Here is a 71,113-nt window from a genome sequence, read left to right on the forward strand (position 1 = left end):
GGCTTCCTGTCTACAAAAAGTTCAGATTTACTACATATCTATCTATATTATATATTGCAGATATATTAGACATCTATATATTAGGCATATATATATATATTATACAATACAAGCAAGTAAGTAATTACCTTATCTTAATTACCCTATCTTAAATACTCTGACCACGAGATGCTTTATAACTTACAGAACAACAGGTAGAAAACATAAAGGAAGAGGTGTGTAAAAGAGAGCAGCTAAGATCCTACCAAGTTAATACAAAATTCCAAAATTAAGAGGGTTTTTGGTGTTTTTATTTTTTAAACAGAAAGCGTTGAAACGATCCAAAGTCCTCGTGGTGTGCGAAGCACCGCGGCTGGAGGCTGACAAGGAAGCCAGGCGGCAGCTGCTGCACGTTTTGACGTACTTGTCACCCGCTTCTCACTCTCTTGTTTCTTCCTCCACAAAGCGCCCCTGCTTGCAGGCTGCCTCTTCCAGCGGGGCTGGCGAGAAAAGGGAACACGCAGTAAATGTTAGTCCTTGTCCCCGTCTCCCTTGGCCGCGCACGCAGCAACTGCACCGCCATCAGAACAGGGCCTGGGAGGCAGGCTATGACCTGAGAATCCGAGGCCTGCTCTTCCAAGAACAGGGAGAACTCTGACTTTTTCAAAACTTTAAGTATTAAACTCCACCGCCACCAACCGTAAGACAAGTGCTCCCACTCTGCACGATGGATCACTGACACGGGCGCTCACCGCCACGGGGACCGACCGCCAAAACCCCGGCAGTCCCCACAGAAATGCCCGTTCTGCCTGTGACATCCGCCTCCCTCTGTCCATCAAAGGTGCAACTGCCTCCAAGTACCCACAGCTGGTGCCAAGATCCTGGAGAAAAACCCCGGTGTCCCAGGCAGGACAAACAAGAGACTCCTCCTTTTGACCATCGCCTTGATCCACCGCGAACTGGAGATGCCTCCCGCGCACGGCCGGATCTCGCAGGTCGAGAAAGCCACCGAGCCCCCTGGTCAAGTCACAGCAGCGCTACCCCTGCAGAGGTCCCCCATGGCAGCCTTAATCCCTCCGCAGGCACGGGCACCTCTGAGGAGGACAACTCCAGCCTTTGTTCTCTTCCTGCGCTACGAAGTTCCTGCCCAACAGGCACCAGGTCTGCACCTTCTGGCCTTCGCCTCCTGCCCAAGCCGACTCTCTCGGGAGGAAATCCTGAAAACGCGCCAGGATGGAGAAACGAGGGGGCTCGTGACAACGCGACTGACTTCTGTCCAGTGAGGAGACAGGGTAGAGCATCCCCTCGCCCGCAACAGCAGGCTGCCAGAACAGGGAATCTGGAAGTCCTTCACGAAACACAGAACCAAGGAAAGGTCACGGCACCTGCGCTGCAGCACGAAGCGGCGGTTCAAACTCCTGAGAGCAGCTCTGGGCTTTAGACAGGGGAGTTCAGGGCCAGGCCTGTCCCCACGTTCACACCTTCGTAGGAGATCTCACCGCGACCTCCCAGGGACACTCACGAACTCAGTGGAATTGCTTTTGGGCGGAAGGTGCAGGAAACGGAGCGAAGGAGAGGGAAGGCACAGTCACACAGCCCTAGTGGCATGGGTGGTCAACGTCTAGGGCACCCTGCAGCACCATAATGACGGCTTCCCCTCAGTCAGCAGCACCTCAGTGTTATGTCTATGTTCTTGGAGCAAGAAACATTAGAGGAAGCTGCCAGATCATTCTCAGGACTAAAGGACTCACAAAAGATACGTGGCCAGCCATCGAGAAAGAGAGCTTTTTCCTTAACCTATCAGCACGCTGAAATCCAGAAGTAAAACATTCCACCTGCTGCACTCCGAGATCCCTATTTCCAGAAAGAAGGGGAAGGGCTGCAAACAAGAACTTCCCCGATCAGAATCTGGTCCTTCTTCTGTGCTCGTGTAGAAGAGGAAGCACAAACCCCAGGGAAGGGGCCCAGTCCAGCTCTGTTCACTGAGCAGCGAGCTGGGGAAGGATACGACAGGAATTTACAGTCCCCACCCATCGTTCCTGAAGTCCAGAGGGACTCACTCCCGTTGCAAGGGCGGATGCTGCCAACAGAACCAGACCGAGTTCTTCCACTTTTCTCAATGAGCTCAGCTAGAAAGTAGCGGACAAAGAAGACGCATCCTCAGCGCCTTCAAAGCTTGTCCTAAGAGCGAGCCTGGGGCTGACAAAAGCAGTCCCTGAAGGTGATGTGGGGGCTTCTCAGCTGGACTGAGGCCCCTGAACAGGACGGCTTCGACCTTGGGAGGATTCCAGTCTGCCCGTGAGAGGACAGACAGAAGCAAGAAGAGCTGCAGCTGCAAGATAAGCAAGTCCTGAGAAAGTCTCGGCTACAAGACAAGGCGTCCGTGTCCTTTTGGCAGAACGCGTGATCTCGTGTACGGCAATAAAACAGTGTATAAGATGCAGCCGAACGTTCAATAAACGGCTTTTGCTCGAAATCATACTGGTTGGAAGGCAGAGTCCGTCCTTGCACGACCACAAGGTGACCTCTCCCTCACACCTCAACGTGACAAACACGCCAGGACCTAGAGAGCCGTACCCAGCGTCCCTCAAGAAGAGGAGTGGGAAGGGAACGGATGGCACAGCCTGTGCTCAGCTGTGCTGAACCAAGTTCTGCACCCTCTGTCGCAGCCTCGGGCTCCCAGGAGGACTCACGTGTCGTTGTTCTTCTCCCGCTGCTGCCGCCAGAGAAAACAGGGTCCCTCTGCCACGTGGTCAGGGACACAGTGAGTGCACGAGGAGCGAAGGAATGGTTAAAGCAAACGCTTGGGTTCAAAACAAACAAAAGAGGAGGGTTCTTCACCCGATGGGTAATTAACCTGCGCTAATGACGTTAACTTACCAAACCCACCGTGGATGCTCTGCGTTTGCACGGCTTCCAAAAGCGACTCGAAAAATGAACTGAAGGGAAGTTGACTGAGGCCTTTTCTACGTGACAGTACAAAGATGCCAAAGCTACTGCTGGGGACAGGACAACGGACTAGAGAGACCTTTCGTCCTGACCCCGGATGGCAGATGTTCTTAGAACTGCTTCGCTAGGACTTAGCTGAGAAAGTTGGTCAGGTACCTTGTTTTCCCTTTGAGGACACCAGATAACCTATTTCAGAGATTTATGGTGCTGCGGAGCTGGGCTGGCAGCTACGGAGGGAAATCCTGGAGACGGTGTTTCGGTAGAACCATGGCTGCCTTTCTCGCTACAGGAGAGCTGCAAAATGCAAAGAAATCCGGTCCTGCTCCTCAAAGGAAAGTAACGCCTTCTCCAGAAGGGAGAGTTTGCTTCTTGGCCCGTTTCTACAGGTTGTCACCTTGGTTTCAGCCCAGAGCTGCTCCCAGTCACAGCAGTGACTTTCCCTTCCATCTTCATCGCAGCGGCCTTTGGCTCTCGCTGGGTGGTATCTAGAACTTGGTGTCACCGGGTACCAAAGAAAAGCGGATCATGTCACCAGCCCTCTGAAACAGGCGGCCACACCAGGTGGAACAAAAGCCTTTTCCATGGCAGGACACGGATCCAAGCGCAGGCGCAGAAAACTTGCAAGCGAGCGCCCAGAGGAAAAGAGGAAAACGGAGAGGCCTCAGCCCCATTCTGGGGACAAGCTGTGAACACACCCCCAGGAATTGTCACCGTGCCACATTTCAGCACGGGAAGATGAAGGAAGAAGTGGGTCCCAAAGCCTCACAGAGGAAAGGAGGCACTGCCAGACAAACGAGCAGTCAGCTGCTGTTTAAACCCGCCGGCTTGGGGCCCGCAGCTGCAGGGCTATGCCAGCTTGGGGGCTCCTCTCCCGTGCCCAGTTCACGCTGGGCCAACTGGAGCCTGACCGCGTTTGGCTCAGGTGTGCTGCCTGCGCCGACCCTTCCCATGCACACTGAGCCGAAAAGGGACAGACCTGGGTGATGATCACGTTTCTATCCTAATTGCTGCCAATTAGCACTAGTGTAACACTGTTTCCCATGGAAATCCTTCCCAAAAACATTCCTATACATAGCTTCACAACTGGCGTATTAAGCCAATGTTCTGCCTTAGATAGGAAAGCTGAGAAGTTTGCTAATTATCCGTGACACCAGGAAGCAACTGAACAGCAACTCTCAGCTCTGTGTTTTAAACAAAAGCCTGTCTTCTTTCAGGATGGCACCCAGCCTTTTTCCTCAGGTTTCTGACAAAAAACTTTGTTCCTTACTTAAATGTCTGAACCTGATGGGCGTTGTGAGCAGAATTATTAACCAGCATCACTCTCTGGAACCAAGAAACTGCCCTTTGAAGTGAGCAACAGCTCTTCAAACTCTGCCCTCAGCTCTGATGAACAGCTCTGAGGGAAATGGCTGCTCAGGAGACCTGAAGGCTGCACCAACTTTTCCTCTAGAATGGACCCAAAGCACTCGTTGCGTCCTCTTACGCCCCCGTGGACATTTAGGTTTTTCCTTTAGTTACTAGATTTGCAAATTGATGTCCTGCTGCTTGTTTTTCTCGTGTCTTTCAGCACACGTATCAGCAGACTGGTACAGAATTTGTTTAATTGATCCGAGACAAAAAGTTTGGACTTCTGCACTAACTTCATCGGTTTGGTGGGTTTTTTCCCCGTCACTTCAAGAGGCACCTCGTTACTTCGTGGCACTGTCACCCTCCAGCAAACAGATCTTTGGCCTCCATCTCAATATTGTGACACCCGGCTTTCTGACACAACTCCCAGAACTTCAGGGTTTATTTACTGATAGAATTTATACCCTTTTCCACCTAAGAGTAATTAGCATAAGCCCATCTGCGGAAGCGTGTGGCAGAGTACACTAAGAGACTGCACAAGTACGGTATTTTAACTGAAGGCCCAGTGAAGTACTTGCGCTGCACACAAGAACTAAACTATTCTGACCTCCCCTTTCTGCAATAGTTGGTTTCAGAGTAGCTGTCTCCAGTCTCTCAAAAAAAAAGAAAAGTCAAAGCTCTCCTTACCAGGACAATCCTCGTCCGAACTGTGTCGTCTTTTCCTGCACCGAGGTTTTACAGGTGAATCTGTCATTTCCACGGATGCGTTTGCAGGAGCAGTTCCTGAAGTGAATTGTCTCTCCTCTGCCCCTGGAGTACTGGATTGACATTTCACACTAGTATTCTCCTGAAAACCAAACAAAGAAAAAAAAAGAAATAAAACCAAAGACCACCCCCTATTTTCTTTAATCGCTTTAGGGACAAAATAACGATTCTCCTCCACTCCAAAAGGACACCTAACAAGGGCTGAACACTGCCTAGATGGTGTAAGTTCTTTTCACTCGGAGTTACGGCTGCCAAATTGAACCTCGAGCTCTCACAAACTGGCATATTAAGCAAAAGATGAAATCAGAAAACCACTGTACAAAGCGAGGGCACAACATCCTCACCGGCTGAGCTTTGCCCTCAGTTACCAAACCAGCTCTGAGAAACAAGCTACAAGAAACCCAGGGGCGCTCCTTGTTACCAACACGTGTGGAGCGATGACACATCCAGCTCAAACAACTCGCCAGAGCTGGGTGATGCAAAACTACACGGGCGAGCCTCACACTTCTGGGTGGGAGTCCCACCCCACCCCATCCAGTGGTTGAGACGTTAAATCATAACCTGTCGCTTGCTTTGTGGAGCCCTCTGCTGCTGCTCCCCAGGGATTTTGCAGGCAGCCATTTACTGAACTGCTCTATTTCCATGACCATGCGGCAAAAATCCGTAGGCTTAAGAAAACAAAAAAGCCAAACCACCAAGTTACGTTTCTGTTCCACTGCGGCAACAAAGGCCCAAAGTGAAGCACTTGGGACTTTACCTCTAGACAGAAAGATGTTCTCACCATCACCTGCTCTACAGCATTCATCTCCTCTGCAAATATCCTACCAATCCATGTCCCAAAGATAAGGGATTGTTCAAAGCCTGCAACGTTTCCTTCTACTAAGGAAAAAAAAAAGCCTTTTCAAAGTGCTATGTGCGAGTTGTACCTCCCTGCACCCCTCACCTGCTCTGGACTGCACGGTCCCTCCTGAGCAACCACGACGGAGGACTGAGCTGGTTGTTCGCTCAGTTCTTCACAGGCGTCCTGGGGGGTCACAGCTTCTTGTGCCACGTCACCAGCAGCACTTTCAGCGGACACACTGTCGTGGGTGGCACTTGATGTGTCCGAAGATTCCGGACCGAGGGAGTCCTCACTGGAGTAAACGTCGTCCCAGCTCTCGGTCTCAAGCAGCAGCGGGGTTCCCCTGCCAGACTGGCTCTCTGCGGCTTCCTTGGGCGCCGTTTCAGCTTGGGATGATGGACACAGCTCATCAAGCCGAATCACAGGAATCCCTTCAAAATCGTCTGCTGTCTTCTTGTTTTCATCCTCTGGGTCATATGGCCAGTCAGAGGGCAGAAGGTCCGCTGCATAAGGGAACTGCCCTGGTGGGATCTGGGAGAAACAAAATACAGCGAACACGGGTATCAAACAATCGCAGGGACAGGATGGGGGTTGGCTCGGTAAGGCTTTGGAAATGAACCCGACCGATCACCTGAACTGTTAGATTATCCAAAAGCTTGAAAGAGTGTCTCCTATTTTCAGCTAAACCTGCAGGTTTAATCGAAAGGAAAAAACCTACTGCTTTGCCGTTAACCACCTTACTCCTGGCACGCCTGCTCTCTTCTCTTCACTGTCTGTCCTGGAGAGAAGGTTACTACTGACCAGGAGCTGTGCTCTCCTTCACAGGCACTGGCTGCACGCCCCTTGCACCGCCGGCAGAAGCACACCCAAGCATTCAAACCAGAGACTGCCAGTCTTAGCAGGCCCGTGGGGGTACAGCAGAACCAGCCCCTTGGCGCGCCACCTGGGTGACAGAACACGGCAGAGCAAACCCGCCTGCCTTCAGCTCTTCTAAACTCAGGCTCTGCCGCTGGCTGCGGAGCCGAACGCTACTGACATATTCCACCATCACGACATCACAAGATGACCGGACACGGTCAAGCAACGCAGCGATTAATTTCTTTAGCAGAATTCGTATAAACCAAAGAATGCTTAAAGAAGGAAGAAGACAAGGAAGAGTTTTTCAAAAGCAGCCAGTCCTACCCAAGTGAAATGATAAATCCCGCCTTAACGGCTGGTGTCTGTACCGCTATTTCTTCTGGAGATGACTTGGAGTTTGTCCTGGCTTGAGCTAAACCAGCAGCAACTCTGCTCAGGGATGTCACTTTTCAGTGAAGTCTCTTCTAAGGAACTGCACTTTCTGACATCAGCCGCCTGTTTCTCCAGACAGGGGCTGCTCCCAGCAGTGATACCGCGGGATGTTTGGAGCTGACACCGAGGAATGGGATGCCGAGAGGCTCTTGCCTATACTTTCATGTTACTGTTCTGTAATTTTGCCTTCAAGAAGATTGACAAAGGAGACAGATTTATCTAGTCAATCTTGCATGGTTCTCACCATAACAACTCTTTACATCAGCCCTTCTGAACGAATATCTATTTTTAGTATCAGGTTTTTAAAGGATCCTCAACTCAATCACTAATTTTGAGTTTGCAATTTACCCTAGGAGCAATTTTGCTGGTGGAATTAGTGCCACTTAACTACTTTGATTTGTACTTGCTCCTACAGCAACCAGGGCCACTGCTAAATCTTGCACCCCACGTTGGGGTCCTGGAAGTGAAAAGGGTGGCAAACCCGTCAAAAGGTGGCACCTGCAGGGAGCAGCGAGCCGGACAGGTGACCCAAACCTGACCAACTAAGTCTTCCATCCCATCCACGTCATACCCAGTATAAAGCTCAGGGATCAGGAGGGTCAGCTGCTTCTTCGATGGCCGACAGCCAAGGAGGACTGCGTCCGTTCTTCTGCCTGCAACCCCGATCCAGTGCCTGAACCCAGCTCCTGCATCCCGTCTGCTGCCCAGTCCAGCCTGGGACTGCCCCAGCGGTGACGTACTGTCATCGGAGGGGTGGGGTTTGGTATTGGTTTCCTGTATATTTGCGTATGCTTTATTATTTTTTTATTAATATTATTAATCTTTTCACTGTTACTGCTTCATTAAAGCTCTTTTAGGTTTCTTTCCCAATCCGTAAGTCTCTCTCCCTTATTCTCCCTCCCTTCCCCTTTTGGGGAGGGAGAGGGGGCAATAGAGAGCATCTTTCATCCGCTAGGGGCTGGCCCAGCCCTAACCCCTGACAGAGTTAAAGGACACTGGAAGGGTAACTTCTTCTGACAAACAGACAGACTAGGGAAGAGGAAGCCACAAGATCACCTACTCATCTGGAAAGCCGTATCAGATCACATGCCAGTGAAGGACTTGGTCTCTCAGAGGCATGAACATCACAAGCCCCTGAAGGAAATACCACAAGGAGAGGAGAGCCCTTCCTCGGGGTGCGGGAAGGCAAGTCCTGCTGTGGATTCATGGAGATGTGCCAGCCTGCAGAGAGCCATAAACTGCAGAGGGTGGGGGGAAAGGGAGGGGAAGAGAAAACCTGGAAGTTGAGAATTTTAGGTTAAGCCAAGCCTTTTCACTAAAGGCAAGCCACCTTCCTATTTTGATGGTACAGCTTTAAACACAGCTCCTCTCATTTAACACTTTTTTTTCAGGTGTATTTTTTAAGATCCTAACCAGGTGTTTCACTTTGGTTGCACTGCTTGTTTCCTGTCTGAAGTAGCCAGGACTTCAAATAAGAGCTGGGTTACCAAGTCACCTGTCCAGGGAGGAGATCATCCCTGCCAAAACCAGACCGACCAACCCACCCACCCACACTGCAACAAATTCTGCCTCTTCTCAGAGGACCTCAGCTCGAAGCTGTTACAACACAGATCATCTTCTTGGGTGCGCTGTAGGATCTCGTACGCACTTCCAAGAGGAGAAAGTGCCCCCACAAAGATACAACTCAAACCCTTCTAGTTTATCTAGAAAAGATACGAGAGACAAGGATGGGAGGGAGGCAGCAAGGAAGCCATGAAAAGCGGTAGAAGAGCAAGAAGTCAGGACTCAAAACACTAATGGTTTGCTGCTCATTGGAGCTCCAGAGGAAAAACGGTCTAATTTAGCAAAAGTGCTGACAGGGAAACTGGGCATTCCACTTAGAAGATTAGCATAGTGTGCTCAGGAGGTAAAGCACAAGCACCCCTTTTCGGGGACTGCCAGGACTAAAACAGTCTGGCTTGAGTGCTTGGGCAATGTCCTGGGTTACAGTGTAAAATGTGCCAAAAGAAAAAAAATATTCTATGACCATCTTCAGGAGCTGTTGAGACCAAGTGGGGCGGTGCTCCCTGCCTGCCCCCTCTGGACTATCTCCTGTCAATGGGCACAACAATGCCTTATGGCCTGACCCATCGATAACTCGCTCCTGGGCTATCTCCTGTTCATGGCCCATCAAGGAACTGCCTCACGACTCCCCAACCCATGGTGAGATGCTCCGCCCGGGGAGGGGGGGGGAAGGAGCCAAGCAGTCCTTGCCAAATAAAAACTGAGATCTCCAACACCCTAGCAGCCTTCTTCCACTGGATTCCCAGAGGAGTTTTCGCCCCCCACTGGAGTTCCAGAGGACAAGAGCTACCTCCCTACCACTGGACCTTCGGAGGAAGACCAGACCCTTTTACAAGATCGCTGCTTCCACAGCACTACACCCATCACTTCAGGAGGACTGCAGCCAGCATCTTATCGGACTGCTACTGCCACCCTAACAGGGTGTCAGGTCCTATTTCTGACTCTGCCAGTGTAAACCAGTGGGTTGGTTTTTTCCCTGCCTTGTGTTATATATATGTATATATTAGTAAAGAACTGTTATTCCTAATCTTTGCCTGAAAGCCTGTTAATTTCAAAATTATAATAATTTGGAGCGAAAGGGGTTGCATTTTCCATTTCAAGGGAGGCTCCTGCCTTCCTCCACAGACACCTGTCTTTCAAACCAAGATAGGCAATCATTCAGAAGTTGTTCAGGTTCAATTCCATTCTCCAATAACACGGCTGATCATCATTCTTCTGACACATAAAAGTAAACGACTTAGGACTGATTTTAAGCTCAGGAAAGTTTTTCTTCTTCTTGCTTCAGTTCCACGAGGAAATACTCACAGTTCAATAAAAATGCTAAGAGCACCAATCAAACAGCAGGGCTGCTGGCTTAAAAAAAAAAAAGAAAAGAAAAAAAGGAAAAAAACCCCACTAAAATCCAATACATATATGCATTAGGCAGTGATGGAAATGGAAGCCCTTGCTTTTTTACTTCAGATCTTTTGATATTTGATAACCCAGGCCCTCCAAATAAGGTGCCGTTTCCACCAGCATTACAGAAAGCATTTGCAGCAGGTTCTGCAGTTCTCTTTAACAAGACACCTCAGGGGTGGGGCCACTTCCAAACGTCACCTCACTTGTTCTCAGGCATCAAATGGAACTCAGGACTGCAGAAAGCTGTCTGGGACAAAAAAGGGGAGCCGTTTCCCAGTATTTTCATAACAGTACAGAATCTCTTTTTGTCCAGGCAAGGACATTCTTCAAAGATAAACAGAGACTCGTTAACTAAAACGAATTCTGGTGAAGTCAAGCAAAAAACTTACACAGAAAACCACACTCCACTGATGAGGACACCCACTACGCTGCTAACTTGAATTACAGAACTACCCGTTTAACGCTCAGCCACTCTTTGAAACAGATATTTGTAAACCACGTTACTCTCACTTTCTCAAGAGGATCAGTTTTCCAGCCGACACCCTTCACTCCACAATCCCACGAACCCCCAGTCCATTCAGTCTCCTCCGCTCTCGCCCCACCGCAGTGCGCTGCACTCACCCGGCAGAAGCTGCAGTGGGTGCCCAGGGAAGGTGCAGCACCAGCACAGCCGGTCAGAGGAGCAGTGTAGGCTGGGGGCGAGGAAGACGGCAGGGCAGCTGCAAGGATTCAAGCACAGTTAGCAGACTCCCAGAACTTGGGGTTGGTATGCACAGTTCTAGCGCTCCCTTGGATTAAACGGTTCGGTACATGCACAGAAACGTGTTATTACCTCCCAAGTCATCTTAAGACTGATTTCCTCGCCTTTAAAAATGTTTATTCTAACATAAGTGTACATATATTAAAAACATAACCTGTACAATGGATACACACACACAGAAACTTCATAATCACAGTCTTTTGTAGCTAATATCCCCTTTTTGACTTGGCTGCTTGACTTTCTCATCCCAACACAGAAAAGCAGAAAGTGGCTCCACGTAGGAAGAGACGGCCTGTTCATACACACACTCACACAGAAATTCAGTGATTTTAATCTAAAAAGTAACTTTGTAGAGGAGGCAGTATTCTGCAGGCCCTATTTTTGGGTGGCACGCAGAGATAATTTAAAAGCAAAGGTATTCTCTGCAGGACAGGTAACCTTTAAAATCTGCAATCACACTCAGAGAAACCCTTGACAAAATCCCATTTAGTCCCACGTTCATCAGAAGGAAACGTTACCAGTATAACAGGAGACGGCAAACAGGTCGGAACAACCCATTTACGAGGCCTCACACCTCCCTGGGGTTTCACAGCAGAAAGCTGCTACCAGAACCCATGGGGTTTCAGCAGCTGTGCCTGTTGCCCTTTTTAACAGTTTGGAGCAACAAACCCGGGAGCTGACCAGCACAGAAAGAGCCAGGGGACATCCTTCTAAAGAAGCAGGAGCTGCGTGTGGCTCCTGCTTTATGATGCAGCCCGGACACCTTTCAGAAGGACCTTCTATGGCCTGTGAACATATCACAATTCTGGACACTGCCAAAAACCTAAAGGACAGCTGCGTTTCACTCCCTGGAAACTCCAAGACATCTTTACAAACCCAAGAAAACCACCACAGAGAACTTGGAAGGGCTCTTGGGGAAACAACACAAAGGAGCCATGAAGGAGGAATCGTTCCTTGTAAACTGCTGGAGTGATTCTAAGGAAAAACCAAACACATACTACAAAGAATCTATTTTCTAAGAAAAGAAAAGGAAGGACCTGAAGGGAACAAGTGCTTGTGAAGCAGTAGGTAAGTGCAAAACACGCTGTCCAGATCACAGGCTACGAAAACCTACAAGTAAAATATAAATGCCCGTATTCTTACAGGTAGTAGAGAACAAACCCGACCCTGTAGAAGACCAGACTGACGAACGATTGTGAGCGGTTCTGAAACGCAGAACGTTGCGTCAAAAGAACGGTTGGCACTCGCAGGACATCAGGGAACGCGGCGCTGCCTGTTCCTGCCAGCTCAGGGAACCCACCGGCACGGGCCTGGACACAACAACTGTGCCAGCTCCAGTCCTTTACCAACCAAAAGGCTGACGACACGGAAGACGACACCCACGGTCTCTTCAGTCAGGGAAAACGGGCAAGACGATGCTGTTTGAACTCAGCCCTTTCGGGGGCATCAATCGCCTCGCTGCTCACTAGGCTCAGCTGCCGACTCTCTGCACGGCCAATGGACAACCAGGCTCACCAGCAAGAAATCCCCTGTCTCCCAGAAAGGTCTAAGAAAGCTGGAATGACTCAGCCCCTGGGAGGTGCCTGTTTCTCTCCACTGACCGTATCTGTAATCTAGATTGACAAGCCCAGGCACATACAACTAACCATTACACATGCAGACGAATCTTGGGCAAGAAGAACCCTACAACTAGTTTTACAAGTGCATTACTAATGCATCCAGTTTGCTTTTCTCAAGGGAAAACATGGTACTACTCCTGCTGGGTTAAAACGGATGTTTTCAGCTGCTCCTTTGTTTTAAGAATCCCCTTTGGACCACGTGAATTTGAAGCCTCCCACACAGAGAAAACAACTGACCTTACCAGAGGGTGTGCCATGCAGAGTAACACGGCTACTCCTAAGCTCCCACTCACCAGAAAGGTTATCGTTTGTGAAGGAACCCTACAGCCACCGAGGGAGTCGAAAGGCACGACCGGGCTTGCCGCGTCAGGCAGCACCAATCACCACCATTTCTCACACACTCTCCTTGACTGGTTTGTCATTATTAGCACACTCTGGTAACAAAGCTCTGCTGCACTTCTTTGATGCAACCCTACTGCTATCACAGGCTTTGCAGAGAGGTGAAAGCAGACAGAACTAAACCCCAAAACCAACGATGGCCGAGGGCAGGTGGGAATAAAAGACCCAGAGGAGCATCTTTCATTTGACTGCCCGTTCAACAAGAATCATGACGAAAAACCAGGCAAATCTTTTTGTCACTGAAGTCAACAAATGGGTTTGAATACACAGAAAAAGAAACCTTTGGACAAAGTCCTACTTTGGTTTGATTGATTGGGGATTCAAAAGTGAAACGAAAAGCGTCAAGAATAAGATTGAACCTCCATTCTTGAGTCCCCTCACTTATGAAATACCAATTTTAAGATTAACTATCACTTTCCAAATAAGCTAATCTTGGTGCCGTGCTCTCAAGATGAAGGAAAGCAGGCTTTTTCAGGTGGCCTTACGAGGAATAAGCCTTCAGCATTCCGGGTCTTACAACATCCAGCAGAAAGGATAGCGGAGAGATTAAGAAATACACAGCAACAGAAGTAAAAACCCTGAGACCGTCCGAAGTGACAGTCAAAACTAAAAGAGTCGTAATACTCTCTAGTGAAATGTCAAACACCTTCTCAGGAGAACTCATGAATCAAGTTTTCAAAAGCCCCAGATTCCATCAGTTGCTCTACTGTCGTTGGAATGACACCTTAGTCTTCGTCCCCTGCAGCTTTCATCAGGCTCTCTCCCCACCTCCCGCCCGTCCTGGAAGATCTGACCTGTACAACACAGCCAATATATTCTCCACACTTTCAGAACTCCAGGGAGAGAGTTCAGCGTCTCCAGGTAGAAGGACAAACAGGCAGAAGGAAAGAAGAATAACTGAGCTTTCCCTTGTTCAAGGAGCCACGATGTTCTGAGTTTCAGAAGTTTTAGGGACACTAAAAAAACCCAAACAAACACACCACCACCCCCCAAAAAACAACCTATCGCCTGATCTTTCCAATTCAAGGTAAGGGCAAGGAACAGTCATTTGCTTCAACTTCTCTTCTGAAGAATAAAAACACTTCAGTGAGACTGAAAATTGCAGCAGAAACGTTTTAGACAAAAGAAAGGGGTCACCACTTTTGTACTTCCTCATCTCCAGTGCACAAAAAAAGACAACATGAAGAAGCTAAGCAAGAAACAAAATATAGGAAGACAGTACGAGCAGAATGAAATCTTCTACGCAATACTTTTGATTCATCTTTGACTTTGAAAACTTCACCTAGGAAAACGTGAGACCAAGGACCAGCATACACCTTTTCAGCAAGTTCTCAGTGCTTTAGTGTCATCGTCCTACTTTGGCTCAATTACAACCACCCCTGGAAGTCAGCCTGACACTGACTAGTCGTGGGCAAAGGTTCTTCTCCTCGCCCTTTAACCTCGACACAGAGGCTACCTGGAAAGTCACCAGGGGACGCTCAACATCTGGAGGAAGGACAAGAACACCAAACTGAGAATCTTTTTTCTTTAAAGGTCTCGCTTCCTTTTAGACTTTCGATCTGATTCTCACTTGACATATACACATGACAAGAGCATTGTAGAAAAACATTTCAAGGTATCACTTTTCAGTATCTTCTTGAAAAGCAAGCGCAGAAATTTCTTTCGTACCTGTTGGACAGTAGGCTGCAGAGTACGGCACTGAAGAAGCGTAGCTGCTGCAACTTGGACACGACGTGGCCACGGAATGAGACCACTGATGGAGCGGCAGGATGGAAGGAACAGCCTGCAGGGTGTAGTTGACGTTGGTTGAAGAGGCCTGTTGGGGTCACAGAAGGGCAGATCCTTTAGCTGGAAAAGCTGGGGAAGCCTCACACACTGGAGGCAACGCAGGAGAACCCTGCCGTGTTCTGCAAGGCACTGGGGTCTGATGGGAACTCACTGATGGTAAAGTGCCTCGGTTGTGGGACGAGGTCCATACACAGTAGTCAGGATGGACGCTGACGTCATAATGGTGACTCAGCTGTGCTGTGGTCACCAGTCCTGCAGCGGGTACAAAATAAAGCAAAATGAGTGTTAAGGAAGGGTTTTCACAGGCGATGAAGGGCAATAGGAGGACCCATTCCAGCTGAAGCCCCTCTTTATCGATCACCCCAACTAAAGGTTCTGAAGGGAGGACACCGCTTCAACCTCCTAGCTCTGAGGGAGGGTCACCGCTCCACCTTCACAGGGCTTTTCCCTCCCAGGAGCAGGGTGTACTGCAGAGCAGGCTGGTTTTGGGGCTAATACACAACACTTGCACTGTAAACCAGGTTTGTTTAAGACACATATACAAAATCTGCAAAAGAGGTTGTTTAAGGCAAGAAAAATCAGACTGTCCTTCAGCGCAAGGAGGAGGAACGTTCATCTGGCAGAGCTGTGCCAGCCCCACGGAGATGGGGTGAGGGTGTTCTTGGTGTAGCGCACCACGGGGACCGTCCTGTAGTGGACAGGCAGACGGAATCACACGTGAACCACGCTACCCGTGCTCACTGGCAGCAGATCTACCTGCGCGAAGAACACCCGTTTGCCTACCTTGGGTGAACCAAGCGGCCACTGGCAAGGACAGGCAGCCCTCCTCCCTCAGGGGAGCGCCCAGTTTCACAGCCCGTGCTGAACCCAGCGCTTCTCCACCCCACCACGGCCCCGCAGGGCCCGCCTCGGCTCACCGGGCCTAGGGTCCTGGCCGAGCGTCGACGGCAGCAGCGGTGGGCTTGCACGCGGCAGCAAGCCGGGCACCCCATGGCCACGGCCGGGCGGGTGGCTGGGCACCTCCAGGCCGGCTGCCATCCTCGCCCTGTTGGTGCGCGTCAGGCGCTTCAGGCGGACGAGGAGCTCGGGGAAGCCGCGGCGAAAGTAGGGGCTGGAGAAGTGGTGGAGGGGCCGGGCGCAGCTGCCGCCATCGTCACCAGCCCCTGCTCCTGGCTCCAGCCTCGGCACACTGTCCGCCGGTGCCGGCGGCACCTTGCGGAAGCCATAGAGATTGAGCTGCCGGACGAAGCTGCTGAAGTTCCTCGTCCGGAAGATGCCAGCAGCTCCGCTCGCCACACCACGGCCGGCCGGCCGGGCGCCCAGCACCTCGGCCTCGAAGAGCTGCTGGTCGATGAGCACCGCCTCGCCGCTGGCGTCCCAGCGGATGGAGCGGAACCGCGGGCTGTTCACCAGCCACCACAGCTTGGCCGGGAAGTTCCCGGCCCCGACGGCGGAGGGCAGCGGCGCCTCCTCCATGGCGATGCCGCCGGTGGCGAGTCAACAAACTGACGTAGGGGGCGCTCGCGCGGCAACGGCCACCGCGCGAGCGAAGCCCCGCCCCCAGGCGCCGCGGGGCACGTGCCGGGCTTGTGACGCGCTGCCCGCCGTCGCCGCCGCCCCGGCTGGACCCGCCGCGCTGTCCCCGCCAGTGTCCCCCGGCCCCTGCAGGGAACTGCCCCTGGCCGCGGCATCGCCTCGGCACACCCGCAGCCCCCCCCGTCCCCGGATGCCCGCCACCCTCCTCAACCCCCCAGTCCCCTCATGCCCGCCATTCCCCTCAGCTCCTCGAGTGCCCTCATGCCCGCCATTGCTCTCAGCCTCTCTGTCCACTCATTCCCACCATTCCCCTCATGCCCGCCATTCCCCTCCGCTCCCCCAGTCCCCTCATGCCCGCCATTCCCCTCAGCCTCTCCGTCCCCTCATGCCTGCCATTCCCCTCAGCTCCTCGAGTGCCCTAATGCCCGCCATTCCTCTCAGCCTCTCCGTCTGCTTATGCCCGCCATTACCCTCAGCTCCCCCAGTCCCCTCATGCCCGCCATTGCCCTCAGCTCCCCCATCCCCTCAGCCCCGCCATTGCCCTCATCTCCCCCAGTCCCCTCAGCCCCCCCCCCCCAGTCCCCTCATGCCCGCCATTCCCCTCAACAACCGCCCCAGCCCCGCCGGCCCCTGAGACTCTCCGGCCCCTCAGCCCCACCGGCCCCTCAGATCTTCCGGTCCCCTCGGCCCCGCCGACACCGGCAGCTCACGTCGGTCCCGGGGCGGAGCGGGCGGCTGAGACCCGGCGCTGAAACCCGCTGCTCGGAGCAGCCCCGACGCCAGCCCGGAGGCGTCCCCGGGCTGGAAGGCTGCAGGTCCCCGAAGCAAAGCGTGGGCGGAGGCGCCGCCACCAGCCCGGACCCCTGGGCAGAGTTAAAAAGGCGGCGGACACGGGGAGAGCGTTTCCGAACGAGGCCCCCCCCGGCCTCCCCCAGCGGCGGAGGGAGGAGGGCTGCAGCCGGGGGGGCTGCGGCCGGGGGTGTTCCCGGGGGGCGGGTGGTGGGAGACAGAGAGCGGGGCCGGGCGTCACCGGGGGAATTGCATTCAGTCCCCCGGAGGAACCGTCCTGAGAGGCGGGGAGCGAGGGAGGTGATTAGTTCTGCTGAGCGTCCCTCCTGCCTCAGGACAGCAGCGCCGGGAACGGCTGCGGATCTGCCTCCCGCTGCCGCGCTGGGCGAGGGGGAAGCGCAGCGCTGAGGAACGCACGGTTTAGAATCCTGATGTTACGTACGCCGTGGTGATCTCTGAACTGAGGGTTTCCACCGCCGAAAGAAACGATGAAGCCAGAGCAGATGTTGGAAAGTGTCAGCCCCAAGTTCACTGGCAGTTCACAAAAGGGAAAAGAAAACGAGTTGAGAAGGGATTGAAGAGCAATAGCGAACAAATCAGGAATGATAACCTACACAGCCTACCCTGCACAAAGCCGGATAAACATGTTGGTGAATCCTGCCCATGGGCTCTTCCTTGGAAAAGAAAAACTCCTCCTCGAGCCCCTATGGGAGAGGCTGGAAGGGGCTGGTGGGCTGGGCAGCTGCGGGTTTGTTCCAAAGCAAGCAGAGGCCTCGGAGTAGAAGACCACAGCACGGGCTGCTTTGTGTCCTACCCCTGATTCTCATTTGTGAGAAGGGATAGTGAATTCCTAACATCCCTTAAACCAAGGGAGAAGGTAGCAAGTAACAGCAGCCCGGGAAACAGTGTGCACGAAGAACTCACCACAAATGAAAGAACGGGTCCAAACGCAGCAGCACTAATATAGAGATTTTATTTCGACTGTATTGAGTTGTACAGCACATTTTGTTTGTCACAATGCTATCGAACTGATTTTAGAGTTTTTGGCCAGCACATTGTGACGCTGAAACTCACAAGAGCTAAAAGCAGTTTGGACTAATGGCCTGAACGGAAGGGCCAGGAGTACCTAGTTTCTGGCTTCCTCATTGCTTGCAGTCATTCCAACTTGTGCAGAACAGGAGCAAATCCAGGTTCTTCTGCCAGCCCAACGGTCGCTCTTCCATGTCTGGCAACGACTGCAAGGTACAAGGCAGGGGAGAATCTGAAGCAAGGTGCCTTCTCTTCCCAGAGCCATATTGGTTGTTCCCAGTATGGAAAAGAAGCAGCGTCCAAGTTAAGTACAGGGTCTGCAGATGATGCCAGCTTTGCTTGCACTCTTGGGGTTTACAAAACCAGAGGCTGGCATGTCAGAGTGCAGGAAAGGGTCATTACTCGAATCCCTCCGACCGAGATGACAAACCATTAGCCAAAGAACTGGGAGATCACAACCGTGGAAAGTACTCTGCCTCGTCAGCAGACCAAATGCCCTCACAGGTCCTCCCCGCTACGCAGGCAGTCTCAGCTCATGAGGTGCAGAATGTGTCAGGCATTTTCATTTAGCTGGAAAGAAAACCTGCGTTTCTGCAAAGAAATGCCCCACGTTCGAACTCTTCTTCCTCGCTAATACCCGCAGATTTCTTAGGAAGGAGGCAGGATGGACACTCCCAGAGGGCTCTAACAGGGGATTAAACAAAAGCCCACCTGAAGCCCATTTTCTTTCTAAGCCTTTCTTGCTTTCTCAACCCAGTTCCTTCTCCTTAGAACGAGCTGGGATTCCTGCTCTCCAGTGTAAAGAAGTCAAGAGGCAATTACAAGTTGGCAACTCTGAACTTTGACCACTGTACAGGAGACAAAAAAGAAGTCAAATTCAAGAGGCATTTTAGGTAGCGCTGGGGCAAGTCAGAGAGATTGCTTCCACCACTGGACAGATGCCACACGTCATGTTTATCACTGTAGCTTGGCTGTACATCCTAAAGTGAAAAGCACAGACCGTAGTGTCTACGTCAGCCAGTGTCCCTCCCCACCCCCATTTTGGTATCAATGCTTCATTCTCCCTTCTTCGGGTTACATTAAGTGCACAGAAATATATAGCAGCATTTGGACTGAAACCCTCACATACACCAGACAGCACATTCCAGGAGGTAAAACAACACATTATGGCCTCTACCCTCAAGGTATCAAGTTTTCAGGATCAAGAGCAGTAGGAAGTGGAGAGCTGAGGGCAGAAAAGGGGAGGAGGAGCAACACAGGAACACGAGTTCTGTTTCCATGCCAGGAGAGGATCAGGGTGCCACGCCTGTGGTAGCACCAGGCTGTGACACGGCCGCAGACAAAGCAGACGGGCAGAGCAGAAGTGAAAAAGCCAATCTCCCATCTCCCCGCGGTGTCGGGGGCAGGGGCAAAGTCAAGGGCATTCACCAATCCTAGCGGAGCTTGAAAACGGGCAAAATCTGCTCGGCCTGTTTTCAGCCAGAAGGAGTTTCTCTTCAGCGCACAAGAGAAAAATCAACTCGTGACGGCTAATGAGTCTTGTTCACCAAGCTGATCGCAAATCACACTCATGGAAAGAGAATCGACAGAACTGCTCCAGGCTGAGGCCCTTCCGAAGCACATGCTACTGCCTGGAGGCTGCCCTCTTCCTTCTCGTACAGCAGCCTGCCTTCGTAGGGGGAGTCGGCTCTAAACATGCCTTTCTATTGCTTTGGGGGTACTTTGCACAGGCAGTATCTGTGAAAACCTTGCTTTCCAGCCCACAAAAGAAAGAGGCTGCAGTCTCCTCTGTAGCCCTAGGTCGTCAGACTACAACGCACCGGCCCCACCGGTACCAGAGTGGGGACACACACCGTACTCTCTAATCTGAGCTCCTCTGCTCCAGGCTGATAGTGAGACTGCTGAAGACAGTGCATTCAAGCTTGGTGTTCAAGTGTTGCACCAACGGCCTTCACAATGGCAGCGGAGGCAGAGTCACCCTTCAAACCCGTGAGAGAAAAGGCTGGGCTTAGACAGGTCCCTTGTCCGGCATTCAGCTGGAAGCTGTGGCGATGGGTTTCTTCAGATGTTGGCTCATGAGCTCCCTGGCACGAGACACTTGGATGTGGTCATAACAGGAGTTACAAACGAGGACAGGGTCGTACAACTGCTGATCAGGGATGGGCAACTTCAGATGGCAGCAACCAGCACAAAACACATTCCCACAGTTCCTGTCAAGGAGCAAAAAAAAAAAAAAAAAAACCACAAAAATGAAAAAAACAGTGAAGAGAGAACTGGGAACAGCACGGCAAAACTTCAGCAAGCACAAAGGATCCAGTTCAGGGGCAAAGTACCAGCCTTTCTCATGGCTTGTCAAATGTTTCTTAAATGACATACCGTGGTCTCCAGCAGCTACAAGTGCCTAGCGCTAAAAAGGGACTAGTGGGCATTACTACCCAGGAGAAGGATCAAAGGCCTTGGGAAAAATGAAGACAAGAACAATGTAGGATGGAAATCTGCAGGGAATTTATCAGGCCTGGCAAATAAAGGACAGACCTAAAACTTTCTCCTGTGAGCTGGAGGGAAAGAACATCGCAGACAGGTGTTCTGTGAGGTCTGTGAGAAACAGGCCGAGAAGAGGAGTGGAACTACAGCGATAACATCGTTTACCTGCAGTGATGCCTCCGTTTGGCCAGCCAGAATTCACAATCACAGTTAAAACAATGCGAGGCCATGTGGTCTGGAACCCACCGCGTGACCTAGGGCAGACACGAGTCCTCGTCAGCTCTAAGTTCGTAACACCACAACACCCAGGTCTCAGGACCCCAGCCCAGGTCGAGCTGTGGCTTTGGACCACAACAGCCTGGCTCAGAGTGCGCCCGCCCCACAGGTGCCCTTCTACAGGACACAGGAGCAGCAGAGGATGCATTAAAGGATGGGGGTGGCTGCTCTCTGCCTTGCTTCCAGACCACTCTCTGCTGCCATAACCACCAAAGTTGGCTGCAAAGAAACATTCTCTCCTGCTGCATTACAGCTGCCGTAACAGGACACGTACCTCAGTCTCCTTCTTATCAACAGGCTCCCAGCTCGCTTCTGACAAACAGTCTTCACTATGATCAGAACAGAAATCTTCAGTGTCGCTGCCGTCCGACTCCTTCAGACAGGTCTGCAAAAAGAGACAAAGTCACGAATCCCCTCAGCTGCCTCAACTGCAGAGTCAAGGGCATTCCCTGCTCCAGCCACACTCTGTGCTTGCGAGAGGCACGTGGGTGGCTCCACAGCTCCCCACGCAAGGAGGCAAAGCACTCATGACCGTGTAGGACCGCTGCTTGGCCCTCAAGAAGCAGAGCTACCTCTGGGTGGCATGAGGGCACGGCACATGGAGAAACAGGGCTGAGGAAACACAGGAACGATCCTAACCACCCACTCCAAAAGTAAGAGATGGAGAACTGCGGGTTGGAGAAGGCGGTGTGAGGCAGGGGGTGCAGCAACCACCGCTGCTGGAGCCGGGGCGTTAGAGGCGGCTACTTACAAAGTCATCCTCGTAGTCCATGGGAGGCTCGGCCGGAGGGGCGCAGAAGTGGCGGATGTCCAGGCGCAGCTGCAGCTCTCGCACCTGCCGGCGCAGCTGCTCCACCTCCTGCTTGTAGCTGGCCTCGATCTGCCGCAGCCTGTGCTGAATCACATCTGTGGGGAAGGGGAGCCCGTCGTCGTCCAGGTAGAGAGGAGGCACAGGAGAAGGACATTTTGGTGGCATGTGCTTGGGACCAGACGCTTGTCTGAGGTGGCAGGGTAGCCACGAACGGCTGGGCTTCCCTGCGGGGCCTGCAAAATGCGTGCCGACGTGGCCAGAGCAGACTGAGGGTTTCGCACCTTCTCTGGCAGACCACTGGCCACTGAGGCACAGGCCCGGTGCCCGCAGAGCTTTGCTGCTCAACCTCTTGCTACAGCAGCTATAGGAGAAGAGGTGCCTGGGTGCAGGCTCCCCATTGGGGACTGATGTCACCATTCCTTGAAAACTGTCCCAGTTGGACCCCAGGAAGGAGAACTCGCTGCTTTGGCTCTGGGAAATGGGCTTGCGCCATTGCTCTAGCGGGACTCTCCCCAGCCGGCCAGGCTCCTCGCCGGGCACGCTCCTTCCAGCATCGCCTTTGCCGCTGTCTTCATCCAGGCGGGGAATGCCCAGGGCAGGGCCTGGGATGTCCTGACAAGGGGCGCTCTGTGCCGAGGATTCCTGGCTGGGAATGTCTTGGGAGGTGGTGTTTCTCTTGGGGTAGCCTCCTCCAGTGGACACCATGCCAGTAGCCTTCAGAGGTTCCTGAGGGCAGGTTTCTAATTGCTTTCCAGAACTGGTGGAAACCTTGTCAACATTTTCCTGTCCGGAAGGATTTGAAGCTGGACACGTGCCATCCAGTTCCTCCGTGTATGTTTTCTTTTCCTTTTCCGCCTCCAGAGAGGCGCTGCTTGCTGGCACAGAAGCCCAGCTGCTCGGTTGCTTGCTATGCCCTTTGTGCTCAGCACGGCTGCTAGAAGCACTGTTGCCTTGCAGGGGAGCATTTTCCTCTTGCTCCTCCAGCTGCCGTGTCTCTCCCGCAGCCACCGTGCTGCCTTCGCCCAAGTGCAGCTCAGCCCCCTCAGCGGTCGCGTGCCGGGCTTCCAGGCCCACCCGAACTTCCTGACAGTGGTTATTCAGGTTGGGATCGCTAGACGTGCGGGTCAGCGGGCTGCTGGAGTCACAGGCTGAGAGCAGGTCATCCATAGATCTTGTCTTTGGTAATCTAGAACCCAAAAGCAAACAAATCTCACAACAAAAGTCCTGAAACTTCCCTCATCTCAGTCACGATTGAGATGAGGGAAGAGAAACGTTCCTAATTACAGATCGTGGGGCGGGTGGGGAGGGGCGGTGCAGCAGCATGAGCTGAAATGCACAACACGGCAGCGCGGCCTCCGCGGTCTGCCTTTTTAGTTGCAGCAGGGAGCTGTACAGGTTCTTCTGCAAGTGGCTGGGACAATGCTGCAGAGCTCTTGCTCTCCCCAGGAAAGAGGAGAACAAAAGGTAAACCAGAGGAACTACAATGAGCAAGGAGGGAAACAAGGCCTGTGGGTAGGCAGCAACCTGGGCCTGGAGCTCTAGGCTCTTACCTGTCCAAACATCTGCCACTGAACTCCTGGCTCTGAGATCCAGGGGGCAGGTAAATGTCCATATCATCCTGTCCCAGAGGATGCGGCGAGGAAGCTGGGAGGTACACTGCTGTCCAGACGTGCAGCGCTCGCACGTGGCACACTGGGTGCAGCACCTGCAACAACCACTTACGATCAGAGACGAACGAAAAAGGAAAACTCCTCCGACCTCTCCCCACACAGTCCCTGGTGCCTGGTAGGTGGAGAGCCTGGAACGCTGGGCCAGGAGCTCGACTGACCTGCTCAGACCCTGGCATATAGAGAAGGTTGTGGAAGTTCTTATTGCCAGCCCGCAGGAGGGACCACACGGAGCAGGTACGCTTGTAGATGTTGTGCATCTCTCGCTCGCAGGGGCTGTTCCCAAGGAAGGTCCCGTAGAGGCAGGAATACGTGTGCTGCACCAGCTTCACCTGCAGCGTCAGAAGGGGAACAAATGTCAGGGCCGTTGGGAAACGGTGTCTCCTGTCTACAGGGGAAACATCTTCCACTCCTCTGGGACGGCTCACGTGCTTCCTACCCAGCCGGTGACGCTATGCTGTCCTCTTCCACACAGGGCAGGACACAGAGGGGACAGCAACAGGAATCACTTGAAAGCAACAGTTAACTGATACCATCCCATCCCTCTATAACCCTAACCTCCATTATTTGATAGGACAGAGATTAATACCTATTGTTTCCCTACTTCTTTAAGACTCATAGTGCTCCGAGATGTGCAAAAATCAGGCTTTTAATCAAAATATTGCTGCTGATGGTATCTGAATTCACTGTGCTAGAAAGGGACCTGGAGAAGTAGTGATTCAAAGAAACCAGAGACTATAAACCCCTTCATCACTGCGCAATCTGCCAGGTACTCCGAGCATGCAGTACCCACTGGGAGGAGGAGGAAATTGCAGTTAACAGAAGCATCACACATACGGAACCAGGTCAAAACCACAACTGAAGGGCAGGGCTGGACCCACACGGTGAAGGTATGTCAGGAATGCCAGCAGAGAGCCCAAGCACTTCTCAGACACTTGCCCATTTTTAAAGAACTCAATTTTTGTTTCCTTTCAACTACGACACTGTAAAATATCATGGCCTTCCCTCTGCCTCGCTCGCATCCGGCAAGGGATAAAGAGGTGTTTGCGTGCATATTTCTTACCAAAAAAGCTTCGTTAAATTCAAAGAGGCAAGGAAACTGCTTCAGAAGCTGATGAACAGCATCCAGCCACTGGAGAAAAACCGGGCACTGCTCGTTCTGATCTTCCACCTTCTCCTGGTGACCACAGCGATCACCAAACTTGTGACCAAAATCCAGCCAATCTGATTCAACAAGCACCTGGAAGCCCTGTGAATAACAGAAAAAGGTAGCTACAGACCCTTTGCTGGAGGCACGTAGCAGGACAAGGCAAGCCCCGTGCGCCAGCACTGCCAGGCAAACTCAGGACTTCTGAAGGGCTGGAAAGGAGGCTGCACTGGGGCTCGGTTTGGGAGCAAAGCTACCTGAACGTCAGAGGCTTCCAAACACAAACTAACAATCAACAGTTTGGAGAATACACGTAATTAAGAGCAGGGAAGCAGCTGAGCTTGAGCACAAGAGGTTATTTACCACAGTACTCCACCAAGCCTGGGGAGAGCAGCGAGGTACAGTTCACCAAAAACAGGCAGGAGGAAAACATGGAAAAACCCAACACCCACAGTCGTAGCTTGGCAACGCCACGAAGCTTACTGCCAAATGGGATCCCGCTCCTTTCTCCAGAGACTCCGAGACAAAAGCTGCCTTTTAACAGACGTGAACTGCCAGCACAGCACAACTCATACCTCCATGGTCCTGTAGTAAGGGTCCAGAAGAATCTTTGCCAGCGCTACAATCTGCGGAGTCCTGTCCCAGCCATCTGAGCAATGAACCAGCACTGGACGCCCTTCTCTGTCAACCGCACTGGAGACCAGCACTGCTGCCTTCAGCATGACAGAAAGGTGCTGCAGCCACTTGGTACTCTCCAGGGCTGAAAGCCAGCTAGAAGGTGTGCAAAAAGCAAGAAAACAGTGGCTTAGCTCTCCAGTGAAAAAAAAAAAAAGAGGATATATTCTAACCTAGGTCTTTTTGGAGTCCTCAGTGAATATCAGTCTCTTTAAAACATGCTCAAGAGGAGCCAGCCGGCCTGGGAGTAAGTGCAAAAGATCCAACCCCTAATTTCAATTTCTTCCAGATGCAGCTACACTTTAGAAACCCTCAGAGGACACACACAACCAAGTGACACTGAGGCAGCACTGCAATCCCTTCTGGATTACCAGGGATCAAAATAAGCAGCATTCAAGCACTGTGAGCACTCTCCTATCCCTCCATTTTCTGAGGTAGAAATCTGGAATAGGAAAAAAGGAAAAGGGAGGGGAAAAAAAAAATCCCAGGACATTGACAGATACGGCATCAAACTCAGCTAGAGAAAAGTCACTCACTTGCTGGGGTCTGGCACCTGACTGCAGACAGCACGCAGATACTGGAAACTGTTCCGGATGGAGTGGATGTTGGCCATGCCCATGAACACGACTTCACAGTTTGGGTAATACTCTGAACACGAGAGAGATGGAAACATTCAGAGAGAGCTGCTGCCGCTGCAGCAACGGCCTCCAGGCGCTTAGTTTAGCTGCCCTCTCACAGCACCCCTCTCACAGCACCATCTCTGGGCTCCCACGGGCAGTTTTTCTACAAAAGCCTTGCAGGCCAGCAGCGACAGACCTGCAACAATGGGCTCTGCACAAGCGAGAAAGGGAACGTGCTCCCAGAGAATGAGTAGCAAAACGCTGCCCTGACCCCCAGCTGCCCTCTAGGACCCACTCGACAAGGCAGGTCCAAGAGGAAGATGCTCTGGGATGTGCTTCGCCCTCCTACCTTCGCATTCGCAGCCACCTCCCTTTGCTCTGTTGGCCACAGCCGCAGTGTAGGACCTGGCATCAAGAATCAGCAGCTTCTGAGGAGTTCCTGTGCTCTCCACGCCTGAACATGCCGTCAGGGACGAGTCTGCAGAGATGGCACGGACCGAGTGAGTTCCCAGCACCTCCCTCCCTCCTACGACAGGTCTTCAGTGCCACCCAACACTGGCCGGGGACGAGCCCGGAGTCCGGTCCCACGCATTGCAGTCAAGGTGTGACAGGGCCCAGATAATCCACCTGGATATCGGGTTTGAACCCTGCACTGTCACAGCCCTGTTAGCAGCAACATTTAGGCGTAGGAAGCACTAAAGAACTTATGTGTTTAGCAGAGTGGAAGGGTGTAGGAAGCGCTAAATAATTCACGCTTTTAGCAGAGCGTGGAAGGGAGGAAGCGTCTCACCGAAGTCGGCATCGCAGGCCTCGCTGCCGTCGCTGCTCCCGCTGTGCGGCACGCCACCAGGCACCTTCACTCCGGGGTTCAAGGCACAGGCTTTGGCAATAGACGTCACAAGATACTCGTCGTCCGCGTTCCGCCAGCCCCACCAGCTGATTTCAGGCTGGCTGCAGCGCGCAATCACCGCCCCGTTGCGCACGTGCCTGCCGAGGAAGCGAGAGCCCAGTGAAGCCCCGAGACGGGAGGAACCACCCCAGTAAAATTCCCCTTTGGTCAGCACCTGAGCAACAGGGTGAAAACAAGCAGTGGCACAGGGCAGGGCATTTCAAAGAACCCTTATCCATAACGGCAGCAGTGACACGGAGGCTGTCACTCGCATGGCAGCGGGGAGGAACAGAGGACGGCTGTGAGTAGCACGGGAGCAGCTCCCGGCGCTGGACCAGCTGCCAAAACGAGGTTGCAGGGGAGCAGGACGCTGCAGGGTTTGCTGGAGTGGCTGTTGGGACCGGCCAGTGGCAGTGGATGGTGGCAGCTCTGGGGTCAGCTGCAGCTGGTGGGACGTCACCTCCAGGGTCAACAGCTGCGCCCTGGGGCTCAACTACCACCGAATGGGGAGTTTCTGCAGCAAGGGGGAAGCTGCCAGTTGTTCTAGCCATGACTCTACTACACTGTTTTAATATTTTATTTACAACAATATATAAATATATATTATTATCTATCTAGAAATAGATCTTTATTGTATATAGATATGTAAATATTTATATATTAAACCAGAGAGGACAATTTTAAATAATTACGGTTGTATTTTGGGAAAGTAACAGTTATTTATTTTAATGCTGTTCTGTTCTCCCATTCTCTTTCTTTTTTTTCCTCCCTTAAAGTATGTACCGGTTGTTAAACCATTTATTGCTTTTAAGTTAGAAAGATTAGCTCGCTCAGCATCAGACTGGTTAGTTTCTGGGTGGAGGCCTGAGCTGGTGTTTATTAACAATCCCTAAAATGTGAACCCTACCCTGGCTGTTGCTTATTGACACCTGTCAGAAGGGCTGAAGTAGGAAGTGTTCATTTTTCACATGAACAGACTAGTCAAGTCGTTCACAAATTTCCTGGAAAGGGAATGGACCACTAGGTGACAAAGTTGCTGCTGACAGAGGATTATCCAGGACGTCTGGCCGTCTGGAAAAAGATGCAAAGGATATCGTGATACTGGGTGATAAAAATAGAGTATGAAATTTAGTATTAATAAATGAAAAGTATTTACAGATGACCAAAATGTAACTCCAGCTACGACATGGAGCAGTTTGGCACAAAGCAGTGGCCAATCTCAAAGACTCTGAAGTCACCGTGAAGCTCTCAAGAAGCCTCAGGTCCATGCTCAAGACAAGCAAAAAGGTTAAGACTGTGCTAGCTGTTATTCAGAAAAAAGAGTAAGACAGAAAATACTACGGCATCACTTTTTTACACATCTTCAAAATGACACAAATTTCTCACTAATCCGTCTCAAGAAGGATATTGTAGTACTCAGACCTCCAGGAAGGGTGGCAAGGACAATCAGAGGAATAGAAGAGCTTTGCTACAGGGACAACTGAAGTAGGAAACAACTCCCCACCATGGCAGAAAAACAAAAACGGATGAGAGGCATCATGACAAAAGGTCGCAAATGATATAAAAGAAGTGAGTTTGGAAGATTAGTCTTATTTTTCCCTACTACAAACACAAATGGGCATTGGAATGGTCATGCCATAAATTTAAGAAAAACAACAAGTATTTTTTGGACAGCAAACGTAACAGACAGTGGACTCACTGCCACAGTGCAATGTGGAAGTATAAACTGGTTCCAAAATACACAAGATTCGTGGAAGGTAGGCCTACCAGCTGACGGTGAAGCAAAATCACATACTCTCCTGAATATCCACTGTAGAACATCCAAGATACCAGCTGCTCCAAAGATGCACCAGGCCAGAACCCCTGCATACCTGTCCCATTTGCTACAGTCCCTGAGGCGCTACTCCTGGTGCCTGGCCCTTCTTGGGGACAGGATGATCACCGGGACAGCCCTGCACCTCAGTTCTTCACAACAACAGTGCTCGCCCTTCCCTACCCCACCACCCCCCATGCAGCACCTCTCTGAAGACGAGCTGAAGTGAGAACAAAGATGTAGATAAAGCTCCTGACAAACCACATTCCAGTATTTCCATTTATTATTTGTGGTTCAGCACCTCTGCAAAAGTTGCGCTGGTGGCAAAGTAGGGGACGCAGTGCTCGAGATCCTAAGGTACGCTAGCACGAGCCTCACCCCAAAGGCTGTTTAGCTGCCAGTGAGGGCTACTGGGAGCACTCTTGAAGGTGTATCTCTCATGCTGCCACCCTAAAAGGGGCTGTGCTGTCCCACAGAGGATGGCGGTGCCTGTTCACGCTGTTTGCTGTGAGGCACCACCCCAAGAACAGGCGGCGAGGCTCTGAACTCCCGCCAACAGCGGGGCACGGTACCTCACCAGCAGCTACTGCAGTTTGCAGGAATGGGTTTCCTTCTCCAAAACACGGACCCTTCTTCTCCTGAGGCAATTTATCAGGAAATGTAGGATCGTTAATGACATCTCATAGGTAATAATGACAACGACTTCAAACTGAAGACTTCCAAATAAATAACATTCACGTTGGGCTAAGTCAAAATACCGCGGGGTCCTTTTTCCCTTCGGTGCTCTTTGCTCCTGTTTTGTTTCGCAAGGTGACTTACAGAGCAGTCACTCCCAGGAGAGCTATTCCTGTCTCCAGGATCACTCAAGGAATGGTTAACAGAGACAGCAGCAAAGGCTTTGTTGATACTAGTAAATGAAACGGAGCCAAGGCGTGGACTTAAGCACCAGCCTGTGATCATCCAAGCTTGTTTGTTAGCACACCCACAGTTTTTGGCCTGTGCCAACCCGCACTTCCCCAGACAGCGCCTAAGCATGCTTTTGGGACGTGCAGGTGCTGTGCCAGGCTCTGCTCCCAACAGGCTGTTCGGATGCGATGGCACTGTTTCGGGGCACAGAGGGTAGAAGAGGAGTTCAGCCGTGTAGGCCCCTCGATGTCAGAGGCGGCCTGCCTAAGGCAATACTACAAACGTTGCCACAGAGTCAAATTCAATTCAGAAAACTTCTTGGTAGCACAAACTTCTGAGCGCTGCCACAGATCCTGGGCAGAGGTTGGCCTTGAGGTAGCCAGGTTCGAGAGACACAGCGACATGTCAATAAACACATGGAAATACGGCCAGCATCGATGAGCATGAAGTCACCAGCAAGCAGAAAGCACAGCAGGTGCCAGCAGAGGAACCAAAACCACAACTGAGCTTGCAATGAGCTTCCCGGCTCAGGGGAGCGCAGATACCTTGACTTTGTGCTCTCCTGCAAATTTCCCCAGCATAAGCCTATGAAGTATTTCAGGTCTTTTCTTACTGGGGATTTTTGTGGAGGTTTTCCTCAAAGGACAAAAAGCTCCCTTCTTGAAGCTGGAATGGCAAAAGGTGCCACAGTGTTTTAACTTAGGTGAACAAAATTATTTCTTAGGGATCCTCAGTTTAGTCTTAATGACTCTCAAGTCAGAATCTAAAGCTGGAGTATGAGGTGCCTTTGTAGTTTACCAGTTGAGCTTTTACTCCCAGATTCATTCAGAGCACATCTGATGCTGTTAGGACACGCCACTTAACCCATAACAATCAACCAGAAAGCATCAACTAATATCTCTCAAGTCCCCTCTCTGTTATTTTTCTGGCCCTAAGAGCGCTCATCCACAATGCAAAGTCAAGCAGCTTAGCTTAAAACACAAGAAAGAGCCGAGAGAGGGTTTACAGAGCAGTCGCCTCAAGGTTCCCAACTGAGATGCTTGGATGCAAGTGCTTTCCTTCCCCAAGTCTCTGGGTTAAACTCCCGGCTCGCTATGGCACGATCTGAAAGCCCAAGACCGAGCCCTCAGCCGTTGGGGCTGGAGCAACGTCCACCGTTTGCCCGCTGCTTCCCTGACAGCCGCTGCAGCACGAACACGGGCAAAGGTGACGCTGAGCATCTGCGAGGAGCTCTCTGGCTAACGTGGTCCCAAGGTCTTCTGAAGGTGGCTGTGTAGACAAGAGAGCGACAACGAGGAGCGGCTGGCGTACAATGCCCGCCTGCCTCTGTAGTCAGCTAAATAATTCATTGCATCAAAAGTGAGGTGTGCCTGGAGGCTCCTGCACCCCTCCTGCACATCTCCACTGAGGACTCGGGAGAGGGAGACCTGAATTTCTGCTTTGCTTAACAGCGAAATGACACTTTTTTAAAGAAAAACTGGTAACGTGGTACCTTTGGTGTCATGTTTTACAGATCTGACAGCGACCCAATGACTTCAGCCTTGTTCTCCAAAAGCTCTGAAGCCTACCAAGCAGCCCAGCGGTTACAGAGCCCCTGAGGTGCACGCACCCGAGCGCACTTGTGCGTTCTCTCCCGACCTGCGAGTGAGGAGGAGTCCTCGAGTGCGAGGCTTTTCGCTTCTTCCCCTTCCGTACAGCACAAGGCACTCCAGAAGCAGCCACGACCCTCACAGACCCTCCTGGCCAAAGGACTTCAATCTTGAGCACAAAGGCCAAAGAGTGCAGGAAAAATGAGACACATATGGGCAAGCACTTGTCCCATCTTGTAACATCACTTGTCAGCATCTTCTAATCTGATCCCAGGCTGCAAAGGGTTGCAGCTCACCTTGCAAATTACTGGGTACCATGACAGTGATACTATAAAGCAAGGGACAAAATAATTGTCAGAGCAGCAAAAAGACACAGCTTTGCCCTCGGGCGGGGAGGCACACTGGGACAGTCTCCAACGCCAGGCCATTTTTAGCAAAAGTAATCACAAATACAATTAACTTCTTAGCTGACTTGGCTACAAAGAGGGAAAGGCTCCGTACGATAAGCAGCGCTCGTTATTACTCTGCTGTAGAATTAGTGGTTTCCCAGCATCTAACAGCGAACCAGGTAACATGAAGATGTGGAGTTAAGGAACGCGTGAATTCACTGGTTTTGTTCCCTGGCTTCTGTACTCCCCAGGGCTGTCCTTTGTTGTGCAGCTCTCGTATTGTCACGGCTTTTTAGATTTGGATTTAGTAATTGCTAACACAGAATCTAAGGTTAGAAACCATAATGTACGTTCTACAACACGCACACTGGCTGGGTGCACCTATTCAACCAGCCTCCCATTTGTCTCCAACATGTCAGTCTCCCAGAAGACACGTTTAATGGGAAACCACCCCCCTACCTTGAAAAGCCCTGCTTTATTTGTTGCCTAACCTCCTGCGTCGATTGTTTTTGGAAGGCTGACCAGGGAATATTTACCAGCTACTGAATCAAAGTTCAGCCACATGCAAAGATTTCATTCTATTACTTAAATGTTGTCAAACTCTCAGAACTTGGTCAAAACAGAAGTGATTTGCACTTGGGTATTAAAAGGTATGTCCAGGCCTGAACACCTAGCTGAGAGCAGGGCCACACACCAGGCTCGTTTTGGCTTTTTACTCTTTCAGGCTTTCTACTTTTCAAAGTAGCAGCTAGGCAAGTACCAATCAGTGGTTTGGTTTTGCTTTTACCTGTACACCACCACAGGGATCCTTTTCCACGACCTAAACGAAGCCACGTTCTCAAGCTCCTTATCGGTGATCCAGACAGGGACCAGCAGCTTCTGGGGATAACTGGAACAAAGCCTGGACAAAAAAGAAAGCAGAAAGGCAAGATGAGGACTTGGCAATCAAAAACCTGCCCCAGAGAAGCTGTGCAGAGAAAGGGCAGGAGCGGTTCATGTTTCCCCAAACTCAGCACACAGGACTTTGGCTCTTCCTCATCATATCTGTCTCAGTACAGCCTCAATGTGGGAAAAGCGACCCAAAAAATGCTGTCAGGAATCAGCTGAGAGAAGACAACCTCCTTTCACCTCAAGCCTCGCCTCTGGGCCCAGGGCTTCCCAAGGATGCCTCTGGATTTGAGAATTCATGAGGGTTTAGGGTAACAGTCATCAATTGATGTGGGGTTTTGGTTTTCTTGCGGCACTTGCAAACGCAGAGACACACAGAGCTTCTCGTACGGGACGATCTGCCGCTTTCTGCCCTGCAGAAAACAGGTCACCACTGATGAGCTTTACACATTTCTCTGCAAGGAGGACATAACTCTGCCCAGAAAGATGGCGACGGTGATTTGGTGTATGCTATTGTCCTGGTTTGGGCTAAATCAGAACTAATTCTGTTTTAGTGCTTTTAACTTTTCAGTTAAGTCTCCTTTAACTAACAGCATTTTCTGAAACAGCAGCCTGTTTTTCCAGACAGTGACTGCTCCTAGCAGTGATAAGGCCTGGTGTTTATAGTTCGTACCAAGGGATGGGATGCAGAGAGGCCCTGGCTTAGACTTGTTCTTATGGCGACCAAGGTCACTGCTAAATCTGGTACTGCGTGTTGGGGTGCCAGGAGTGAAAAGAGTCGCACCTACAGGGAGAAGTGAACTGGACAGGTGACCCAAACCTGACCAACAGAGTATTCCATCCCATAGACGTCATGTTCAGTATAAAGCTGAGAGATCACGAGGGTCTCGCCCCTTTTTCGCTCTTCTTCGATGGCCAACATCTGAGGAGGACTGATCCGTGCATCCCTGAATCCAGTGCCTGAGTCCAGCTCCTGTATCCCATCACTGTCTGCTGCCCAGTCCAGCCTTGGACTGCCCCAGTGCCAGCCCTGCGGTGTGGTGGTGACGTATTGTCATCAGGGTGGGGGGAGTTGGGTTCGGTATTGGTTTTGTATATATTTGTATATATTGTATATATTTCATTTTTTTCCTTATTCTTATTATTATCTTTTCTTTTATTGTTATTGTTCCATTAAAGCTGTTTTAGTTTTCTTTTCCAAATCGTAAAGTCTCTCTCCCTTGTTCTCTCTCCTTTTCCCTTTTGGGAGGGGAGAGGGGTTAGTAGAAAGCGTCTGTCATTCGTTAGTGGCCGGCCCAGCCTCAAACCGTGACAGCTATAACAAAATGACATGAGAAGATCTAAAAGAATATCTTGGTTGGGGGGGGGTGTGCCTGAAATCAGATTCCTCATACGCATCTGAACACATGCCAGCAGTGAGAGGAAGGTGACGGGCAAGTCCCTACCGATCCGCTTCCCTGGGGAAGAAACTGGCCAGCGTGCAGAGCCAACAGCAGGGGGACCCAGCTCTTCACCGAGCGGAGCTGCGGTCCCGAAGGAGACCCACCCCTGAACGAACCCGACGTGTAAAGCAGTTCGGCTGAAATTCGGTTGGGGGAGACGGGAAGAAGCAACAAGACGGCAAATGCTCAAGTCCCAAGAAAAACGTTAAAAACCCAGCTGCGAGTAGGTCTATCAGCAGGGCAGGAGGGGATCCACGGGAAAGAGGGGGAAAGCCAACTAGCGCGCTGGGAGGGGGGAAGAGGAGCGAGCGATACGAGTGAAAGAAAGCCCAGATAAAAATCCACGAGCGCAGGGGCTTCCTGGTGGCTGCAGCCACCATCCTGCCCCCACTGCCCGCACGCAGGGCAGGTCGTGGGCTGCAGAGCCAAAGCCCTGCCTGGAGGAGCTGAGCTCCGGTAGCCAAGGCAAGGGACATCAAAGAGCAGCTCTAGCCCTGGGCTACAACCCACATCATTTAGAAGGAATGTTTCAGGGCAGATGGGAAGGAAACTGAGGGGGGTCAAACTATGCAGCTGGTAAGCTCCAGAGGGTGGCCTGGTGTTCCCCAGTCCAGGCTATCCCAGCTGATGGCAACAGGCGCAATACAGCACTTAGCATTATTTAGTTTGTGGTGCTAGCGAGGAACTGCCTGCCACGTTAGGAGACGGCCCTTCACACAGTGTCTAGACAGCTGCTCAGAAAGCCCCAGGCAGAAGGCAAGGTTGTTCCACGGGATAAAAACAGGGTGAGAAAGAGGAATCCAAGAAGCAAAATTAAAGCTGTCACGTAAGTAACTGAAGACCAGGATGTCTGTGGTAGGATGTCTAGGCTTGGACATCTCTGAAATGCTTCAGATTCCACGCCTAAAGTTGGTCAGGAGATCAGAGAAACACTGAAGTGTGAGTGAGATTAAAAGTATGTGGAAGAGGGTTAGCACCTGTTAAGACCTGGAGGAACTTTTGGAATAGCTGAGTCTACACAAGAATGGGCTTCATCAAAATGAAAAGAGAATCAGTGTCCCGGCACTTCAGATGAAACGTTACAGCAGATGTCTTAAACTAAATATTGGGGAGAGTCAGTACAGGAGAGGTTCAGGAGCATATCTTCTAAGAGTTAAGTCACGAAAACTCTGTAGCCTTAGGAAAACAGTGCAACACAAATCGGTAAAATTCAGGTATGAAACAGGACAAGGACAGCCCCAACAACTAAAGGCACATTTAAGCAGGGTGCATAAAAACAGGCAATGAAGTCAAGACAGACCAACCTGTGCTTCTAGGCTAGAATTCCAAAAAAAGAGAGGAACTGAAAAGCCAGGATAAATAAGTATGTTGGCTTAGCAGCATCTTATAAACTCGACACAAGGAAGATTATTAGTGGTACCCTAAATTTCAGCATACAAGCTCTGTAGGAAGACCAAAACAAGTAGCTAGCGAACAAAGTGTGGCATGTTCCAGGAAAACATGAAGGTAAAAGCGTGAGGCTAAGATTTACCAGCACCCACAAGCAATGCAGAATGTGCACGGACTCAAATCCCAAGCCTAAAGAGAAACAGGAGAGCATTGAGGCTACACTACCAACCACTGGAGCGACCGTAACGGCACCCACGAAAGGCTGGAAGAGATGCAGAAAGGCTGCGAAGGCAGAAATTGCCACGGGAGACTTGTGTTGCTTCCACAAAAAAACACACAAGCATCACGATAACGCACAAGACTAAGGTGACATTTATAGACGTGATCAGTGGCTTCTTGGTGCTACCAGCGAAATAATACAAAAGTACATAACTCTTCCTTTGGTCCCAAGCTGCTCCAAAGTAGAGTAACTGAAAAATCACTTTGTTACAGTACTCATCACACAGTAAAACTCAACAATATTTTTAGAGGGGTTAAGCCTCCCACGACAGCAACAATGAGTTTCAGAAAAGGGAGGGGGAAGCAGCTTGCAGGTGATGCGATGGTTATTTAAACACGCTTCCAATGGTAATATAAAACGCATCCAAAAGAACACAAAGAGCTAGCAGAGTTAAACAGTGAACAAAAGGATTTTAGAAATAAAAGGACACCCTTCAAAGAGGGGAAATGTTTCCAAAGGACATGAAAGGCCAAATGTGCACCTGAATTAAAAAAACAAACAAACAAACCCCAAACCAGTAAATGAGACACGTGTAGTTTTTGAGAAATGACCTGTTAAAAAATTAAAACTCTGAAGACCTTTTTCAAACACCTTGTGGGTACCAGCCTGCTACCAAAATTGAAAGCCTAACAGATCAGCAAGGTCACAGCAGAAAACCAAAACTCTCCGTGTTGGTGTTCAGCAGAAGAGCCCAGGAAGAAGCCGCCAGACCCTGTTTCCCAACGGACAAGGCACAAGGAGAGATTAACGTGGAAACTTCTGCAGGAGAAGTTTTAGAACAAGCTGCCAAGAACGAGAAGTAACTAATCACCAGGACTAGATAATGCTCAACATTTCTACAGTGACCCAAATGCGCACCAGGTGAATGATTAACAGGGATGTGGAGGCTACTGCTTACCTTGGCTCGGGAGCCAGAGGAACGAACGGTGGCAAACACAGCATCGATTTTGTAAAAAAAAAAAAAAAAGGTCTCTGGGGCGAACCTGGGAAACCACCGGAGTCTGACTGTTGTGCAAAGCAACGGATTGTCGCAGTTGGTGCGAGGGTAAAGGCGATGCACTTGGAAAGGGTGGACACAGCCTCCGTGGGGGGAGGCCGCGCATCACCTACGCAGAGTTTGCTGGAAACATCACTGAACAAGCAGATGCAGCGCGTGGGGCTGACCAGACTTGGGTTTTCAAAAAGGGGGTTTTTTTGTTTGTTTGTGGGGTTTTTTGGTTTTTACAGGTGGCTCAGCAAAGACCTGAAGGAAGCTCCTCTTGTGAAACAGTAACTCTTGAAAAGACAAGAAATCACACAGAACTTCAAGGGTTATTTTTCACAACAAAGGGAGTCCTGAGGGGAACCATGCTTGTCCCTCTGTTGTGGAAGATGCTCACGTGTCACGTAGAAAAGAGACGAACAGCGAAGCGACACGGGTCACGGAGGGGTGGCCTGAAGCTCCCCTGGCACCACGCTGACCCAGAACACAGGATGAAACTGAGATTTGATCCCCGAAAAAGGTGGTTGTAACACCACGAACGCGTACGTTGGCACAAGTCACACCTACGGACAAGGACCGACGAAGCGTGGTCTCACCACGACGGTAGCAGCCAGTCCAGCGAGCGAGATCCGCCCTCGCAGGATGCAAAAACACGGGGTTCATCGCTAACGGTCTCTGTAGACTCACTGACTACATGTTCACATGGCAAATACAAGAAAGAACACTAATTATCACTTTTCCAATAAAAGTGAAGGATAGTATTAAAATGTGTAGAGAATTGTAACAAAACATGACGAAACATGAATTAAGAGCAGTCAACAGAAACGAGTAGGAAACATCAGCCGTCCAAACCAGTAACACAGAACTCCAGACAGCTTTTCCCTCATAAAGTCAAAAATAAAAACCCCACAAAAGATCAAAGCTGAAAACAAGCATCAAGACCGGAGGAAAGGCGAATGTTTTTTGCCTTTTTGAAGGAACTGCACGTGCACCAAACCCACCAGCATTCAGGCTGATAGGAAGCAACTCCCATCTCAGACAGATGGGGAACACCAGGATACGTCCATTTTCTCCGGGTATACAGACCACTGAAGAGGTGAGAGCCATGCAGAGATCATGTAATAATTTTATTATCATTGTATGCTGAAATAGTACACTTTTATCAAGACTGAAGGACTGGTGGTTATATGTTTGTATTGCTTTAATTTTATGATGGCTGTCGCCAGGAAGAAAATAATAGTTTGCAGATAAGGACATCTCGGAATAGACTTGAAAGACGACGAACAAAGCCATTACCTTGGAGTATCCTGTCTCTAACAACACTGTTGCGCCAATGCTGGGAAATAAAAGATAAAATAACTATAAATGGTTAAAAAGTAACCTGATTCCTGTGAATAGAGGCAGGTGGTAATGTTCAAAAGCCAAGGCAGGATTTAAAGACACACTCCCCACAGCAGCAAGAGAGAACCGGTTTCTGCGTTGCACAAGCAAATTACACCACCTTTGAGATCTGGGTGTCTGCAGGAAGCTGTGACCTGCCAGGATCCCCAGGTAGGAACTCCACGGATGGAGGAAAGCAAAACCAGGCCTGCACCCAGCTTGCTGAGGTTCGTTTCAAGTTCGTCCTTCCTTGGTTGGGTTGGAAATAGAACATCTGTCTTTAGAGAAGTTGGCTTGTTGCTGTGTATTACTGGCCAGGGAGTGAATCACAGATGGTCAATCCAAGTTGAACTTTCTGAAACAGTCAGAGGGAATCACATCCCAAAATCTAGCAGTGGAGGAAGCCTGACTGCTCTCAAAGATGTGCAGAGGCTCTACCTAGGGCAGGGACCGACGGGTTACGCACTCCAAAACTGAGCAGTTCAGGAAAACAATTTTTATTTGACATCCTTGGAGAAACTGCGTAAATGCCACCAAAGTCATGTGAACAATCCAAAAGCAACGATGTGGTCAGTGTGGCCAAGCAGAAATGAAATCAACACCCAAATCTAGTGCTTGCTGCCTGGATTCTCGAGGGAGAGAGAAGAGAACAGGCAGCAACCTGCAAAACTCCACTGGGATTTCCCCAGGCCAGTGTGCCCGAGGCTTCTCATGGTCTCCCCAAGAAACCGGTGACCTGGAACTGTCGGATATATTGGTGATGAGGATGCCTTTACTGGCTGAGACATGGAGAAAAGACTGAGGGATACTGGTCATTTGAAGAAAAGGATTACAGGGAATGCAGAAACGAGTATGTCTGACAAAGCTTAATAAAATCCTGTTGGCTTAATGCCATCTGCTGCAACAAATGCAGCAGGGCTTCCCCAAGAGCTCCTGTACTCTTCTCCGGGAGAAGACGACAGCCTGGAATCACTGACATGCTGGTGGGAAAAGACCTTCTAGAGATCTCTGCTCCAACCTCCCACGCACAGGGGACCACCTCCAACGCTTGAAACGCTGTCATCATGGAGAATCCCCAGCTCTCTGGGGATCTGCCCCACTGCGGCACCACGCTCCTGGGGAACGATTGGTTTTTCATCCCATGTCCAGTCTGAACCTCCCAAGCTGCACCTTATGGCTGTTGCCTCTTGTGCAGTCACCTGCCACTGTCAGAAGAGTTTCCCTCCATCCCCTCAGTAAATGCCCTCCCAGCAGCTGCAGGCTGCAGGCAGATCACCCTTTAGCCTCTCCTGCCCCAGACCGAACAAGTCTCGCTCATTCCGCAGACTTCTGAGCATCCTGACAGCCCTCCGCTGGCTCATCCCCAGTTTCTCAGAGCTGAACAGCTGCCTGAAAACTTTGTGGTTTTCATTTCAAACGGCACGAGCATTTTCGAGAGAATGACTGACCAGAAAGGCAACCCTACAGTGGACGGTTCCCTTCCAAGACTCCTGAAAGTCCTCAAGGATGAATCATGGCCACCACATTATAAACCACCTGAGTCAGCATTTGCAATTGCTGCTAGCTCTGATGTGCGGGCTGTATTCCTTCTTCAATTCCACGATGTGAAAGGTGGAAAGAAAGGGGATCCGGCTCATATGCCAATCTGATCTGCCTGAGGGTTATCAAGGCCAGGAAGGAGGATTAGCTGGAGCCTGACTCACCCACTGCTCCGCACAGGCATTGCAAAGGGAAGAAGGTGAAGAAACAGGAGAGTGGGGAGAGCCTGGTGGTGAAACACTCACTTGTAATTGTTGTTGATGTCAGAGACGCGCCAGACGTTCTGCAAGTCAAAGCCCATCCTCACCAGCTCCATCTCAAATCGGTATTTCACATGGTCTCCTGGAAGAACAGAGCACAGGGCATTTACGGACAGCTAAGCAGACTGGATGAAAGCTAAACATGTTAAGAGGCAGCTCCACAGCAACTGTCATAGGCTGGAGAGAAGCTACAGGACAGCTGGATGGCAGGGATCTTGCTTCAGAAGCCAAAGAGACTTGTCCCTCATGGGGGTTCCTCTGCTTATTTTGTCAAGTCAGATCACCTCTCAGGGCACAGAGCAGCATGGAACCAGCCTTCTCACATCTCTGTGTACGTGTGTGTTAATTTAATCCACTTTGGCCCTTCTGACAGAGATGGCTTCCAAAGGGGATGGCAGGAACCCCATAGCAGAGGAGTACTGAGCACCCACCCCAGGCAGTTCCTTCTTCCAGACTGCTCTCTGAGGGTGACTCAGGGTTTGCTCTCTTACGTTTTAGCCCCTCCTTATAAATCCTGGGTGCCTTTGTTGCTCCAGTGTCAAGTCTTGTTAATAAATAAATACTGCAAAGCGCTTCACCTCATTCATATCCTGCAGCAACGACTTCCACAGGTAAGTTTGTTTATACTAGAGAACAGCCCTTTCTCTAAAGGAAAGACAGCAGGTATTTCCCAGCTGCTGGTGTTTGGGACATGGTAAGATAAGAACACATAGTTTACCTTTCCTTTGTCGGCTTCTTTTTGATACCTCTTTCAGCTAAACTATTCAATCCCATCCCTCCATCCCAACCTGTGTTTGGACATTTCATTCAGGCTACTGCGTCTCTCCTGTAGCATCAGCACATTTTTAAGTCTAAAGCCAGGGTTGTCCCTCATTTTAATACCCTTTTATTCGTGATGAAGCTGGTAAAAGACAAAGCAACTGCAAATGAACTTTGTGTTCCCAGAGAAGGGAAACTCCCAATCCACACGAGGGCACCATCAGAGCTCTGGTTTTCTCTTTATGGATTTAACCATCTTATTTGTGCCTGCGTAAGGATGAGCAAGACAGCTCCACAGACCTGATCATGGGAATACCACAGCATTTCTAGGTGTTGGTGAAGAGATGCAGATGGACTCATATTAATTATGCTGCCTCAGAGCCGACAATGTTTACTATCCAGGAACAAGGCTGCTGGAGCTCTCCATCATCATGATGAGAGTACTAAATCACAGGATGTTTTCTTCATTCACAAGGAAAAAGGGAAAAGCTGCTTATGTGTGGCTGGCTCAGAATGCTCCTCATTGTGCTTATGACTATCATTCCTTTTACTGCGCTTGTTATCCAGCCACATCTGGCCATCAGCTGGATCTTTAGGCCAGGTACAGGATGCCCCTCAGCAAGATGAACTGGGGCTATGGCTACAGCAGAGCTTCAGACAGAGCCAGACATCAGTTTAGGAGCAACTGCTCGAATTGCACTGCAGTGCTTCTGGACAGAGGAGCAGGAAGGGGACAGGCCAGCAGCTTACCTGGACGGCAGAGATGTGCATGTTGATCCTCCTCATCAACACAGACTCCTAAGCACCACGCATGGTAGGCAAACGCAAAGAGGTCCTCAGGCTTAGCAGGGCGGGCAATGGCTCGAGTTAGCCTCTTTAGCCACTCCTGGCACTGCTTAAAGGTGGAAAAATGGCACCTACAACCCAAATGCAAATCATCCTCAGTGGGTACGTTCATCCTACACAGGCAGGGAGCTCTGCTCCACTTAACCAGGAAAAGGACCAAAGCACCAAGTCTTAGTAGCCTTGGCCGGGAACAGCTCGGTTCCAATGGCCGCACACAGGGAGACACCAGAGCTGACCGTGGCCACCCGGCCCGCAGGGGCCTCTACAGCACAACAACCAAAGGGATACCTGATCACTTTGGAGTCCTTGCAGACGATGTGAAGCTGGAACATATCCCGACACTCCACACTTTCCATCATCCTCAAAGGCACCTACGAGGAACAGATGTAGGGCATGACAAGACATACCACATCACACAGCAGACAGAGCAGCCTTGCCCGCAGGCCCATCACGCACAGTCACGGCTCTATCAACAGTCATGAGCTTCTCGTTCAAAATGCAAACCCACTCTGAGGTTTATGAAGCTTCATGACTCAGCGTAGAGCCTCCTTCAACCACTGCTATTCTGATTTCTATTCTGTCCCTGCATAGTCTCCCACCCGGGGCCAGCTACCGACTAAATTGCATCCAGACAAGCACAGGTAGCTGAGCCAAACAAAAGCTGCAATAAAGGTTAGCAAGTCAAGACAGTGACAGAAAGCCTCAGGCTCCCACTGTCTGACTCTTGGTTGCTGGTCTGCAAGTAGGAGAAAACTCATCAAAACTGGCCCGCAAGAGACCTTAACAGTCTTAAAACTGTCAAGTTTAATGCTTGAATTTAAAAGAGAACAGCAAGGGAAAGACCTAATTATTATCCGAAGGAAAACCCCATCCACACACCAAAATGCAGCAGCAAAACAGCAACTGCAAGACCTGCAGTAACTACAGACAGCGTCAGGCCTGGCATCCTTCAAGAGACACAGTTCCCATGCCACAGACCACAGAAATGGCTTCTGGCCCACACCTCGCCCCCAAAGTACTGTGAGAGATGATGGCAGCAGGAACAGGCAGATCCAGACTTACATTGATCACAGAATCCTTGAATTTGATATGAAGCCGGTAGTTGGAGATGGCGATCACAGCATCGTTTGCATGGCCAAGATACTCCACTCCCTCACCCTGCAACACAGTGAATGGGACCTGGAAGGGAGACATCACTAATTCAAGACAAATGCAGAGTACTTTGTGCTCCCTAAATGCCAAGAGCCACTCTTCCCGCTGCCTCTGCAGTGCATCTCCTGCAGGAAATCACTCACAGCAACGCGCTCGTCGTGCACGGAGAGCAGACAACAGCACGAAACAGCACTGGTACCCGCTGCCCAGCCCCACCGGATGGATCTTCTTCCAAGGATGCCCCAGGAGCCACTGAGCACCTCCTGATGGGTAATTACTTGCAGAGGTGAGGGGTGACCGTGAACGTTAGACACCAACTGTGGGCACCTGCCAGCGAGGGTGTTGCAAGGAGACAGAGGGATTTACCGGTCCTCGCTTTTCAGAGAGGGTAAACGCAGCCCTGGTGCAAGTGGCATGACAAAGGACACCAACCTCAGGCACAGCTCTGACACGAGCTGGGGAGTGCTCTGCACAGCTCCAGGCAGAGCCTGATACGATCAGAGTCCTCCGCCCCAAGGCAGAGTGTCGCAGACATGATCCTGCCGCATCATTTAAATGAAGGGGGCTCTTTGCAGCACTGCGAGACTCACTGGTACCAATCCAGGTAAGTAAATGAATCAAAGTTTTGCCCAATTTCTGCTAGCAAGGCTCTGAGGGAACCTCTATCTATAGTTATTTATATGACTGAGGAAACCTCATTCAAGTTCAACAAGGCCAAGTACAAGGTCCTGCACAGGGGTTGAGCAATCCTAAGCACAAATACAGGCTGGGCGACGAGTGGATCCACAGCAGCCCAGTGGAGAAGAACTTACGGTTGCTGGTCAACCAGAAGCTCAACAAGACACAGTCATGTGCGCCCACAGCTCCAAAAGCCAACCGTATCCTGGGCTGCACTAAAAGAAGCGTGACCAGCAGGTGGTTCTCCCTCTCTGCTCTGCTCTGGTGAGACCCCACCTGCAGTCCTGTGTTCAGCTCTGGGGTGCCCAGCGTAAGGAGGACATGGACCTGTTGGACAGTGTCCAGAGGAGGCCATGAAGATGTTCAGGGGGCTGGAGCACCTCCCTCCCCGATGAGGACAGGCTGAGAGAGCTGGGGTTGTTCAGCCTGGAGAAGAGAAGGCTCCGGGGAGACCTTACAGTGGCTTTCCAGTGCTGAGAGGGGGCTGCAGGAGGGGTGGGGAGGGACTCTTTATCTGGGAGTGCAGTGATAGGTAACAAATTCCCCTCATGGGAGATTTAGATTAGATATTGGGAAGAAGTTCTTTGCTGTGAGGGTGGAGAGGCCCTGGCACAGGCTGCCCAGAGAAGCCGTGGCTGCCCCCTCCCTGGCAGTGCTCAAGGCCAGGCTGGATGGGGCTGGGAGTGACCTGCTCTGGTGGAAGGTGTCCCTGCCCAGGGCAGGGGGTTGGAACTGGATGATCTTTAAGGTCCCTTCCAACCCAAACCATTCTGTGATTAAAGTTACCTGTATTAGATTTTTTTTTTTTTTTTTAAATCCAGATAATCAAGTGTCTTTCTATTTTTCCCTATCAGCTATTTTTAAAACAAGGGATCCTGGCAGATGGCCAAGTTTGTCTTGTCTTTTCATGTATGAAAAAGAAAAGAAGGCAGAACCGCCTAAAATTCACCAGGCCCCTTTTTCCTTAGCTAAGTAGACTCCTCATTGTTCCCTGAACGCCACCTACACCAGGTGAAGTTGGTCACCGGTTATGCAAAAAATGTCACGAACATCTATCATTTCAGCCAGGCGCCTTTTACTTGCCAGACAGGGCATTTGACGAAACAATTCACTGCACTGTAATCAGTACAAGTCAGACCACCTCATCTTTATTTCTAAGCTGTTTCTACGGCTTGGGTATATGCTGCCCCAAAAACTGAGTTTCCTGGATTTCAGACTTCATGTGCAAGTGACAATTGTACGAACAACTTCTCCCTTCCCAAGTTACTTGTACAAAAATAACAACCTTAGACTGGCATCTGTCTGAATACACTTTAAAAATGTTAATTATTTGACATTAAGAGAATATACTTAGTTTATTTATGCATGCTTGCCAGAGCTGTTTTTAGTTGGCACGTGTTTCTTCTGCTTACGTGGCTCTTTCACACAGCAACAGAAGGGAGACAGATTAGAAACGGGATGGTAAAACTGTAAGAACTGACAGAGGGAAATCCTGGAATAAACTGACAGGTGCCTGAATACAGCTTGCTATCACGCCGATAGTGTCCTTTAGACTTCACTTTACACTAAGAGAATAACAACTGACTGAACACAAATTACCCTTTGGGAGGGGTGAACTTTACAGCCCCTCCACGTGAAGACTAAAGCAGATTCTGCACTTCTCCAGGTAGTCTCAGCTCAGGCTCGCCTCAGCAGCTTCACCTCCTGCAGGCCACAGACCTGCAGCCTCGCCCTGTGCAACTCCTCAGCCCACGTTTGCTCCTTCAAGTCAATCCTCCCGTTGCCACATTTCAGTCCTTGCTTTAACAGCACCGTTTACCAAGCCGATGCCAACCACAGAGCAAACTCAAATACTGCGGCAGCAGTGAGAACACCCAACGAGAGCCTGGCTCCAGCTATGGGAGGAGGATGGTGAGCACTGGGACAAGGTGGCAACGGACTATGTTAAAGGAAGGGACAAACACCGTGAGGCTTTGGCTCCCACCATGGAGATACTGCCCTTGCTGCAGAGCAACAACAGCACCTGGGTCTCCTTCAAGGCCCTTCTGCAGCAGGAGGCTGGCACCATATGGAAGTTTCTCTTCCCGACAGCTCTGCAGCAGGAAAATGCCAGGAACAACGTGCACTAGGGCCAGATCAGCCATTGCAATTGCACGCTGTGGTTACGCAGAGCGCAGCCTAGCCCTGATATTGGACCTGTCCCAGAGGGTCGACCTGCTGCAGAGCGCCACGCGGGCAGCGCCACGATTTCCCACCGTCAGCACAGGCGGAGGACAGGGAATACCCAGGACGCTCCAGCCGTACTTCCAGGCGGCAGATGCGACACTGTACAAATGGCAGCGTCTGGGCAGGACCGGGAAGGCAGGGCCAGGGCGTAGAGAACCGCCGTCAGCAGCCTCCACGCCCGCGGAAGGACCCGCAGGTCCAAATGTGACCGACAGCACCGGCCAGCCCGTGGCCTCCAGAACGTGTCCCGGGCTGGAGAACCGCTCTCAGGTTTTACACTACCGGAGTCGAGCCTGACACATCCCGAAGCTGCTTCGGTTTTCTTACTTCCTTACCTGCAACGACTCTTCCTCCTTTACAAGCTCTTTCGGGGGGAACAAGTCCTTGGCCTGGATATACTCCAAACTGGGAGGGCCTTCCTCACCCTGCATTGCAAACAAAACACACATTGTGACAGGGCCCAGCCAGCACGTGTTACAAAAAGCTGAAAATAGAAGCTGCTGGATACTCTTGGCACCCCAATACCTTGGGGATGCCCTGGACCTGTACATAGAAATGTCTGTTCTCCTCCAGACCATGCTCTCTGCACTGCAGGACCCCAGCAGTTCCTCTGGCTGTTGCAGAAGACCAACAGCACACTGAAAGACTGAAGCAGGTCTCCAAGTCCCCTCTTCTTCCAACCACGTGGCATTTGGAAAGCCAAGCAGATACACCTGGACCACACACAGGATCTCGGACTGATATGATAATAATTTGCCACATCAAATATTACCCCATTATCTTCACTACAGCACCACAGCAGAAACACCGTGACAGTTTCCATCTACAGTCCAGCTTCGACCTCCTCTTCCTCCTCTTCGGGCTGTAAGGACTGCTTTCTTTTGGGAGTTTTCATTTTCACTCTCAGCCCAAAGAAAGCTGGGAAGAGCTCAAAGCTTTTCGAGGAGAATATGCAAGTGTGAAACGTAACCCTGTAACAACTGTCTCCAAGTGCACCCCATTCACAACGTGCGTTACTGACGGGTGACAGCACCCAAGCAAGGCATTCATCCTCAGGGCAGCAGAATGTGTCCACCCTGCTCAGACAGACACCCTGGAAAGCCCACGGAGGCCTCAGAGGAGCGGCTTGAGAGAACACAGAGCCTGCACGCACAGTCCTTGGAAAAGTGGAAAGTATCTCAGCTGGGGACCTGTGAATCTCCAGTCACTCATGAAATCTCAATCCCAGTTTTCACCAGCCCTCACCCCACACTCTCATACCACCGCCTGCTGTACAAACAAGCACCACCCAGACGCTCAGCTGAAGATGCTCACTGCTGGGAGCCCAGGATGGTGGTAATTCCACGTGTACTTGGCGTGGGAATGTTTTCTTCAGAATGCCTCTTGCTCTCTAACTACAGCTCCTCTAGGCTCCAGCATTTACTAGGAAATACTCTATTCTGCAAGCACTAAATAATATTTTAAAATTAAATATCTTTCTGGGTAAGTCATCTAAGCCAGAACCCCGAATTTCAATCTGAAGAAACAAGAACCCAACCCTTTTGGCTTGGTTATGTTCAAAATGATGCTGAATCCCCCCTTATGTTGCTGACAGCTGCTCAAGCCCACAGGTATGACCCGGCCTGAAGCGCTCCCTGGACCTCAGACTGGGGCAGCCACACAGCCCACCTCCTCCCTGGGTCCAGAGGTACCTATGCACACGCTGGCATAAAACTCAGCACCAACCCCAGCTGGAGGCAAAGGCACTGCCCCTCCTCACCCACTCGCCAGGTCCCTGCGTGAGGCTGCGAGGGACACAGGGCACAGCACCTGCTGCAGCAGCCGCTGGGTACTGGAGACCATGGCGGGGGGGGGGGGGGTCGGGGGCCTCTCCTGCCAGCAGCTCGCTCCGATGTCGAGGCGTTAGCCCAGGAGAGCACAAAGGAAAGGTGCGTGCCTCCGTGCCGGCGTGGCACCCGGGGAGCAGAGCTCCTCTCCCATCGCCACTTTGCAGCTTGCAAAGAAATCCCAGCGAGCAGCAGGAACTGGAACAGGGCAGCCCAAGCTCTCCACCAGCCTGGGTGTCCTTGAGTCCTTCCTCACCTCCAGCATGGGACAGGCGGGAGGCTGAGCATCTCCTCCTGCCACAGCCACGTCCTGGGGTACCAGCAGGGCGAGGGGCTCAGGACCCCACGCTCCTCACGGTCTCCTGAAGCCCTCAGAGCCCTACTGGCCACGAGTCCTTCTTGTGGGTGGGGGGGTTCTGCAGGAAGGGGCATCAGATCTCTGTGCCAGAAAACTCCTTTCCCCAAAGGTATGAAAGACGCAGAGCTCAGGACCCCCTCCCACTACACCACCACCCTTGCAGCATCAGCACAGGAGGGGGGTCTTGCACACCCCTGCCTCAGGCGCCGCAGCCACGGCGGGGAGCGCAGAGCTCCCCTGGGGTCGCCTGCTCTCACACGGTAATTTTCCAGCTCTAGGCAAGGACCAGCCGGAGCCTGCGTGGGGACCTTCCAGCCCACTCAACCCACGGTGCCCGGCGCTGCTGTGCCCTTGGGCCCGGGGCAGGGCAGCATCACAGCAGCAACAGGGGCCGCGGTGTCCTCCGGCGGCCTGCGGGAAGGAGGAGAAGGGGATCCCCCTTTGCAGGGCCTGGGGAGCGAGGGGGGGGGGGGGCAGGCAGCACGCCAGGCCACGCAGCTCCAGGGCAGGAGGATCCTCAAGGACAGGCCTGACCTGGGGCAGCCAGCTCAGCATCGGGAGCTGGAGGGAGAAGCTGGTTTACAGGAGGGGAGGAGGAAAAAAAAAAAAAAAAAAAATTTAAAAAAAAAAAAAAAAAGGAGAGGATGGGGATAATAAAAAAAGAAAAGGCAGCACTTACAAAGCAGTTGAGCATGGAGCAGGAGACGCGGCCTGGCAGACTCATGTTCATTTCCCGAGGCGGCAGCTGGGCCGGGCAGGCACAAGCAGCATCTCCTTCCTCCGGCCCTTCGCTGCTGCTGCTGCTGCTGCTGCTGCTGCTGCTGCCGCCGGCAGCGGCTCCGACACGGCGGCGGCGGGATGGCCGCGGCCTCCCCGCTCCTCCGCGAAGGGCAGGAGCATCCCTGCCGCCGGCGGCGGCCCCAGCAGGTGCCCGCCGCTGCCGCCGCTCGCTGCCGCTGACAATGGAGGCGAGGGAGGGCGGAGGACGGCCAGACTCCACCTACCTCCGAAGGCCGCCGAGCACGGCTCTGCCATCTAAGTGTCTCCCCTGACAGGCGGGAGAGAAAATGGAGAAGAGCCCGACGGAGGGCTCAGCCCTCCCTCCCGCTCCCGCTCCCGCCGCCACACGCAGAACCGGCGCCCAGCGGAGCCAGCGACGCAGCCCGGCCCTGGGCTCTTCCTCCCCGCCACACCTGCCTCCTACCGCCCTGATGGAGCGTGGGGGGAAGCGATGGGAACAATGGGAGGCTTTGCTTTCGGATGCTCTGCCGGGAGCCTTTTGCTTTTGCAAACCTTCGCCCCGCGATCCTCCTGCCCGCCGGCCTCTCTGCCCGGGCACGGAGGGGAGGACAAAGGGGCTGCTGCTTCCTCACTGCTGGACGCTCCCGAGCCTTGAAGTCCTCCTTGCTGGGAGCTCCTGGGAGTGCAGGGAGTAGCTGGGTGTTTTCTGGCTCCCACCAGCACCCATGTGCCGGAGCTTGGTCCCTGGTGTGGACAAGACTCCCTTCACCGACCGCTCAGACTGTCGGTCTGCGGGAATTTTCACCAACTCGGGTTTAGCAATGGTTGCAGACACCAGGGAAATGCCTCGGGTGCAGGAAAACACTGCGGGTTGGACACCCAGCTCCTGACCCCAGCCCCCGCAGGAAAACACTGCGGGTTGGACACCCAGCTCCTGACCCCAGCCCCCGCAGGAGCTGACTTTTACTACCTGTTTTTTGTCGAGTCCAGGAGCAAACATCAAACTGCCCAGGTCACAGCCAGTCCCAGAAGGCACAGGACAGCAGCTTCCTGGGCAACGCCATCTCCATTTCTATCACCAACTGCTGCTCTGCGCTCTACTTCCCACCACTGAGCCAGAGTAAGAATCTTTCTTAAAATACAAAATTAAACCCCAGCCCTTCACTAACCCTCCAAGGCCCAGGCCCAACTACTTTGCTCAAATTATACCAGCTTTTTTTGCTCCCGGACCATCAAAACTGAGCACAGCCTGTAGCCATTAAGCTTCTCTTAGTTTTAGTTGCCCCAAAGACACCACAAACAACCCTACCTAGCGATGCCAACAGCATCCCAAAGGTTTTTTTTTTCTCAAATCAGAGAAAAGATTCGGGCATTTCTCCACAAAATCGTTAAGAGTTAGATTATTCTGAGCTGCTTTGACCAAGGGACCGTTTTGCAACACCCAGACCTGCTGCCTGTTGTCACCGCAGGGCAGCAATGCCCAAGCAGAAGGCCGTTCAGTGAACTCCCTTGCTGAGAAAACACACAGACTACCCACAGGCCACGGTCACACGGGTTTCCCTATTCAGGACAAAAGCCCCAGTAGAAAATGGCAACCACGCCTGGAGATAAGCCATGAAATCCCATTACCACCTCGGCTCCATCCTGCTCCACCATTTAGGTGGTGCATGATGGGTGAATGTGAGGCATTGCCCAGCCAGCTGGCACCCGCAAACCAAAATGCATTTGCATCACGTACAAAGTCAACACAACGAGAACAGAGGGTTATGGACACGGTTACGGATTTGTCCTGGCCAAATCTGAGTGGCAGGAGAGGTGTCCCGCTCCCCGCAGGTTCTCTGGGGTGAATGCCAGAGGTCTGCTGAGAAAGCAGAGCAGCAAAAGGTGGAAGGAACCTTTTATACTGGAAATAAACTGTAGCTATAAAAAAAAAAAAAGTAAAACCAGCTTTTTTTTTTTTTCCTGGCATGTATCAGGAGAAAAGCAACAAAGCACATCTGTCAGTAAGAGCTGAAGCACGTAAGTCTCTTAGGTAGAGTCTGAGTATACATCGCTATTTAACGAATTAAGTGTGCACACACACATGACCAGTGTTTGTAACACACAGAAACAAAGACAAGGAGGCAGAAGGTCTGCTCCGACCCACGGAGAGATTTTTAGGACCAGCGGTTTGTTCTGAGCCTGGCACAGGGACTGTTTCCAGCTCAAGTTGCAGAAGGACCTTTGTAACCCTAAGCTGCAGCTGTGCAGAGTTAAAAGGTTGCTTGTCAGATCATTAGTTTGAATTTCCAAGCTAAGCTGACCTGAACATCCACAAATAGATCTTCTCCTGCTTTCACCGAAATATCTTTGCGCTTTTAGCACTAGAAAAAGACTCACGTGGCTTTGAAACTTCTGCCCAAGAGCTGAGCAGAAGTAGACCTTGCCCTGAAGTTCAGCAGCGTCTCATAGGCTCAGAGTTTCAGGAGAAACCAGATTCACACTCCGCTGCTTTCTCCTCTTCCTCCCACAGTTCACCAAATACCTGCTGTCCTTTCCATCCGGTCCCAACGGATGAGGACAGGAGCGGTGGCAGCGAGACCGCCGGGTGCCGGGCAGCCTGGGTGGCCAGGCACAGGAATGCCGAGCGCTCACAGCCCGCGTTCAGCTGGCTTAGCTCGAGGGATTTCCTAAATGCCACCTCAGATGCCTCCCCGGCTGAACAGCTGGTATTCACTCTGTTATCACCAACCACCACCAGGCCGAACAAGGAAGACACAGTTATTTTCATTATGTGCATTCATGCAGGGGAAGAGAGAAACCTGCCTCATTTTCTCCCAACCACAACGATCCTAAAGGTTTCGTGTACTCTGAGGAAGAGAGGAGCATAACACGGGCAGTATGTTATCGAGGCCAGTTGGCAGTAATTAACCCTTTCCCCTCCCACCAGCGCGGCACAACGTTCATGCTGCGAGTGGCCCTCTCCCGTGCTGCTCCACGCTCTGCTTGCACACCGCAGGTAAACAGCTTGCAACCTCTCTTTAAGGTCCCAAAAGGGATTTGGAGGCTCTGAGATAGCACAGTGCTTGGCAAAGATTGGACTGGCGTTCAAGGGGCCACCCTGCAGCCTCCAAGGGAGACGATATTCCCCATGGAGACACGCCTGCGTGCACCAGGAGTCCAGCCTGCAGCACAGGGGTTCACGGGGATGAGCTGCCATCTGGTCCCACATGCCTGGGGAATCCGTACTGGGAGCATGGGACAGCCAACGAGATGCTGAAATCTCTCTCGTGGCCTGGAGCCAGTCAACACCCTGAGCTGCATCTTTTTGTCAACAGCTAGCCCAGCTTTCCGCAAGGTAGAGACAGGGTGGTTCAAAGAGCAGCTAACGGCCACCCTGCCAGGTCACCTCCGATTCCCCTTTGTGGTTCTGCAGCTCAATCTCTCCCCTTCCAAAATTGCCGACAAACCAGCCAAGCAAAGATCTGCAAGTGCCTCAAAGAGCTTGAACGACACATAGATGTACTGGAGGAGCCCAAACCCCCTGCGAAATACAGGTGGCAGCAGAGCCTATCTCTGACAGAAAGGTGGAAGCAAGCAGCCAAATGGTGAGAAGAAAACTGGTCCCATCCACCGCAGGGAGGTGCCACCACCAGCACACTGGACTCAAGACTTCTGAGTACAGGTATAACCCTTCCCAACCCATCTTTATGCTCCCTTTTGCTTTGGCACCACAAATAAAATCACTGTAAATACAAAATTACTGTAAATACTCTTTCATCAGGCAGAGAGCACCACTTCCACACCTTCTACATATTAAGGGTGGGCTTTCCACCACCACAGCACAGCGTGTCACCTTGCAGATGGAGGGAAAGCAAGGGGCCATGGCCATGGATGGCAGAGATTTGAATCCACAGCCCTGCCCCAGTAGCAGATCCCTTGCACAGACGGCCCTAATCTGTCACCAGCTGGAGAAAAAGAACAGAAAAATTGGCAGGAGGTGGCGATTGTCCTGGGAAGGTACTCCCAGGGCATCAGAAGCAAACTGGTGGGAGCTGGGGCAGCTCTGCCCAACAGCCTGGGGCTCCGGCAGTCACTGAGCCTTCGCTGGCTGCTGCGGGCTGAAACGCTGCCAGCAGCAGAGGTGTTACCACGGTCCTCTAGTTTACGTCCGCCCAGGTCCAAATATTTTTTGATGAAAATCAAGGTAGGAACAGGTTATCGAGATCTTTTTACAGGTAAGGAGGGGAAGGGAGAGACTTTTATCATTTAACTCATCCTAAAAGTTAAAATTTATCCTTTTTCTGCTTAGCAGATACCTTCATCAGGGTCAGATGAACTGCACTCAGACACGTGCCAGGGAAGCTGATGGAGCAGATCATCCTCAGTTCCATTATGCAGCACAGGCAGGACAACCAGGTGACCAGGCCCAGTCAGCATGGGTTTATGTAGGGCAGGTCCTGCTTAACGGACCTGATCTCCTTCTATGACAGGGTGACCCACTTGTTGGATGAGGGAAAGGTTGTGGCTGTCACCTACCTCGACTTTAGCAAGGCATTTGACACTGTTTCCCACAGTGTCCTCCTACAGAAATGGACTGCTCTTGGCTTGGATGGGCATAGGCTTTGCTGGGTGAAAAACTGGCTGGATGGCCGAGCCCAGAGAGTTGTGGTCAACGGAGTTAAAACCAGTTGGAGGCCGGCCACAAGTGGTGTCCCCAAGGGCTCAGTACTGGGGCCAGTTTAACATCTTTATCAATGATTTGGACCAGAGGATGGAGTGCACCCTCAGTAAGTTTGCAGATAACACCAAGCTGGGTGGAAGTGTCCATCTGCTTGAGGGCAGGGAAGCTCTACAGAGGGATCTAGACAGGCTGGATCGCCGGGCCAAGACCAATTCCATGAGGTTCAACAAGGCCAAGTGCCGGGTCCTGCACTTCGGCCACAACCACCCCCAGCAGCGCTCCAGGCTTGGGGAGGAGTGGCTGGAGAGCTGCCCAGCAGAGAGGGACCTGGGGGTGCTGGCTGAACGTAAGCCAGCAGTGTGCTCAGGTGGCCGAGGTGACCAACGGCATCCTGGCCTGTATCAGGAACGGTGTGGCCAGCAGGAGCAGGGAGGTGGTCACTCCCCTGTACCTGGCTTTGGTGAGGCCACACCTTGAGTACTGTGTCCAGTTTTGGACCCCCCTCTACAAGAAGGACACTGAGGTGCTGGAGAGCGTACCAAGCTAGGAAAGGACTTGGAGCATGTCTCTCCTGAGGAACGGCTGAGGGTTCCGGGGCTGTTGAGCCTGGAGAAGAGAAGGCTGAGGGCAGATCTTATTGCTCTCTACAACTGCCTGAAGAGAAATTTTAGTGAGGCAGAGTTCGGTCTGTTCTCCCTAGTAACAAGCAATAGAACAAGGGGAAACGGCCTTAAGCTGCAGCAGGGGAGGTTTGGGCTGGATATTACGAAGGATTTCTCTACTGAAAGGGTTGTCAGGCATTGGCAGAGCCTGCCCAGGGAGGTGGTGGAGTCACCATCCCTGGAGGTGTTTAAGAGATGAGTAGATTTTGTACTTAGGGACATGGTTTAGTGGTGTTGGTAGAGTTAGAACAAAGGTTGGACTCTATGATCTGGAAGGTCTCTTCCAACCGAAACTGTTCTACGATTCTGTGTATTTCTATTCCTCTCCACTGCCTAGGCAGGGGATCTCCACAAGCTGATGCAGAGAGCTGACTAGCAATGGCTAAAGGGACTTCTTGTTCTGCCTCCTCTACTTCTGTTGCACAAAGGGCACCTTTGTTTCAGGTCCCTCTACAAAAACAGTCCATTTCCTCAAAGCCTAAAGAGGTCCTTGGGTGAACTGAAAGGCTGCTGAGCCACTGAGGTGGCCTCCCAGAAATAAACCCCTGAACTTGTGTGAAAAGAAGTTACTATTTTATATCCCATAAATCAGGACTGGGATGGTGAGTGCCACCTTTTCATCTTTACAGGATGGCAAGAGCTTATAGTTCTGTAATGCTGCATTTAATATTGGTTCAGAAAGCTGCCCAGAGGTGAGCACGTAACAGAAATAGGAAGCAAGAAGCCTTCGGACAGAAGTCAAAGGCTATCAACTCCATATGCCAGCAAGAGGGGATGAGGCACAGCTAACCTGCAAAACCCCACCTAGACTAACAGTCACAGTCCCCTCCAAAGGGTATGAACTGTCCTGATCTCTATAGTCCCAGTATCCCCAGCAGGAAGAAGAGGGAAGGCTGATGCGGGAGCCGTACAGCGTGTGGCAAGAGCTGAGCCCTGAGCTGCCAGCAGAGCAGCAGAGCAGCTTGCACTAACTTACCCACCAGGTTATTTTAAAGTAACATATTAAGGCACTGGGCGCTTGTTAGGACTTCCATTAGCAAGAGTTAAGGATTAAACCACCACTAGTGCTGTCTTCAAGGTCATTTTCATCAGCAGCTAGTCTTTGGGGAAGAAATGAGAAGAGTCTTGTCATCAAAGCGAACAAAGCTCTTAACTCTCACTAGACCAAGCACTCGCAGCAGCAGAAAGGGGAGAGCAGCTGGTGATCCACATTTGGGGTGCTGCTGAGTAAGGTAGCAGCTTTTGGGCATGTCCTTGCTAACCAGAGGGCATTGGTGCTGTGCCCTCTGATTGCAGTGATCATGGGTAATTCATTAAACGCTCAGCATGCCTGCAGGGAACAGGGTTTCCAGCCAACCCTCCCAGCAGCTGGCTGAAGAAGTCCAGCCCCAAAGCACCCATGGGTTAGCAGAGAACCCTGCAAGTATCCATTAACCAGCGACCAACCTCCATCCCTCCCTGCGAACCTGCGTTTAACTCGGAAGTCCCAACCCTCCAGAGAGGTCACAAAAGGACTCCAAAGAGGTTGTCAAGAGTTTACATCATCTCTCTACCTCCAACTGCAGACAGATGCTCAGGTAAGTAGATGGAGGCAAGTGCTTACTTCTACAGCTCACAATTGTAAGTTGCTTTCTCGCCCTTGCCATGGGAGACAAAAAGCCTACGGCCTCTTCCCAAAACAATGGGTGAGGGGGTAGGGCTTTTTGTGGGTTGGTTTTGGTTGTTTTTTCCCCCCCAAAAAAGAAAAAGAAAATTTAAGAAATCAAAGGAACATTTTAATAAAATACAAAAAACCCATAAATGCTTTTCAGAAGGTCCTTTGAAACTGTAAAGTCATCTTCAGGTATTCATAAGGAGCAGAAGACCCTCTTGTCTAGAAGAAACCAAACCATCCACGGTTACAAACAAGGTTGGGCCAGGGCCAGCTCAGGATAAGTATCTGTCAAGACACAGGAAAGGGGCACAGTGAAGAGCAAAAGCTTCCATGGATTAGTAAATCCAACGTTCCAGTCTATGCACCCCAAAAAGAATACAGGTCCAGAGAGGGGTGACAAGGATTAAAGATGGCTTCTCTACAGAGAAGAATTGAAAAGACTAGAGCTCTTCACACGTCTAATGGGAACGTGACAGGACCTACAAAATCCCAAAGGGTGTGGAGATGCTCGCAGGCAGCACCGCGCTTCACCGTCACTCCCAATACAAGAACCGGGGACCCATCAACCGGAAGGACACGGGGCAGGTTCAGAAACAAAGCTGCTCCACACAGCTCCGCAGCGCAGCTTTTTGCTGCAAGTGCAAATCTCTACTTAGTTTTGAAAAGCAGGTAGACGAATTCACAGAAGAAAAAGTTACCAAGGGCTGATAAAACACCAATAAATTGTTTCTGGATTACCAAGTCCCTGAGCTGCAGATCCTGACAGGGGAGGGCATACAGCAGAGAGATGCTCCCCCAGGCTCTCCCTGCACCATTCACCAGTGGATCCCCATCAACAGGGTATCTGACTAGCCAGGCCTTTGATGGACCTAGCCTGGCCTTCTCCATGTTACCTGGAGGGATTTTTGATGCATTTTCTATGCCTTTATTCACTTTTTTCCCCATTCGTATCTGGATACATCTGCATCACACTCATGTCAATCCCATACAGAGAAGTTATTGGGTTTTAACACTTCCAATCTCACACCAGAGTAATTCCAACTTGAAGGTTAAGACACCTTATCAGGTTACAACAAGGACATACTTTCACCTCTCCACCCCAGAACAAGCTCCTCAACCTGAAGCGCTGAGGAAGCTCTTCCAACTGAAAGCACAGGAGATCTTGAGGCAAAACCAGGGAGCATGAGGATAGGGACTACACCGAGAGTGCTGCGTGCGTAACTACTGGAGCTGACAGTTCAATTAACACAGAGAGCACATTTCCTTTTCTATGCCAGTTGCTAATAGATCACATGGGGGACAATCCCGTAGGAGACATCGCTATTTCCTTGAGCAGTCTGCCTTGCTTTTTTTTTTTTTTTCTTTTTTAGCACGTTTAACCTAAATTTTCATGTCCTCAATTTAAATTTCCAGTCCTTTGACTGTTTCTGCTGCTCTGCTCTGCACTCCTTCCAACATAATGATATGCTTCTGGCAGCGGCGAGCACGAAGCTGATGATAATACCATGTTACTGCAGCAACGCTCCGGCTCCCTGCCCACCCACAGCCCAATATGCAGATCACCATGTCGCCCTCAAACCCCTATTCAAACTACAGCCCTAATGACACTTTCAGCATATCTTCCAACATTCCTGGTCTCCAGCTTTCTTCCTCTCATTAGATTGCACATATTTTGGGTTATTTGTTGCTGGAGGCATTAGAGGCACTTTATCTGAGTTTATCAGCGATCTGGCTGTGCTTCAGTCTTTCCAGATTCTTTTATACCATATTTTTCTGTGACTAATTATTGTGAAATCTCTGCTACTTTGGTGGCACCAGAGCGCATTATTAACATGCTGTTAAATCTTCATTGAGAGGTGACAGAGGAACAGAACGAGAAACCCCAGCATTAAGTTTTAAAGCAAAAATAAATCAGCAAACCACAAAAACTGGATGACTAAACGAGTAGTCCAAGGAGGCAGAAGGGGATTCCAGCTTGCTTATTTTTTCCCCCAGTGTATTCCAATAACAAGTTTAGGGGTAAACTTATCCTACCAACAGCATCTTGGCCACAGTAATAAATTACTATATGACGTTATTATATATAGTACACAATACTATAGCTCTCTTCTTTCCCATTCTTGTATTTATTCTCATAGATTTAGCAGCAGTACAAGGTTTGGACACACAAAGAAAGAACAAAACCACCCACAGAGGACAGCGGCAGACTAGAATATATACTCACCATCCTCAGACACTATCCAAAATCTCCTGGTTCAATCACAGCTCAGTCTCTTCTTGTTCTTCCACTAGTCTCACCTGCAGCAAAGAAGAGACAACCCAGAGCAGGAGTTTAGATCAACACTAATGATATCTCAGTATGAACATAGATAGGAAAAAAAAAATAAGATCAAGAGCCCAAGAGACTGGCACCCTGGTCCTATCATGGCTAATCTCTATTTAGTGCCCTTTTCAGGAGCTGCTGGAAATCAGATTCAGCATCACAGGGGAGACATCAAATCCTTCTGGTCAGCCACTGCACACAGCCTGCAGGACTTGTTACCCATCAGCACACATCAGCCAGCACCTCAGAGGACCTTGGGGGAGCATGGGAGGGAGCTGAAGGAAGAAAGCCTTGGTTATTATGGTTCAAGGACCTGGGGAGGATCCTCCCTCATAGGAAACTCAAGTGCTTGGAAAAGATCGCTGTGACCTTGGGAGGAAGTCACCTCTAAAAATCCAACCTTGTCTGGCCTAGGACGTAGGGCAGGATGCACGAGCTCAAAGTGCCATGCAGAAACTAAGAGCCCCTTCTGCCAGCTTTCCCCCCCGGCTAGCAGGGGGACTGGTCACAGGAGGCATTTCATAGAAGGGGAAAAGCCAAGCAGCAAGACTTGAGCAAGGTCCTGCTCTGAGAAGATCCTTCCAATAGCACTGGATGGTGCCACAAGTGATCCTGGAATCTCCATGGAGGAAGAGACCCTTCCTCAAGGTTTTCAGATCTCTCCAATATGGGATCATTTGATAATCAACATCTCATCTGTCCAAATTCTGCCCTCTGCTCTGCTCTTCCAGCCCCACATAGGGGACTGAATTACACACAATTAACGTTGCCATCGGAAACAGCCTGACAGCCCTGTGGCTCCTCTGCGCACTCCCGTCCCGGTGCCACTCGTCCGGCCGCGCAGCCCCTTCGCTGGGTGCACAAGTAGCCCAGAAACCTGCACACGTGTCCCAACGGCTTTTAAAAACAATAATGTTTTAAATGGGGATGTTCAGTATTTAAGTGTAGCCTGAAGAGGGCTTAGAGCTCATCAACCAAACCTGATTTCTGCCAGTCACCAGCAGCCTGTAGCACGCCAAAGCTCCAGTAACATCAAGGTCTTTGGTAAGTTTTGCCACCATTTATTTTAACCTTTTTTCCTCCTTAGATGTCAACAAATGTGGAATTGGAGACTGTCTAAACATCTCACACAACATACCCTGGCTAAGAATTACTCCTCCTTCCAGCTCAGGTCGGCTACAGAAGAGTTTCTGAATACCTGCTCAAGGCTTTCCTTCCACGCAGGGATTTCTTTCCCAGCCACAACTAAGTGAGGTTTGACACCCACACGTCAGAAGGCCAAGCCAAACGCCAGCACTAAGGAGTCATTTTTGAAACGTAACCTTCATCATGAGCAGGCGGCCCGCAAGTCCCTCAGCTCTGCTGCGCGATGCGGGAGGGAGCTCCCACCCTGCTCCAGCAGCGCTGGCCGGTAGGAATAATTACCCTTGTACTTTCAGTTAATTTCTCGTGTCCTGCCATGCACTCGACAAGAAAGGACAGGAGAAAGGAATGGGAGTTCAGAAAGGATTCAAAACTTGTGCACTCTATCACCTTACATTTAAAAGCGCCAAGTTTCAGGAAAATATGAAAAAAAAACCCCACAATGGGAATCAACTTTTTCCCTAGAAAAACAGAAAAAGTCAAATATTGCAATATCTTTCTTCAAACCCAGATCCAGCCCGTCCCTTTTCAACTATAAAAACCTTTTTCCCTACTATTTAGCAAAATGACACCACATATCAGACTTCATATAGAGAAAGAAAAACAACCTAGTAGCAGCTTACCTTGCCACCAGGAAGAGTCGCTGCCAACTGGTGACTTACAAATTAGGTGAAAAGCACAATTAGGAGAAGTAAAATGTTAAGTATGCTTTGTTCACTAGTCCGAAGATACCTGAATTATTGATAACACCGAATGACACACGAGTACTTTTCCTGCAGCACACTTTGTACCAATTTATTAATTCATTGCTAATGGCTACTTCAGTTTCTCCCTTCCTTCCTTGTAGGAGAAGTTGGTAATCGCTAGAAACTGCAACTCTCTTTGACCACGTCATGTTTGAGGATGTTCCTCCTTGCTCACATCCCCCAAGCTATTCTTGAAAGTCAGTTGCCCAAGAGAAAGGCACTTCACAGCAGCCGGAGTCGCATTAGCTCAGCCCGCAGGAATGCCACCACTCCTTCACCCTGAAGACTTCCTCGTCCTGGCCTGAGCAGGGATGAAGCTGAAGGGGCTCCTGAGGATTTATGGGGTGAAAGAAGCCAGGGGACACCACAAAAACCCCAAGTGCTGCTTGTGCCACCAAGGAAAGCCTTGGGCCTCCAGCACCACCTGAATTACACCTGGCCCACTCCACCCATCTGCGGGCAAATCCGCTCCTGTACTTGTGCAGCTCCACACGCTCCTCCACACGCATCCTAAATGCATCCCCCCCGTTTCAGGGCTGGCTGTGGTCCTCCTCCTTTCAAAGGCTGCCATGTTCAACTGCCTGCTGGCTCTGCTGCTGTGGCTTCCAGCCAAGCCGTCTCCAGCCCTCAAGAGGGGAGATGGCAGCTGCCCAACGTGCCCAGCATCACTGCCCGTCACCTCTCTGGGCTGGAGACCGACCACCCCTCCGGTGGAAGTCACGCACGTGGTTTTGCAGCTGCTCAAGGAGCTGTTTCCCATGCGGGAGGGTTGGATTCCCCCAACATCCAGGTCAGAAAATCCCCCAAAATCTTGGTCACAGGGGATGGGCTGGAGCTGGCCACCTGCTAGGCCCAGCCAAGGCGGAGGCTGATGCTGCTGAATTAAATGAAGAGGGGACCGGAGATGGAGAAAGACAAGACAAAAAGGATGACACTGGAGAGGAGATAAACGAGCACAATGCCCTTTCACGCACAGATGGAAACCACGGCCCAGAGCCTCACGCTGTTCCGCTGCCATGCCACCACAGGCGGTGCACAGGGCTAGTGCCCCGCGGCCAGGGACTGGCAAAGCTGGCAGCCCACTGCCCTCCTCGGCTGGAGGGAGGCACAGGATGGCACTAGCCGTGCCGGTCCTGCTGATGAGGCCAGTGGGGTGATGCTGCCCGACACACCTGGGTTGGGGGAAGTAGAGAAAATATCTCACTTCACTTGAGCATTTTTACAGCCTGGATCCTACCTTGGCACTATTATTTTGAGAGCCAAACCCTCAGACAATAAGGAAGTGTCAGACTTGAGAACACTCGTAAAAAAATCTTAATTTGCTCTCCCCAGAGCCCTCTTGCCCACGTGACTCACGCCTGTTGTTGCACACTTCGTTACGCAACCGCGCTACTTCCCCCAGGGATCTCTGCCTCTCCCAGGGAGACACAGAGCAGCGGGGACCGAAGCAGCAGCCGTCTTGAAAGCTCTGCCCCTGGCTGCTGCAGATGCTGGAAGAGACATGGAGGCTGCAAGAAAAGTGCCTGGACAGAAGGACCAAGCTCTGCCTGCAGAGCCGGACCCGTCCTCCTCCAGGATGCTCAGCCACCACCTGAGCCAGACGTTTCACAGACGACCAGGGACTGTTCTCCATTTTCTGAACCCCAGCTCTGGATTCAAACACCCGGGCTGCCTCTCAGCTGCACGCCAAGTCAAGGTGCGATATAAACTATACGTGTGCTAGAAAACTCGACTCTCCAAACAAGCAACCAGGCTGTCAAAAATCAGAAGAAACATTTACTTTCTCTCTGCCTCTCCACATCTCATGGAGGTGCCATGAAAGCATCTCACTGCTTCACCGGCGTGTATCTACAGAAGCCTCGCAGAAAAGCTTGTGAAAGGCTTGATAGCCCTGCCTTCAGCCCAGCTTGAGGCCAGGCTTAGGAAACACTGAATAACAAGGAACAGCACGGCCGCTCCTGCGATCGCCTGCCTTTGGCACGCTGCAGGGAGCAGAAGTCCTTTGGGAGGGAGGAAGGATGCCCGTCGGGGTGCTCAGGGGTATTTCAGATGTGCACGTGGAGCTTTGGAAAGGTGGGAAACGCAGCAAGCGCCGATTACAGCTTCCAGCCTCGCTGGTGCTGCTGCGACGCAGTTCTCCGTGCGCACCCCAGGCGAGGTGGGTGGCCCCTCTGGCAGCTCCACGCTTCCCGCTATGAGACTCGATTTTAATTGCTTATAAAACTTTGCCAATTGTTTGCAGTTGGAGTGAAGCTCTCTGCGCTCGGTGCCTGCCCCAGGCAGAGATTTTGTTTTAATTTCAGCTAAAATGGTGGAGTTAGTCCTGATAATGGGGAAAAACAAGTCCCAATATTAAACGGGGGATGTTAGAAGAAACAACCAGGAACCCTATTAGCCTTATTTTGATCTCAAATGAAACAGAACAGCCATCTCGAGCCTCTCAACTAATTAGAGGCTAAAAATATAATTGTCAGACCACACAGTTACATGCAAAGCAGATTGTATAGGGCTGTCTTTGTTATTTTAAGCAAGATTACAGGTCCGAGCGCTGTTTCTAATGAAGGCCGCTACCAGCTGGTCTTCAACAACAAAAAACTTTTACTGATGAATAACTATTAAAAAGAAAAGATTGGGCTACCAGAGCTTAGGAATGTCACAGTATTACCAGATGATGATGACAAGTTGCCAAAGTATTCAGATTGCTCTGCAACGCTAAGTGATCATAATTTAAGGGCATACGGGTATAACCAGAGGCAAGGTATGAATTCAGAGATCCAGAATTACCCACAAGATGAAGGGCTGCTGGAAAACAACAGGTCACGTACCTTGGAGGACCCACAGTCACCTCGGCTTGAACTGCCAGAGAACGAGCAGGCAAAAAGTCTACTCCAGTAATACATAAAAGTAGTAAACAGCAGAGGTGGCAAATTGTTGGCACTTCTGTCCCCAGCACTGCTGGGGCCATGGCTACAGTGGCCTCCAGGCAGCCAGAGCTCAGGCAGCAAGTTTGAAGCAGAAAGACAAAACCCATCTAGTGATCCAAAGCAAAACAAGCTCGCATATGCAGCTTAAAAAAAAAAATAAAGAGAAGACTTGTTCAATATGTTTAAGTATTTATGCAAAGTATAGTCAGCTCTGGGCAACTCTGCTGACAAGGATATAACTCAATCCAATTACTGGTGGATGAAGTTTCAGAATTGGATAAATTCCATCAAGCTTTTTTTCATAAGCTGTGGTTTTTACTGCTTGGAGTACTTAAAATGGCTCAGATACTTTTTTTTTTGTCCAGGTCCAAATCCGTGAATCGCCACAGGCCTCTGCATAAGCAGAGCTGCCCGTGATGCCCTCAGCACACCCCAAAGTCAACCCACCTGAGAGATGTGGGGACAGCAAGAGACCTTCTCCCAGAGGAGGGGGGGTACCTGCCACGGCACTGCAGCACTGCACGGGCATGACCCATCCCGAGTACCAGGGGATGGTCTCGGACCAACAAGGAGCAAGACAGGGACATCATCTCGCTCAGTCCATGGAGCAGAACCACAGACTGCCCGAGAGCTGAACCATCCTGGCTGACCCACAGCCACCGCAGCAGCTGGGAGAGGGTAACAGCTTGGCAAACCCTTCCTGGCTGCCCAATCCAAGAGTCAGTTCATGACTAAAACGCCCTGAAAGTATTTTCCTTCATATTTAAAAATGACCAAGACCTCTCTGATGACCGATTAGGCTCCTCCTGCATTTGAAGCAGGAACATCTAGGTTTCAAACACGGGATTGTACCCAAGAGATCAGACCAGGACACACAGAACAGCTCTTTGCAGAAGCGCAAAGAGACCAGAAAAAGCTGCTGTAGCCAGAAATGCTCCTGACTACACAGCACCGTCCTACAGGAGAAATTTCACCTTCTGGCCCTCAAAAATATACCCAGATTTGGCTAGTGCTTTGCTAGTCTTCATGCACATTCTCAGATCAAGTTTATACAGCTGTACAGCGAAGATGTCAGAGGCCACCCTCCGAGCCAGAGCCGTCATCGGTCACGCAGTCACGCGGGTGACATCGGGACAGATTACCCAGCCCTGCTTGACTGACAGCTAGGCATCAAGGAGGAGAGAGACAGCACAGGCATGTGCCAGCTGCAAAGGAGGGGAGTGGAACGTGGACAAGATGACAGAGAGCACAGAGCAACAGGGGGGCAGAAACCAGAACCACGTTGGGAGAGCAAATCCCTAAGGAAGTGCTGAAGGAGCAGCAGAGCAAGGGAGAAAACATGCAGAGGGAGTTTAGGGGAGGGATTTCAGTGGCACAACTGCCGTGGAGTCAAACCTCCCGAATGGTGAAGGGAGTGAGAATCATTTGGAGATTTTGGCAAGCCCAAGGTTTTTGCAGCAGCAGTTCCAGTACGGCAGGTGAGGCACGTTGGAGAACCAAGGGACTTCAGTCCGAATAGGCTATGAACGAGGGACTTATCATGGAAACGGGGCGGGGGGAAATCAGCCACAGGGGGTGAGCTTTGCCTTTAACAAGGGAGAAACTACACAGCATGGGGAAGGATTCAGAGGCAGTTGAGAAACTGAGAATAAAGGGGAAAGGGAGTGCAATGGGCAGGAATAGACACCACAGGGTCAGAAGCAGAGGACAAACCAGAAAAGAACTAGTGCCTGGTGCAGGGAAAGAAGGGGTGTGCCATGAGAAACAGAGAGGCAGAAGGGGATGTTGACATATTGTCTTTTTCCCCTCAAAAAAAAAAAAAAAGGTCCTCTGCAGTAAAAAGGAAGGGGAAAGAAGACTGGAGAAGTCAGACGTGGGCCAGGAGCAGCCACAGGCTTAATGCCTGATGAAGCAAAGCTCTAGTTTAGCAAAGACCAGAGCAGATCTGACACGAGCCTTGAGCCCGCCACGGCGGAGGCAGGCCTGGCCCCGGAGCGCTGCAATGAATGAGCCGCTGCCAAAAGTAAGAATGGACACGAGAAGTTTTGGAAAAGTAAATACATGAGAGGAGAGATGGGCTGGAGAGCACAGAGCTTGGGAAGAGCAATGCAGGCCCTGAGGGCAGAGACGCTGGTGACAACAGGGGTCTCTGCTTGAGCTGAGCTGGGGTGAAAACCCCAGGGCAGGAGCAGCACCAGGGCACAGGCAGTTTTGGGGTTCATGCTGGTGAATGGTGTAGAAGCGAGGACTGCTGAGGGTGGAAGAAACAGGGAAAGCTGCTGCGGCAAAAGGAAGGACGTGGGTATGGAGAAGTGGGTATGGAGAGAGCTAGAGGAGGAGATGGGCAAACGAGACCAGAGCTCAAGGGAGGAAAACATCACTAGAATTTGAAAAATGCCAAACTCGATAGGCTGGGCCAGAGATGTCCACGCAGTGAAGACATGCTACCCATCTCTGTGCTTCAGGCCCAGGGAATAGCTTAGCCTGGGGACAATATCAAAGCAGACTAATGACAACTTGGGTTTTTTGGAAGAAAAAGGGGAGGAGGAGATCCTTACAGCACATCCACGCTGCAAGACCACTTCTCCAGCACCATTCTATCCATCCCATCCTTTCCTCTACCAAGGTCACCCTGCCACCTCTCACTCAGCCAGGAGTCAGCAGAGGTGGATGCACAGAGGAGCCAGTAAACAGTTTACCTCATGTGCACGGGCAGACAGACCGATAGACTCCAGCTTGGAGGACACCTACGGCAAGAAGGATCCAGCAGTGCTACCCAGATGTCATCAAAGTGTGCAGGATTATGAGGGAACAGAACCCAGAAACTTGCCAGCCCCCTAACAAGCACTGCTATCCCTTGATGCAATGACTTTAAGCACAACTCATTCCAGCAGCATGCCTGCCTGCCTGCCAGCTGACTCCACTCTTTACATTAATGACAGTGAAATCAGCGTTTCAAGGGAAAACCAGTAACTGTGAAGGAAGCCCCACACACCGCAGGGTGAGGGCCGTTAGCATGTGTTACTCAAGATCTCCTCCCTTCTCTTCCCAAGGCTGTGGCAGAGAAGCAGCCAAGGGGTTGGGGGCAGCCGGTGGCACCAGGTGGCAGCAGCACACCAGGGATGCTCCCCTGCCAGCTCGGCCTCTGCCTCCTCCATCTTCCTCACGACCTGGCAGAGAACAGGGACTGGCAAAAGCTCTGCGCGATGCCACACACGCTGCCACCGCCGCGCTCGATCCGTTTCCCATCACGGCCGGCGAGAAGCTGAGACACCAGCAGCGAACGAGACAGACCCCTCATTCATTTCAACGGCACATGGAGGAACCGGGGACCTAAACAGCCCCCACCGCCCCCCAGTGCCATCCCCACCCTCCAGGCCTTTCATCCCAAGCCGGCAGAGAAAGGGATTCGGAGCCAAGGCTCCGAGCTGAACTTCATAATCACCGGACTAACGGAGGCAGGAAGCACAGCTTTTGGCAAACATTTCCAAAGCCCCCTGTAACTCCAGCCCGTTGTTCTCCAGTTTTGTTTGCTTTTCTTTAAAAAAGCAGTTGGGACATTTCAAGTCACAATTAAGCCTTTATTCAAGTACAAACAATTGCCTGGGCCCTCCCCAAAGCAGTGCAGATGGACCCATCCCAGCTGCAAATCCAGGCTCCTGCCTGCTCCCGGTCCTCTGCCTGTAGCCCCGGAGAGACGCGTGGGCGCTAGGCTCGCTCTCCCTCCGCCGCGGGCAGCCCCGTTACCTCTCTCCACACCACGCACAGATTTTTAACTTAATCTCAGGAAGGAAGCAGCAACGGCTTCAAGGAAACGCTGCCTGCGCTACTGAGGTCACATCCCAAGTCTCCCGGCTGGCGAAGCGCTGCCTAAACTGGTCTCTGTGCAAACACTCGTTTCTTCTCACGCAGTGGGAGCATTCGCCTCGTAATTCCCGTCAACTTGTGGAGTCTGACAGCACGGTTTTCTTTGAAAAGCAGTCTTTGTGACTGCAGGAAAAAAAATAAAAGCCTGAAATATGTGACCCAAATGCACCAGAAGGCGCAGAAATCAAAAGATAAAAGTCCTGAAGTGTGCTGCTCCCCCTCTCTTCACCCCACCCCAACTTTCTCAAGCCAAGCTCATGGTTCTTCGGAGCACCCAGCTGCAATACACTCGTACTCACCACCTGGGTATTTTAAAATAATTTCAACCAAACAGCAGTAACACAACTTGAGCCTTGTTGCCATTACAAATGTAACTTCTATTATTCTTTTACATAGGTGCGTAAACACACTCATCCGGCGTTATTTTAGAAGTCCTAAGATTCTAAGGCATCTCCCTGCAGTTGGACAGGACCAACAGGGGAACCATACCCCTCAGTGAAGGCAACGGAAGGCCAGGCAAGACACCTTTGGCATCCAAACTGGTACCAGACTAAACTGGTATCTGCCTGCAAACACCTGAATGCCCCCTGGGACAGACAGTCAATAGAAACAGTGTCTGAAAGAAATAAAAAAACCCCACATATCGCTGTTATTCCAGCACGTGCCCTGTAACAGTCCTGCAGTGCTACTGGGTTTGACAGCCCCAGGACAGCCTCGCTTCCAGCTCTGGCCCCTGGGGCTTGTTCTACATGTGCTGCTGACCAGAGGCAGGCCCCAGGCCAGAGCCCACGCACCATCATTCACAGACAAAATTTCTAAGAGAACCTGTTTTCTCCAAGGGTAGTTTTCTTCCATGGGAATAAAATAAAGATTTTTTTTTTTTAATTACCCACATAAACCTGTACATGAAAAAAATCTATGACCAAAACTAGAGCAGGTCCGAGAGGACAACAAAGCATCGATACTTCTTCTCTTGACTTACCCAAACCAAGTCACCCAGACCAAGCCCGGTTTCCCCAGCAGCCTCCCCATGACCTGCCACACCAATGACCAAGAGGAGGATCCCGTGTCAGGGTCTGCAGCGCTGACAGCAACGTCCAACCGCTTGAAACGTGGTTGGGAACACGCGCCTCTGCTGAACGCTCGTCCCCGCTCCTGGTGGGAACCCAGTTCTTCTCTAAAACTTGCAATAATCGCACCATTATCAAATTAATTACACAACTCCACCTTCCACAGGAAGGACACTCTGAAACAGAGCGATAAACATCTGCTCAGGGTTCCTACCATCAACCTACAGGAAGACAGAAGACTAAAAGACAAGAGGAAAACCCTTGAGAGCTCTTAAGAGCTCACTTTCACATGTTCAGCTTGAAAGCTCTCGCTTTTTGCTGAGCACAGTCACCCAACGGTCAAAGCTGTCAGCTCCTGAGGAAATGGGTTTGCGGGCAGCTTCTCCGGATGGTACGTTATGACAACAGCCTGGACATCCTCCTTCCCCGTGCCACCGCAGAGGGGAGTCTTCATGTCATCACCACTGCTCTTCCCAACCAGGCACGTACAGCAATGAACTCAGAAACTTGCCCTTCATGAGGCTTTTTCTGGGGGTGGTATCCCTCCCAATACCAAGAAATACCTAACCTGGCCTTCAACAATTCCCCTTTCCCACCCCAAACCCCTGAAATCTCTGGTTTAAGAAGGTTAAACTCAAGCCCCTGGTCTTTAATTTCTAGGTAGCTGGAGCCTTTAAAAATGTTTTGCACTTTAGGGGTGGAACACCATGTGAAGGCACTGCTTTGCACACTGACCTGCTTTCATGAATAAACTCAACCTCAAATGACATGGGCAGGACAGCAAGTTCAGGTGAGCTTAATTGCTACCATCCCTGCTCTCTACCATGAGCTTAACTGTTTCTAAAAACAGTGCTGTCCATGACGTCCTCTCAAAAGGCACTCTTAGAAAGGGAAATCCCCAGCCAATCAATAAAAGGAAAGAGAAGGCAATTCGATATATATAGCAAGTCCCCTGCTTATCTAGCAGTAAGAGCTGCACAAATTCACACGCACTGTCCCTTCCCCGCTGCCAGCTTCCACCAGGACGGGGCATGAAGACGGCCACATGACAAGCTCGGTACTGAAAGGAGCCCGAGGGATCTACACTCCTCTGCTGCAATTCACACAACTCTTTTCAGTGCTAGCAACAGAGCCTGGGATTTCTTACCTTTGACAACGGACTGCATTAAAACTCATTAAGGATCAAATTCCTGCCTCCCAAAGGTTTAGGACAAAAATGAAATGCATCAGACTTACTATATCTAAACACAAAGACAAATGGCAGGAGGCAAGGGGATTTTTATCGTCTTTGCTTAAACAGGAGATAGTCACCTTCCTCCCGTCAGCGCATCACTGACACGCACAGCTGAAACCCCAGGGCCACCAAAAGCGGCAGCAGATCTACCAGCAATTCCAGCTGAAGCCAGATTTTCCCCAACACTGCGTATTCACTTCAGCACACGCTCTGCCATGCCAGCCAGCACCCAGGGCGGCAGCACGACAGCTCTGGGTGCCGGCCGCCACGGAGAACAGGCAGAGCCGAAAGCTGCATCTTTGGAAAGTCAGAGGCACCCCACTCAAAGAGGCGTCCTGCTTCCCCATCTTCTGTCGCTCCAGAACAACCCTTTGCTCTGCAATTTTTGGGGGGGTGGGATGAAGCAGGAGCGGCAGCACAGCTACCCGCAGCACAAGTGCAGTGGGGTCCTGCCTGCTGGGCTCCCTGCTCCCCAGGGAACTCGAACAGATGAACCAGCTGCTCCTTTGAGCTTCGATTTTGACGGCTTCGTCATTAGTAAAACATGCCAAAAATGTTACTTCCTCTGCTACAAGACCTACATTGAATCTTGTCTAAGTAACTTCCTCTTGTATGTCAATAAAAGAAGGCAGGCAAGCCCACAGGCAGAACAGTTTCTGTCATACTTCTGGAAATTCCTCTAGTAGAAACATCTATTGAAGAAGGAAAGAGCAGTAGAAGAGAAAGAAAGGGAAAGAGGAGGCTTCACTTTTCATCAAGTCTGGGTTTTATAATAAAACAAAACTGTTAGTCCACTTCACAGGACAAAACCACTTTTGCTTCCTCTTTTGCCTCATCTAGCAATGGCAATGAAAGCTCTGCGCACTGTTTCCTACTGAGGCAGTTAGATCTGCACAGAACCTCTGCATTTAACAGTTCTACATTAAAAAAATCTCCATTTACTCTCCTTGCTGAACAAAACAGACTGTCTAGGATCATCTTATCCAGCATCCAAAGGTTCTTGGCTACCCTCTTTCTGATGGAAACGCAGAGAGGCGGCAGCAGAAAGATATCCATCTGCCCGCTGGCATGCCAGGAGGGGTGACACTCCTCAGAGAGCAGTGCTAACAGACTGAATATATTAACTTTTAAAATTACAGAAAGGGGAAAGAGCAAAGAACAGACTAGGTAAGAAATGATCTCGTACCAGTCCAAGGAAGTGCAAAGGACAGGAGGGAAGGGTATGAGTCGCTTGCTGGCACATAACAGCCCTGGCATCCACTCCCGCTGTGGATCCGCATCCAGTTTGTGCTGGCTGCCTGCCTGTAACGTGGCATTCCCTCCAGCAGCTGCCTGCAATATGTCTCCAGGCCGCCCTGTCATTAGCACAGTACCTTGGATGCTCCAAGCTGTCGGCTCTTCTAACAGGAATGGTCAGCAGCATGAGTCAGCCACAGGCACAAGAGAGGACATTATCAATTCTTCAGACAAAAAGCACGCCCATTCATTCATTTCTTCTGATCATTTATTCATCTTAAAGTACTGCAGGGGCTTCTCTGCCGGCCCAGCTCCTCTCTAAGCCCATCAAATCTCAGCCTGAGGCAACTCCATTAATTAGCGCTTTCTGCACCAAGTCTCATCCCTCACCTTCGGCAAGCAGAAAAGCTCCCCTGCAACGCCGTTCTTCATGCTACCGACCTGCCGAGCTACAGAAAGAAAGCAACTGCTCTTCGAGGGTTGGCACCCTGATAACTCACTGTATCACATCATACAGGAACATTGCTTAACGTTTAAGGCAAAGACTAATCTTGCCCAGGTCACCCCTCTGAAAGACACTGCCTCCCCAAAGCTCCCACTTGGTATTCTCACCAGGCACTGCAGACACCCACTTGAAGCATCACAACGGCCAGGCTGATGCACAGCAATGAAGCTGTCAGAGCCGTCGGGCCAACATCAGCAGAAGGATCAGAGCAAAGCTGCTCCAGCAACAACTTTGCTTACGGTACTGCTTCCACTCCAGGCAGAGGAACATTTAACACTGCCCTGTAAGATTGTGCAATCTGGCAAAGCCACAGGGAAAGTCTGGGACTTAGGTCCTCTTGGGGATTTCTGCACATACCTCCAATACCTGGGAGTCTCCCACCACGGCCCCTTCCCTCACCGCGTGACTTCTAATGAAAAGATTGTGTATTCTTGCTGTTATGTTGCCCTTTAGTTACAACCGCCACCAGGATGACGCACAACAGGTTCAAAACCCCCTGGAAAATAGGGACTTCACAGCTTAGACAAGCACTTCCCCTTTGAAATCAAGGTACTTTTCTCTTCCCATAGGCAGCTAAATCCAAACACGAAAGCCCAGTGTACATCAATAACAGACATTCAGAGCTCAATATGTGTTTCACCTGGCTGAGTGACGAGGCAACAAGGCTCTAAGCAGGGCGGCAAGTGGGAGCTGGAGCAGGAAATAAAAGGATACACAGCACTGGGTTACCCCAGGGATGATAAAACTCCCTAAATCTGGTAATAAAATTGCTCTATAAAGGTACTGCACCACACAAGCTCTAGCACCAACCTGAGCCTAGCAGTGTCAGAGCTGGCATCAGTACCAAAATTCACAATCACTTGGTTAACAGACTATCAGCTCAGCTAAACTACAACTTCTATGCAAAGAGCCATCACTGACCTCAGCTCTGTCCCTCTCCTTGGACACTGTGTTATTCCCTCTTCCTGCAAAAGGGAAAGTGGCAGCACGCAGAGCTCCTGGCACCTTCTGGAAACCAGGTC

At 51.0% G+C, this 71,113-nt stretch overlaps 1 protein-coding gene across 1 annotated transcript; it reads right to left on the reverse strand.

Annotated features, from left to right (window-relative positions):
- Positions 1–19,981: 19,981 nt before the first annotated feature.
- On the reverse strand, positions 19,982–48,053 carry MTMR4 (myotubularin related protein 4). The gene is made up of 18 exons (XM_086475075.1): positions 48,003–48,053; positions 45,475–45,564; positions 42,146–42,262; positions 41,372–41,454; positions 40,988–41,154; positions 39,464–39,560; positions 32,106–32,219; positions 26,523–26,719; positions 26,082–26,210; positions 25,649–25,760; positions 25,013–25,208; positions 24,354–24,539; positions 23,452–23,622; positions 23,174–23,328; positions 21,564–22,809; positions 21,087–21,197; positions 20,702–20,790; positions 19,982–20,262 (listed from the first exon to the last, which is right to left on the reverse strand). The coding sequence occupies exons 1-18, from the start codon at positions 48,051–48,053 to the stop codon at positions 20,085–20,087; spliced, it is 3,489 nt and encodes a 1,162-aa protein (XP_086331201.1). The 3' UTR covers positions 19,982–20,084.
- Between the last annotated feature and the right edge of the window lie 23,060 nt (positions 48,054–71,113).

The sequence above is a fragment of the Leptosomus discolor genome, chromosome 18 (genome assembly GCF_034619465.1).
Source record: "Leptosomus discolor isolate bLepDis1 chromosome 18, bLepDis1.hap2, whole genome shotgun sequence".
NCBI lineage: Eukaryota > Metazoa > Chordata > Aves > Leptosomiformes > Leptosomidae > Leptosomus > Leptosomus discolor.

Excerpts from the sequence above, each read along its gene's own strand:
- MTMR4 (XM_086475075.1), bottom strand. The coding sequence starts at position 48,053 with ATGAACATGAGTCTGCCAGGCCGCGTCTCCTGCTCCATGCTCAACTGC. Across the intron at positions 42,263-45,474 it reads AGGAGGAAGAGTCGTTGCAG|GTCCCATTCACTGTGTTGCA; the intron begins GTAAGGAAGTAA and ends TCTCCCTTCCAG. Across the intron at positions 20,791-21,086 it reads TTGATAAGAAGGAGACTGAG|GTCACGCGGTGGGTTCCAGA; the intron begins GTACGTGTCCTG and ends TGTCTGCCCTAG.